This window comes from Elaeis guineensis, chromosome 11, assembly GCF_000442705.2.
Source record: "Elaeis guineensis isolate ETL-2024a chromosome 11, EG11, whole genome shotgun sequence".
NCBI classification, from domain to species: Eukaryota; Viridiplantae; Streptophyta; class Magnoliopsida; order Arecales; family Arecaceae; genus Elaeis; species Elaeis guineensis.
Genome location: NC_026003.2, coordinates 103903435 through 103975523, shown reverse-complemented (window position 1 = coordinate 103975523; position 72089 = coordinate 103903435). Strand labels below are relative to the sequence as shown.

Here is a 72089-nt window from a genome sequence, read left to right as displayed (position 1 = left end):
GTAGAGCTTGCCCTAGACTATACCCGTCTTCTCCAAATCGGCACTCCTCCTCTCCAAAATCCTTACCCTTCTCCTAAAAATCTTTTATCTCTCCACACATTTGCTCTCCTAAGATCCTTGCTAGCTCTGGTTGTGCAAATGGCTCCGAAAATGAAGCTTCCACAGAGGAGAAAATCAGTCCGCGGGTTGGAAGAAAGTGTGCGCCGGAAGAGACAGGCAACCGAGATCACATCAGCTTCAATCCCTACTCCTGCATCTGCTCCTGCTACATCTCAGTCTCCAATTAGCCCCAGTAAGATACCCCTCTCCGATAGGAAGGTAGAGCTCGACAAAAATATTGATTTCAGATTTTTTGAAAAGGAAGGGTTCTCTATCGGATCAAAAATTAAGGACCAAGGTTGGAAATTCTACTGTTCACTTAAAGAAAATACCTATGTGGATCTTGTTAGAAATTTTATCTGAATTTGGGATATAGCAATGAAACAGTAAAATCCACAATAAAGGGTATAGAAATTAGCCTTGATCCTATGCTTTTGGGAGAAATTCTTCATTTACCCTGTGAGGGATACACAAACATAGAACTCCCAGTTAAGGAGGAGGGAATAAATGTAATTCTAGGAAGAACCTTCACGGGAAGCCTAAACAAATTAGAGGCCAAGATCCTTTCCATTGAGATGAGGCTACTACACCAAATGGTAACTAAGTTATTCTTTTCTAGAAGTGGTAGACATGATCTCCTCTCTGGCCGGAACATCTGTATTATGTATCATGTTATTACTCAAACCCCCTTGAACCTTCCGGTATTGATGATTGAAGCTATGAGAGAGACCTTGAATAGGTCCAAGGCACATTTGCCTTTCGGTATGGCTCTCACTTTAGTATTCAGGAGGTTTGGAGTTAGCTTTGAGGGGAGGCAGTAGCTAGGCTTTCTCACTCCGACACTATCAACCGTCGTACTCTGCATCGCATGAGATTTTTCAAGACTGATGGTGGTTGGACAAAGGGTGTGGAAGAGAGAGCTGAGGGCAGAGCAGAGGAGGAAGGACCATCATCATCTCTCTATGATCACAGGGCTGTATCTCAGACATTCAGTTTGTTTCTGACCATGAGGCTGAGCCGTCAGAGTCTATGAGGAGGCACACTTCAGTCCAGCAGCCGGACAGCAGAGCACATCCCTCAGAGATCAGATTGATTGATGATCAGATAGAGATGATATCTTAGTGCGTAGCTTCCATACTATCTCGTCAGATGGGTACTTCAGCTTTTGCTCAGGGATCGACATTTCACGATGTATCTGATCAGACACTGATCCCCCACATCTCCACTGTGTTCCAGATGATTTCTGATCAGTCAATTCGCATCGAGCAGCTTGAGGGTTGTGTGGTGAGACTGACTGGCAGAGTATTCGACTTGCAGAGGTAAGTACTAGCTCTAGCCCATCCACAGCCACATGAGGACATCATGAGGTCTCAGACCTATCTGCGGAGGCAGCCAGACTGTGAGGAGTCTTGGAGAGTGGGTTTGATTTTCTGAGGAGAGAGATCAGGGGCTCTAGTGAGCATGCTTCCACTCAGTTCACTACACTGCTACAATCTGTTTCGAGAGCTTTAAACCTTCTGGACACCATCAGACTATCACTTGTAGCACAGTCCTTTGCTTCACAGCCTTCAGGATCCTCTCATCCCTCCACTCATGCTGGCACCTCTACCCGTGACAAAGGCAGACGCGGTCGAGGTCGAGCCCATGGTCATGATCCATCATCTCCTCACCCCATCTCTGATTCATCAGACTCTAATCCATCCAATCATGATATCTACTAGATCCAGTGTGTCAGTTTTTTCTTTAGTCTTTGTCTAGGATATATCTTGTAGGCCATGTAATGCAATGTTGACTGTTTGACTTTTGGATAGTTTCTATTCATATCTTTTGTACTCTAAGTCAACACTTGTGTATTAAAACATCTTTGTACTCAAAGATCTTTTGAATATATATATACACTTTGACTTTCAATGAATATCTCTGAATGTGATCAACTTGAATTACTTTTAAATTGTGAAATACTTGAATAGCAATATCTTTCCAATGATCAAAATTGATATATCTTTTACGATTGCTATATTGAGGGGGAGTAAAACAATAAGCAATACAAAATAAGCAATTAAAGAAGGAAGCTAAAGAAGTTAAATTGATCCCATCAAAAGAAGGAATAGAAAATATATTAAAAAAAGGAGGAGTAGAGAATCTCAATTGATGCTATCAAAAAGGGAGAGTAGAGAATCAAGATTGATAAGATTGAGCAAAGTAATAAGAGCAGTAAAGATTGAACATTAAGATTGAGATTGAGCAAAAAATTCCAAAAATCGAAATCAAGATTGTACAATAAGAACAATACAGATTGAACTATAAGCAAATTTCAAATTTATAAGCAAATTTTAAATTTATAATCAAATTTTAAATTTATAGCAAATTTTAAATCTATCTTAAAACTGCTTATGATGCATTTCGTTCCAATACTTGGCTATGATATTTAAGTGATGCATCTTTATAAACTTGAAATTCATGTTCAATGCTTTATATATGCTTTTGCTCAAGTATTTTATCATCATCAAAAAGGAGAGATTGTTGCTCCTTAAATTATTTTGATGATTACAAAGTATTTGAGGGATTACTAATGATCTTGGCTTGAAAAAAGACTTATTGCATTTCAGGGGCAAAATCGTAATTTCATCAATACCTGATTCAGAAGCCTCAAGAACAAGAACAAAAGACGTGCAGTCTACTGGAGAAAATTTTAATATTTTTGAAAGTATATTTTGTAAAAAATCAGATTTTTATTTTTGAGTCGACCCCATGAGTCGACTCATGGCTTAAAGAGCTGAACGGCATGCTGAAATTTTGGCTGGCACTCTCTGTGAGTCGACCCCATGGGTCGATCTCTTGGCATGAGTCGACCTCTGCTGCTTTGCAGGCCAAAATTATAGAACAGTCATTTTCTGTTCTGTTCCACAGAGGTCGACCCTATGAGTCGACCCATGAGCATGAGTCGACCCTATGAGTCGACCCCTGTGACGGAAAAGTTCTGCAACGATAGTTTTTAACCCGTTTCAATTATATTTAATGCTCATTTAATGTGCTCTAACGGCTCTATTTCAGCGCAGATTACTCTCCACCATTATTTGAAGTTATATAAAGGGACTTAAAAGAGGAATCAAAAAAAGGAAGAAGAATAGAAGGGTTTTGAAAAGGATTTCAAGCATACATTTCAGCCCTAAGCAAGAGCTCACTTAAAGCATTCAAGAAGCTTTTAATTCAAGTTCACCAGCTCTTCAAGTGCTCATTCAAGTCTCCAACCATCTTGAGAAATCAGAAAGAGCCTTCTTCTATTTGAGTAAAGTGTATTTAATGCCTTATTCGCTTATTAAACGAGCTTCATCTGTATTTCTGTGTAATTAACTGTAATACTCTTTTTGAGTTATTATTTTTGTTTTGGAAGGGTTTCAAAATGTGGGAAGGTTGATCCGAACCTTGAATCAGATTGTATTGGATTGGCTTGTACCCGAAAAATAAGTGTTCTAGCTTGGGATAGCTAGAGTCAGAGGTTCCGACGAGTGTATTCAAGTTGAATACAGTTTAGTGGATTAAATTCCCAAGTAGGAGCTTGGAAAGTGGATGTAGGTGCAGGGTTGGCACCGAATTACTATAAAACCTCTTATTTGTGTTGTGCTTAATTGCTCTCCTTTAGAACTTCTTTATTCTCTTGCATTCAACCATTAGCCTTGAATCAATTACACTCTCCTTACTTATCTTGCTATTGTTAAATAATCTTCATAAGTTGAAAGTTAAGTTTAAAATTTTTAGAAACTCAATTCACCCCCCCCTCTTGGGTTACATAGCTGGATAACACTTGGCACTCTCACAGTGCCATCCATTATTCACGACGTTCTCCTTCTCCTTCCCACCTGCACAGTATCAGGAAGGAAAAATGACTGTAGACACCTTTTGCTTCACTTTCTTCAGCTCGTCAGGGGGTTTTACTTCTGGAGTTTTCCAGCGACGACTTGATGATTATGAATGTAAGTTTAGAAAAATTGATCGTCAGCTCGCTCGACTTCAGATGGAAGGTCGAAAGTCCTCCAACGACTACAACTTCCACACTGCTTAGCCTCTCCCTTGATGTATCTTGGATGAACCGATTCTTTCTCGATTTAAGATGCTATAAGTGGAGTCATACGATGACTCTACTGATCCAATCGACCACTTAGAGAGCTATAAGACTCATGATGATCCAGGGGGCAACCGATGTCGTCTTATGCATTGGCTTCCCAACAACTCTTCGAAAGACTGCTCGAGCTTGGTATTCTGGACTCCAGTCAGGAAGCATTAATTCTTTTGAGCAGCTCGAACATTTATTCATGGCCCACTTCAGCACTAGTTGAAGGCCGTCATGAACGTCCGATAGTCTCTTCTCAATTAAGCAGGGTGAGATAGAGACATTGAGGAACTTTGTGGCTCGTTTCAATACAGCCACACTTGAGGTTAGGGACCTCAACGAAGACATGGCTATATCGACCATGAAGAGGGGTCTAAGGGGATCCAAATTCATATATTCTTTAGATAAAACTCTTCTCTGGATCTATTTTGAACTTCTGGAGTGTGCGTATAAGTACATTCACGTAGACAAAGCTACTTCTGACTGATGCCAAATAGATGGAAAAGATAAGAAGAAGAAATAAAAGAAAAGTGAAGCTCTGACCGAATCAAGTAGGTCGATTGTCAATAAGCGAGCTTCACCTCGATGATGGAGTCCGAAGCTGAACAACTATGGCAGATATGTCTCCTACACTCCTTTTACTGCTCTCCATGCACAAATCCTGATGGAGATTGAAGGAGAAGAGTATTTGCAACACCCCCCACCAATGAAAGCACCTTCGAGGAGTCGAGATAGGAAGAAGTACTATTGATTTCATCGTGATCACGATCACGATACCGAATAGTGCATCCAGCTCAGGGATGAGATAGAGACCCTGATTCGATGAGGCTATCTTAAAAAATTCTGACGTGATCGTCCAACTCAACCTCTCACTGACCGACAACCTCAGCCACAAGCTGAAAAGACACTCAACAATCGACCAATGGTAGAAGTAATCAATATGATCTTCGAACAATAGAAGAACTGGGGGACAACTTTCAAAGAAGATAAGGAACACAACCAGATATTTTCGAACAATCGACTATTAAGCTGCATGGATATTTTTGTAGGCCACAACCAGATTCGAATGACACCCGAAGATAAGGAACACACAGCCTTCGTAATCGATAAAGACATTTACTGCTATAAAGTAATGCCTTTCGATTTAAAAAATACTGGAGTCACTAACGACTTATCAATAAGATCTTCAAGGTACAAATCAGACAAAATATGAAAGTTTATATGAACGACATGCTGATGAAAAACCCTCAAGCCACTGATCATGTTTGGGATTTGGAAGAAGCCTTCAGCATACTTTGACGATATCAGATGAAGTTGAACCTGATAAAGTGTGCATTCGAAGTAACTTTCAAGAAGTTTCTCGATTTTCTTATGTCACAATGAGGAATCGAAACCAATCTCGAGAAAATAAAGGCTATTATCAATATGAAGCACCTTAGTTCCAAAAAAGAGATACAGCAGCTCAATGGAAGGATCGCCGCACTTAGTCGATTTATCTCAAGATCGGCGAAAGATGCTTGCCTTTTTTCAAAATTTTAAGACAAGCAAAATATTTTTCATGATCAGATGAATATCGACAGTTCTTCGAAGACTTAAAAAAATATCTTACATCTCCACCACTGCTTACAAAATCAAAGATCGGAGAAACTCTGTATCTTTACTTGGTGACATCAACGGATGCAGTTAGTTCGGTGCTTGTCCAAGAGGATGAAAATTGAATTCAACAATCGATCTATTACACTAGCAATATACTTCACAATGTCGAAGTAAAATATTCACAAATAAAAAAAATGATCTACGCTCTAATCATATCATCACAACAGCTTCACCCATACTTCCAAGCACACCTTATTATCATCTTGACAGACCAGCCGTTAAAGGCAATCTTGCACCGACCTGATATGTCAGATCGAATGGTAAAGTGGGTGATAAAGCTTGACGAGTTTGATATATAATATCGCTCACATCTGTTAATGAAGGTGTAAGTTCTAGCCGACTTCATCATCGAATGTATAATACCAGACAATAAACCTGAGGATGAAACTAATGACAGAATAAAGCAGGCTTGACTCTCGAACCTAACTTGATGTCGACATGGGTGCTACATATTGATGGAGCATCAAATATACAAGATAGTGGAGCTGGTCACATCCTCATCAATTTCGAAGGGGTTATAACTGAATATGCCCTTCAATTCAATTTCAAAGCTTCGAATAATCAAACCGAATATGAAGCACTCTTAGATAGCTTAAAAATTATCAAGAAGCTTGATATCGACAGTTTGAAGGTCTTCACCGACTCACAATTGATTGTTGGATAGATTAAAGACAAATTTGAAGTCTGAGACCCCACTATGATGAAGTATCTTCAAAAGGTGAAAGATCTTGCTTCAGCCCTAAAGTATTTTGAGATTTTTCATATCCCAAGGATAGAAAATCCTCGAGCTGATGCACTTATGCGACTCGCAACCACTTCTTTCAATTTGCTAGATCGGACATTCGTCGAATGTCTTAAACAGTCGAGTATTGATAAAGTTAAAGAAGTGCTGCAAACTACTGATGAACCAAGCTGGATAGATCGATCGTCTGATACTTGATTGATGGTACTCTTTCTATGGATCCGTCAAAAGCCAAATGACTTAGATGGATGGTCTCTCAATATATTTTAATGAAGGATCATCTATACAAAAGGTCATTCTCTCTTTCCTTACTGAAGTGTTTGGGACCAACAGATGCAACTATGCACTCAGGGAGGTCCATAAAAGAATTTGTGAAAATCATTTGGAGGGCAAATCTCTGGCCTACAAGATCCTATGATAAAGATATTATTGGCCTACCATGAAGAAAGATGCAGCTGAACTTATTCGAAGATGTGAACCATATCAAAGATATGTAAATATACAATATCAATCGATCAGTCAGTTGACATCAATTATTGCACCATGGCCCTTCGCATAATGGAGAATTAACATACTTGATCCTTTCCCTCTGATATCTGATCAGAAGAAGTTTATAGTGGTCATCATCGATTATTTTACCAAGTGGATGGAAGCTGAACCTCTGGCAGAAATTAATTATATACAGATTTGGTTTGTTACACACCATCATTATGGACAATGATCAGCAATTCGACAATCAAAATTTTAAAGAGTTCTATACGAAATTTACATTACACACAAATTCACATCAATTGACCATCCATAATTAAACGGAGAGGTGGAAGTAACAAACTGAACAATTCTATATGGATTCAAGATCAGACTGAATGAAACTAAAGGCCTCTGAGTAGAAGAGTTATATCCGATCTTATGGGTATATTGAATGACTCCTCGCATACTAATAGGAGAATCGTCATTTAATCTGGCTTATGAAACAGAAGCGATGATCTCGCTCGAGATCGAATTACCATCAGTAAAGATAGAGCAATACAGTGAACCGAGCAACTTAAAATATCGAAGAGCTAATTTAGATCTACTTCTAGAAGTCCGACAGCAAGCTCAAGTTTGGATGGCAGCCTATCGCTAAAGGGTAGCCTGATATTATAATGCAAAAATTAAACTGAAGATCTTCTGTCCTGAAGATCTAGTCCTAAGGCAAGCAGAAGTATCAAGACCTCTTGACCAAAAAAAATTATCTTCGAACTGGAAAGGATTGTACAGGATAACCAAAATACTTAGACCGGATGCATATCGACTGAAAACTCTTGAGGGATCAGCTATTCCTCGAACATAGAATACTGACAACTTAAAGATATATTATCAATAAAGTTATTCGTTATACATTATTCGAAATGAAATATTGAATTTCAGAATCATAAGTTTTAGTAAACTACAAAGTGGTAATAGACTGACAGATAGACGGTCAATTCATGTTGATTATATTTCAATTTTTCTTATAAAAATTGACGTATCGACTATATTTCGACTTTCACTGTAAAAATCAAAATACTGACTATATCTCGATACCTAATATATCTCGATTTTTCATTATAAAAATCGATCCTAGTCGAATGACTATTATGCCGACTTAGTCCTAACTAAACGAAATACTATGCCAATATGACCTAGGTCGAATTAGAATTTTACCAACTCGACTACGATCGGTCGAAGGATATTCGGTTTGTCACTGATTATCAAATAACCTGATGTACTAAATCCGACTAAAGTCAGACAGAGGATATTCGTGTTTATCCAAATACCTAAAAGATAAAGTACATCAATTAACATTCGACTAATGGATGAATCCTACAATTACTATCAGATGTTCGACTTTCCAATAGTTATTCGATAATTGAAAAATAATTCTACGACATTGCAGATTAAGAAAGAGAGTCTACACTTAAAAAATTTTCTTTTCATTCATTGGAAAGAAGATTACAAAATTAGACCAAAGTTCGATTACAAAATTTTTGATTACAAAAAAAAATAAAAAATTACACCGATCACCAGTCGCCATCTCCATCTCTTTGCTCCGGTGTAGCATCAGAGACTTGAATGACTTTTGATGCTGTCGATGCTCCATCTTTGGTCAGTGTGGCTTCTTCAGCAGCTCGATCTTTTGGGACAGGAGGGATGATGCTGCTCAAGTCAAATCTGGATGCAACTTTCTGACCACATCTTGGTCGTCCTCGTACCCAACGCAGTAAGAGACAAATCCGCCTTCGAGGATCTCCTCCTTGAACTCTTCTGAATCCTTGAAGTTCTCTATAGCATGGTTCAGAGCCTCCTTTGTCGACTTTGCTTCTGCTCTCGCCAGCTCTGCATCAGCTTTTGTGGAAGTCGATTCATCATCGGCCAGTGCCAACTTTTCAGGGTGGCCCGATGTCTTTCACGCTCGACTTCGAGTTCTTCAATATAGCCATCCCATTTTCATCGAAGCCGATGGATAGAATACTCTTGCTCTTGATCCTCGACTCAAGAGACAAGATGTTTTGATGAGCCGACCTAAATTCGGCTCCAGAGGATTGAAGGTCGGTAGTCAGATGGAAGACTTCCTTCTGAAGCTTCGCTTCCCACTCGATCGCCGCCCGAATTGTTCATAGGCAGCTGCCTTCTCAGCATTGGCGGCCGCCACTTTGTCCATCCATATTTGACGGAAGTCAGCAACCTTCCGGTAGCCAATTTTCAAGTTGAACATGTCGTGTGCCAACTACAAGCGAAAAATAAGTCAGATCAGATTTTAAAAAAAATATATGTTGAAGCACTTACCCCGAGCATCATCGGGTAAAATGAGGTAAACATCTCATGAACAGTTTGATTTTTTCGATTCTCCTGATCAGTTGGAAGAAGAGTAGCATGGATGAGCTGTCTGGCCAATGCCAGATTGGCCAAGGCCGACTCATCCTCAGAAACTCTGATATCAAAATGAACAGTGTGTCCCACCGATGATCCATCATTTGCCGAAGTCGCCGGTGCCTTCCCTTGATCTTCTGTCGGCAGCCTTGTGCTTGAAAATATGAGAAAATCAGAGCTTGATTGTGCCTGGGAGGGTTCCACTGGAGGAACCATCGGCACAGCCATTGATTGTTCCGGCACAGTCACAACTTTCATCTCAGCTCGAATCTCAGTTGGTGGAGCTATCGATGGTGCTACGACAACTCCATCTTCTTCTACCGCCCCACCCTCAGCGAACGACACTTCAGAGAGCACTATCGGGGCCGATAGCGCCAAAATTGGCTCGACAACTGATGCCGATGGTGCGTCAGATTTTTTTGTTGAGAAAATAAGAGCCCGACCCTTCTTCAATGGTCAGGAGGGTCCAGCCTCGGATGCTGTCCTCTTCTTGGCAGCATGCTAACGAATATCGACGGTCGATACTTGCACCCTCGACTGCATAGCTGCAATCAGAACAAAAAGTTAGTATAGTTCAGAAACAAACAAATAAAAATGGGAGTGATCGACTAGGCTATACCTAAGGTGGTGACCAAACTAAGGCCAGCATCGAAGAGAGCTTGTTCGATCATCAGCTCTCTCCGTGATGGGATCGCCATGACCTTAAATTGATGGAAGTCTTTCCGATCGTCGACCTCCACCCGACTGTTCTCATTAGGGTCAATCCTTGGATCACTCCAGTATGAAGGGAAGCCCCAGGGAAGAAAAGAAGCAACAAAAAAGAATTGGTTCTTCCATCCATGAATAAATATGGAAGATCGATGATGAAGGAAAGGCCTTTTCTTGGGTTGAAGAACCACCAATCTTTGGCATTAGGATAAAGACAGAGAACAAAGAAAGTGAAAAAAAGAGAAGGACGGGACTCGATCGATATTAGCCGACACAACAAAGCAAAACTAATTATAAGCCAGATCGAGTTTGGTGCAGCTGAGCGGGCAAAGACCATAACAGTCAAGCAAATTCTGGATGAACTCTGAAATCAAAAATCGAAGATCCGTCTGAAGATCTTCGATATAGAAGGCCACCTGGCCCGAAAGAGGAGAGTTCACCCGACCATTGGCACCAGACACAAAGAGTTGATACTGCTCCAGGATACGATACTGCTCCTGAAATTGTTCAATATTGGATTCAAATAGTGAAGAAGCCTCCACTTCTGAACCCGATGGAGAGTCGTCGGTCGGATTCTCCGACCGACTATCCTGAGAAGAAGAAGCCCTAGCCATGAAAAAGAAAACTAGAGAGAACTAGAAAGGAGATGGATCCAAGAAAGAAGGACAAGAACACTTGACCTGAAAACCAAAAAGAAGGCGAAGAAGGGACCCTCGAGTTCTCTGGTATAGGGGCGACGTTCGACAGAGTTTCTATAGCAGAGGATGAAGACAAAATGCAAAATAAAAGTTTGGCCGAAAGTAACTATATATATATATAGGATCCATTAACGGCCAGGATGAAAGCGATCAAATCGAAGTCTCATCAGATGACGACACATGACAACATTTCGATCGATCATTGATTGGATGATTCGATGCACCTGCTCCTGATCATGCCACCTCACCATCATCCGCATGAACAGCTCCGATCAATGACATTCAGACATGTGGCTAAAATCTACTAGTCAGAATCATACCATCTGGTGTCGAATTATCTTCCTAAAATGACATCCGATACTGATATCTGATATTGAATTATCCTATCGACATGATAGTCCAATAATGATTTTGTAGCCACTGAAACGATAAAACAGTTGAAGAATTCTCAACTAGCAATCAAGTTGGAGCTCGAGGCAACACGTGACAATTTTTTTCGTTCAACATGACAGATCACGTGATAATATATGCATCGAATTATCTTGGACTTGAGAGTGGGGGGCAACTGTTGGGACAAGTCAATCAATTTCCGACTTTGACTCTACATCGACTGCATAAGCACATTATGCCGACTCATAATCGACTGACTGACTGATAGTCGGCTACTATCAACTATTAGCTAATAATAACTCCAGACAGAAGACCATCGGCATATCAGAGTTATCAGCTGATGTACATTCGGATCTTCTACCGACTCATCAATATTACCAACATATAGTCGGTCTATCTGCTCAACATATCCTAACCGTTATGAACGATTATCGACTATGTGTCATGGTAATAAATGGGAATAAACTGTCCATTAACTATGTGATTATGGTCCGATAATTTAGAGCCGTAAAAAATGAGATCACATGCTCGACGGTTACATCAGAATCATCTATAAAAGAGAGGTAAAAGAATAGCACGGATAAGATAATTCTGAGTTAAGACTTTGCCACTCTCAATATTCTTAGCTGTTCACCAACTCCCTCTCTGACTTAGCATTGGAGGGTCTCCGCCGGATATAACTCCAGTCTGTGAGGATTTTGTCTTGCAGGTACTCTTCATTGACAACAGGCGACAGGGAGTTGGCCGTAATATGATTATAAATAAACTTAGATATTCGGATATAGATCTAATATGTATCTATTCATATACATGCCATTTTCTTTGATGGATCTAAATACAGATATAGATATTAGTCGAATATGAAATAGACCTGGATGAATTTTATCTCATCAATTTCACCCCATGTAAAACCTTCAAAACTTCATCTTTTTGACTCTATTTTGCACCTAATTGCTTTCCATCCTTTTATCAACATAAACCCTAGCCTTTTACGTAAAATGCCTAGCTTTTTTTAGTCTAGAATATTTTATTAACCATCTCGGAATTTTTCTAATCAAGGCCGCCCTACACCAAACTGCTACGTTGATTTTCTTCTTTTCTAGTATCCTTCCTATTGTTTATGTTCCCCGTTTCTTGTTGTTACACTTTGCTGACTTCTGAATTGATACGGAAATCATTTTCATATTCCATTGGCAGCTCATGCTCTTACATGAAATTCTAGATTTATTTATTTATCCATTAATTAATATCAATACCAATTTTTAATAGTATTATGTCATTTTGGTAGACTTCCTGACTTCAGTATTCGCCTTTTTGTAAGGTTTACGGCGGCGAGGTTCCTTCAACCTCTAATTTGACCATAATAAAATAGACAACACCCAAGACACTCCCGACTAATACGCTTTGACACCGCGTTCCACGTGCCAGGAGGACGCGAGACTTTTGCCCACCTCTTCCCCCCACCCTTCCGTCCCCCTTTCCAGGCCCCATTACGCGACGTTTCATGATCCCCACCACGCCCTCCTCGCCCTTTTCCATTCGTCCGTGCACGCGTCTCGGTCTCTCTTTTTCTCTAACCCCACCTTCCTCCCCATTCCTTTTTCCCGTCTCCAAATCCTCCCTCATTCCTCCTCCTCGGAAACAACGACCGTAACCGCATCCCTCTTTCCCCGTCCAACGCTAATGCTAATTCCATCTAGATAACATCGCCCTCTGAAGCCTCCGACTCGCGCCCAATTATCCCATTTCCTATTCTCCAGTCATCCTTTTCCTCCCATGAAGAAGAGATTTTCGGAGTGAAAGGGGTCGGGATGGAAGAAACGGTTCCGGACCAGCCGAACGACCTGGCCACCTTGTCGGCCGCTTCGACGCCGGAGGCAACGCCGGAGGCGACGCCGGAGCACCCCATTGAGGATACAGCGGCGGCGCCGGCGATGGAGAAGAGCCCGGGCCAGAGCGCGTCGTTATCCGGGACGTCCCAGTGCTCATCGCCGCTCGCCCGGCTCCGGGAGGCGAGGCATGTACGGAGCAACAGTTTCCAGCGGTGGCGGCGGCAGATTCAGAGAGCGTGGAGGTGGGGGCCCAGCGGCGGCAACAACAGCAATAGTGGTAGGGAGCAGGGTTTCAAGACGACATTGAATTTGGAGGTGATGGCAAATCAGAAGCGACAGTGGTATCAGATCCAATCCAAATCACGGGTACTGTTCTATTGTTTCGCCCTTTGTCTTTTATGCCTCCTGAATGCTTAAAAAAAAAAGAAGAGAGAGAGAGAGTTTTGTCATCGAAACCCTTTGAATGCTTCTCTTGTTTGCAACAAGTCGGCATTTTTAATTAGCTTCCCCCCCCCCCCCCCCCCCCCCCACTCCTAACTCTTTTTGGGTAAGATCCGATTTTTAGGTTGCAAAAGCTTGAAAGAAACAAAGTGCGGTGAGATGCCAACTCGGAAATAATTCAAGGCCTTATGCCTTTCACTGATGGTCAGTATTATTTGGATTGCAGGTTTGGAGATTTCTTGCTACAGACTCTTTAAGCCCGAATATAACTACATGGAGGGTGATTTTAGTTCAGAGTTGCTAGGAACATGAGGTCTTAGTCAAAATTCGTGGTTATTTAATTTTCTTTTCAAAGAGTGGGTGAACGGTGAACCAACTATGAGTGCTTGGAATCCTTAAGGTTGAAACATGCTATTGACTGAAGGGAATATTATTCTTGATGAGAATGCCCCAACAATTAATGTGTCAAGGTATCGTGTCGTACAAAGTGCATAGCATTGATGAGGTTGACAAGATGAATGTTAGTTTCCCACAGAAAGAGATTGATGAGGTGGCTGATTGGTAGGACAAAAGATACCAGGTGAGATCAAGTCTTCAAAAGGAACCTTTGTGACTGATAAAAACTTGCCAATTGCCGAATGGATACCAAGCAATAGATTTAGCTTGTTTCCTAGGTGGCCTCATAGCAGCTTGTAGATCCCGTTGGCAGCTTACTTGTAAAAGGCACCCAGTTGGATTTTGATTCCTTTACATCAATGTTATTTAGATGTTCACTACACTCAATAAGCAAACATCTTCACATGTCTCAGGTCATATGCGAACGGTTACGTGTAATTACTTATCAATAATGAAGAAAATTTTTTAGGGGATGTTGCACTTTGAACTTCTATATTAGACCTAGAAGTAAAACATGACAGCAGTAATAGCAAATATTCTAGTTATTTTAGCTCAACTGTTAGACACTGCTTAGCTTCCATGGTTATCTAACATGTTAGTTTTTGCTGCCTCATGTTTTAAGTTTTTTCTACCATCTGGATGACCATTTTGGCATGCAAGTGACCATTTATTACCAATGGATCAATCTTTTAAAGTTCGATTAGGCTAATTGTTTGGTGTGTGAAAGAGTGCGAGATTTCTTAACTAAATGCCTATTTGTCCTACCATGTTGAGAAAACAAGAACATTGTCATATCATAAGACTGGAGAATGCAGGGAAACTATTGGAAAGTTTGTAACAGCTTGTGGTAGAAAGAAGGAATACGAACATGCTTTAGGTTTGGAGATATTGTGATAGCATTCTAAAAATACAAAAAAAAAAAAAAAATGAAAAAAAAAAATCTTAAAGCGATTACAATGGGTGTGAAAAGTGGAATCTAAAAATGCTATTGTCCTACATGTGAGAAAACAAGAACATTGTCATATCATAAGACTGGAGAATGCAGAGAAACTATTGGAAAGTTTTGTAACAGCTTGTGGTAGAAAGAAGGAATACGAACATGGCTCTTTAGGTGTTTGGAGATATGGTTGTGAGGGGGTTAGCATTCTTAGAAGTAATACAAGAGCCATACCTAATCATGTCTATATACGATGCACACTTTGTATGAAGAAGGTTAATTTTTGCAGTTGATTAATAGAGATAGACCTTAGTGGGAAGGGTTGTTGATCAAGTAACTTTACATCAAGGATGTGCATACTGAGGCATGGGGCTGCATTATTCCCTGGTTAATATCTGAGACAGTGGACTGGCTACTTGTATGTGGCCAGTTGTTCACCCTTGGCATGGTCATTTTTGGCCTCCAAATATTATTCTCTTTTTTTTTGTTGTTCTAGTCACCATTATATATGAAGTTATTTGTAAGTATATGACTCCAATCCATGAATCATCCGATCCTATGTGTGCTGAATCTTTTACCAAAAAATATGAAAAAAGAGTTGGAGGGTTTATTATAGCAAGAAATGTGAAATTAGCTTCTTGTTGATTTCTTATTGACGCTTGTTCCATTGGTGCAAATCCTGGATTTGGGGGCTCCTCACCACTTTAGCCTTCCTCTCTCACATTCAAATAGCGAAAAGTGTGTTTTGAAGGGATTCCTCTTGGCAGTGAGCCATATGCTCTTGGTTTGAGCTCAGTTTCCTTGGTTCAGGATGGTTTGTCCCCATTTCACTTGCAGGAGACAAGTAGAAGGTGCTTTGTATAACCCGTGTTGTACCAGCTGGTAGAGGCAGGTATGGTGGTATCTAAAAACTTGCTTTACATACCATACCTGCTTACAAAGTGGACTATGGTAGATAAGCAAGGAGACAAAGATGAAGCCCCAAATAAAGAAGAGGATGAACAATCTGAAACCTCCCCTACAAGTGTAGAATCAGAATAAGATGAAGAGTTTTCCTGTGATGGAGTTGATTAAGTCAATGTTGGTCCACTCATTCTTTGGTATGGTCATCACATGTAAAATTAAAGGGAATCAAATGAATTCTGTGATGATAGCCTAGGGAATATATTTAGTACGAAGTCTAGGAAAAGAGCACAAGAACTTAAAAGTGATTGCAGGTAAGAGTAAGGGTTTTCTGATGTACAAACAAATAAATGAGGATAGCAATTTGATAATGATATTATAATACATTATATTCCTGGAAAAAACTTCTGACAAAAAATTGAGGATAATTGTACAAACTTTTCAGTTGTTTCTGTCGTGCTTTCAGTTCTATAGAATCATAGAATTGTTGTGCTTTTCACAGTTATACATCAATCATTATAGCATTTCTTCAGTTCTTTTTGTATTTTACTGTTAAAGGTGGTGAACAAATAGTTTATGCTTGCCGTCTTTGATTCATCTCGTATTATGCACAAATAACTTGGGTATGACTTTCATGCAGGATCTTAGACAATATAAGGAGCCATCCTCACTATTTGAACATTCTTCATTGTGGGCCTTCATTCTTATGCAAATGTTGAAGCCATTGAAGATGCTTTTGCAAAAAGAAAAAAATGGGAGTCAGAGGTGGCGAACTCTGAAATCCTTGATCTTCGAAAGCTTCAATATCATGGGTGCATGCCTACTCTGGAACCTCAGGTTTGCTGGATTTATATTTGAGAATATGATCGAAAAATATATTGTTTACTTTTTAAATTTATCATTCTGCTGTTCTTGGTGCCTTTGATGCATAAATGACATGAGTGATTGTTATTTGAATGTTTATTAGCAGTATATATCTATACTGAGTCTGTGGCTGTTTTTATTTCTGTGTTAGTGATGGTATTTAAATTGCATGATTCTTGATCACTGATTTCTGTTCAGACATCATATACTCATGTCATTTATTCCTTTTCAATTTTTATGCTGGATGTAGATATTTAATACTTATTTGATAAGAATCATCTATAGAACTACTACCTTCGAGACATATTGGCGGTGGCACCAATATGCATTGTTTGGTCCATTCCTTCCATCTCGATTACTGTGATTCCACTGACTGTTGTTACAGATTATGTAATAATTCCAGTTCTCCTTCACAAAGTGAGATGACTCCTCAAACTTGTTCTTATCAATGATATTTATCTGAACTACTTCAAAATAAACTAGTATGAAGACTTGGGATTTATTTTATTAACATAAGCAGTTCACGCTTCCATAAGAAATATGCTTTTAGGTACGGGTTAACATGCTAGATTTCTGGCTTGTTAATTGTTTTTCAGCATTTTCAAATGCTTTCTGTTCCTAGTTTGCTGTCTTCGTACAAACAACTGATATATCTTTTTTACTATGTCATTGCAGATCCTTTTTAAGTACCCTCCTGGGAAGAGAGTGGCGATGAGGGAGAATGATTTGCCCGCCTTTTGTTTTCCTGAAGGCGTAAAGGTTGGGTGCATCTGTTACTTTTAGATGTTTATTACGTTATTTGGCAGTTAACATCTTATTTGGCACCTAATATCTCACTGGCTGTCTATTCTTCTTAATGAGTATTCTTTCATGATGTTCAAAATGCTATTTTCGTCAAGAGGTGGTGGTTAAATCGTGACAACCTTTGTACTGGATCTTAAATCTTGATTTCTTTCTCCTACCAGCCATTATTTTCATTTCTAAAACATTGCTTATTCTAATATAAGCTTATTTATTTCCTTTTTTATTTCTGGATCAATGGATGTGTTTTTTCTGTGTAATTCTCTGTTTGTGTGCTTATCCTTTTGTAATTTCAATTGAATGGTTTGAAGTTTGAACATTAGGGCTGTCGGTCTGTGAATGATGTTACATTTGGTTTTTGAGAAGAATTAAGAATATGAGATGCAATCAAGATGGCTTGCTTTTGTAGTCATTTATCCATATTTTTGTCCATATGGCTTCATAATTCACTGCCTCTTTTATGGTCACATTGAAAACAAATGCCTCTTCCAAGCAACAAATATATCCACTTCTTTGTCCAAGTGGCTTCCTAATTCACTGCCTTTCTTAAGGTTACATTAAAAGCAAATGTCTCTGACAAGCAACAAATTTGCTCCAATACTACTTAGTGCTCATCACCCCCATCAACACCTTATCCCCCAACTCCCAAGAAAATACAAATACGCACAAATACATACCCAATGGAATGAATAACATAAGAATTTAAACATGATATAGTTGGAGAAGATGAAAAATGTTTTCTATTGTCATCTTCTTCAGTAAATAAAGGTTCATTCATATGATTAATTCAGTGTTTCTATAGTATCAAGTCGTATATTTGACAAAGTAGTTTCACCAACTAAATATGGTCTAATGAGATAACTGTATCTTTTATTACCTAGATGAATGGTCTGGTCTCACGACATCCATATGTAGGGTATGGTATATGAGGGGTACAAGGTGGAAGTGGATAATGGAGATTCAAATTTTGGAGTTTGTGGTCGCTTCTAACCTAGGTTGGGGGCAGATCCTATGTCGGGCTAACTAAGGGTGGTAGAAGATGCAATGAACCATTTCTCTTATCCAGGTCTTGTTCATCATAGAAAGGAAACCAGGTTATGGACTCCAGCGATGTATTGTTGTCTTTGTAGTTGGTGGATTTATTACCTTTTTTATTTGTCTCATTTTTGTGAAAATATGTTCAGTTTTCTAAAGTTAGCTTTCAAGTTTGGACCATACAATAAAACAAATTTTATTACAGGGTATGCTGAGATAAGAATGGCTTATCAAGCTAATTGACTCCTTAAGGCATGAACAAATCTTAAGATCTAGTTGGATGGGAAAAAAAATAAACTGGATGCTAACATGAAAGATCCATAACAAATAAGGTTTCATGATGCTGCTTCTGTATTGATGCAGCAGGGATAATGCAATAAGGCTATTGTTTTGCTGTTGTGGTTTCATGGACAATGTGCTCTTGTAGAAATTATCTGGAAGAGTTGGAGGCAATCTCATGCTACAGGGTGCTCTTGTCACTAATGCTTAACCTTTTTGACATGATATGATGAGTTTTGTATGTAATGAGAAAATAATGCCTGGCTTCTTAGTCTATGATAGCCCTTTTCCCTGCATTTTTTTTGAAAATCACATGGTTGATGAACTACATGATGCAGGCTCGCTTGATAGAGAGAACGCCATCCATGAGTGATTTAAATGAAATTGTGTTTGGACAGGTGCGCAAAGTATATGTTTTCAGATATTGTTTCTTTTGTACAAGTTAATAACTCAGTGTATTTTGACATTTCTACTTGTTCAATTCCTTTAAGAAGCAACCAATTAAAAGTTAAGTTTGGTTTTCTGTTTTAGCTTGTCATATGCCTTGTCGATTCCATTATTTGCGTTCATTGATTGATATTGTTAGGAGTTAGGTAAAGGAGGTACCTATTAAGCTTATACCAAATGTACTATATATGTATTTTACATATTGTGATATGCATGCAAACATACTAAAGCACTAAGATTATATTTATACTAATATTCTCTATAATGGAATAATAGACGATAGTCATCCTGCTCTTTATATAAGATGTTCAGGGTCCTTTTTGAACTTTTCATGGTATCTTCAGCAAGAGATTTTAAAACTTGCCTCATTTTAGCCAGTCTCCTTCATCAGCCTGAAGCACCATACTTGCATTTTGTGCTTGCACTGCTGCCAGACATTGTTGCCAGGATATCTCGGCAAAGTTCACCATCTCGATACTGGACTCCATACCAATGTCGGTATGCAGTACAGTCCGAGATTATGAGGCATACCAAGTGTCGGTTTGGTACAATGCTGCATATCAGTTCGGTGCCATTGTATGGTACGGTACGTCCAATATGGTATCGATGGTATGGGCCGTATGGCGAACCTTGTATGTCGGAATTTGGTTTCTGATTGCTACGTGCTGCTGGATCCTTGGCTGGCTTGTCTAGATCAGCAGTGCACATTTCAATTGATTTGTTTGTTGGTTGGTCAAGCCATGACTGCAAAAGTCACTTATTTACCGTTTCATTATTGATATCAATTTTGGAAAATTGGGATTTCTGATTCCATCAGTTTGTTGGTATTGTGGCTTTAGTATCATGGCTTTATTATCATTGGTTTGACCCATCCATCTTGCCAACTTGTGCAATAATCCACAAGATCTTTTGGAATTTATTAGTCAATCTTTTCATGCGTTAAACATTTTACATTCGTTTTGTTTCTTGAGATAATAAGGAAGCTTGCTAAAGTCATGTACTTAAAATGTTTTCTGCAGGAGCACCTATCTCAAGATGATTTATCTTTCATCTTCTGTTTGAAGGTTTGCTATTTATTTTTTGAAATTTATTTACTCTGTTATATGTGCGAATTCAACTGATCTTAGATTCTTTGTAGTTTGTATGTGATTTGGCTCTTTTAGATGCTCAGAACTGGAAGGATATAAACTTGACTTTGTATTCATAATTGGGAGTATGCTATCTTCTAGATGTGCACATAGAGATTTTTATATAAATGCTTTTTGCTTCCTATAATTCTCAGTTGTCCTAATGGCCATATAAAAAGTTCCATGTGCATGTTCCGGTGAAAATTTGCTTGGGAACTGGATTCTTGCATAATTATAGAAGATTTTGTTTTTATATCCAAAAAAAATGCAATTATCTAATGGTTTCTCTTATATTCAAAAATTGGGGAGGATGACTTGGATTTTAGACTTAGTCATTTGGTAAATCAGTAAGAGTCATGCAATTTCAGACAAAACATAGCATGTAATTTTTCTTTTATAACTGCTGTTGTAACCTTTTTCTTTTTAACTTTCTAGAGTTACATTAGTTTATGTTCAGATAGCTGGTGCTGCAGAGCTTGGTTTCATGGTTTTGATAATTTGTCATGTATAAGTTGGTTAAGAATTTTTGTCATTGTATTCTTGGCCCTACCAGTAGTAAGTCAATAGTAAATGATAATATGTCTTGCTGTTAGTAAGTCAATAGTAAATGTAATATGCCCATCCGCTCGTGTCTTCATGCCATTTTTCTTCTCTTCTTTTTTTAGTTCTTCCCTTCCCTTTCTTTTAATCACTTCATCTTAAGTTCTTAACCTTGGTATTTGAAATTTTCTTTTACATGAAGACAAAGCTTAATGTTCATGAAAGTGTAATTATTCTTCTCTGGTGGTATTTGCTTGCTTTGTTGGTGTTAGAATTTTCCTTTAAATACATTGGCATTTCGTGGAATTTCCTTCATGTTTCTAGATTACCTTGGATTAAGGCTGACATTTACTTATGTTGATTTTTTGCTCAAGTTAATCTATTATATATATATATATTAAAATGGAGCAACCGCGTTTGTGCGTCTCCATTTGACATGTGGATAAGAGGTTTTGTGCCACATGGAGTTTTCAAAAGAGGGGAGGGAATTGCGTATGTAAAATGCGTTTACCTTCATCCACCGCGTGTTCGATGAAAAGAAAAAACGGACGGATCCTCGGGAAGCGATGGACTACGGGTAGGCATTGCAGGCGCTCGAGAGGTTGGGGAAAGGGGCGCCTCAGTGGCTGGAACACGGATGCTGGTGTCGTCGACGTCTTTCAGTCATACGAGAACTGGCTCAGCCACCAGTCCTCTGTGAGCAGTCGAACCTTCGCTCGAGTTGGGCTTGGCAACGCGCTGTGGGCATTGGGAGCATTCAAAAGGTTGGGGGAACGGTGGCGCTGGAGCTGGCAATGGTGTCGTAGGAGTTCGAGAGGTTAGAAGAGGGTGATGGGGCCATAGTGCTTGGCGAGGGTGGCAAGGGCAGCATGGGAAAGGGGGCTGAGAAGGGATAGCGCCATAGTGCACTAAGAAGCAGCCAGCAACGGGGTTTGCGAGGCAGTGGAAGATGAGGTTCGGTGTGGAGGCGATGGTGGAAGAGAAAGATGAGGAAGGGGAGGAGGAGGAGAGTGGGGAGAAGGTCAGAAGTGCCGGTGGTAGTGGTGGAAATATGTTGTCCAGCACGATAGCCCATTGGTTCTCACAGCCTAGTGTAAATGGATGGGGTCCGGCTAGACTGTCAGTCATTGTATTTGGGGGGGGGGGTCACTTCGGCAAAGAACGTCAAAAGTCTGACAATGCTAAAGCCGGCCTATCTCTTCCCTAACAATATCTAGAAATAATTTTTTTAAAAAAATAAAAATTATGTTAAGATTATCTGGATGTATTGAAGATATCTTAGAACTAATCAAATATGTTTCAATTAAATTATTCTAGAATTAACTTCCTTTTAGAATTAACTTCATGTTTACCAAAAAAATATTTTATTTGTAAGGAAAAATATGTAGAAATCCATGTGGATTAAGAATATGTAAAGAAAAAAATTAGTTTCCATTCTTAAGATGTGTGCATGATGCAATTTTTTACAAAAAAAAAAATTATTTTATTTATTTATTAATATTTATTATGTATATATTTCAAAATAATTAAAATAATAAAAAATATATATATTGTGCATAATATGGATTATAAATTATTTATAAACTATCTTTTTTTTTAAAAAAAAATTGGGGTTTTTCATGGATCTCTTGTCGCCTAGCTTATCTGTGAGGGTAAGATCATCGAGTGCTATTCTTCTTGCCGGCCAGCCCAACACCTGCAAGCATGCTATTATTAGGGGCCTCGCCAAGTCCCTTGGCTAGGAGACCCTCTTTACTACGGTCTCCGGTTTTAAGCTCTTCGAACTTGAGATGTCTAAAAATTTATTATTTAATTATTTTAAAAAATATATAAAATAGATATTAATAAATTAATAAAATAAAATATTTTTTAAAGAAAAAAATCGTATCCCGTGTGTAGCACGGGGGTTATAAGCTAGGTTGTCCTTAAAACCAGTCCTTTATTGCTGAAGAACCATTACATCAGGAGATTTGCTCCCATCAGCATGCCATCTGAAAGTGAATGTCTCTTTTAGGGAACACACACATGCAATTTAGTTGTTTAAGTGTTAATGCTTACATTTTAACTATTTATGTCTAAGAATGCATCATGATAACTTGGAAGTTAAAGAGAGGTGTATGAGCATCTGCGTGGTGATAATATCCTTTTATCCTGACTGTTGTTTATGATTTGTTCAGGTGTCAGACCATTCGACTTTATATGGTGTTTGTCTGTATGTCCAGGAGATAGTTCAGAGAGCCCCGGGTATTTTAGGTTCTGTTTCACCCCTCAACCATTCTTGCAAGTCTAGCCGTTTCTTGGTTTCTGCACCACGTTGTTATTGCATGCTTACAAGAGTTCCCTTTTTTGAGCTGCACTATGAGATGCTGAACAGGTTTGCCGCCAATAGCATCTTTCATTTACTCTGCTCTGGGTTCACCTGAAAATATTTCTAGCCTGATATTTCATCTATTGTGCTGTTGCTTTAGAGTGATATTCATCAGAGTTTTCTCTTATGGACAGCATAATTGCCCAGGAGCGCCTCGAGAGGATAACACAATTTGTTAGTGAAATGGCTCTCTCAGATCCCATTCCACATGGGATTGCAGGCCATGGTCAACTGGACGAGAATTTTTGTTCGCCTGACAGGCAGTCCTGTAATGATTGGATGGGATATGCTATACCAGTTGACAGTGTATCAGGTCTTCTTTCTTCGGCAGGTCTTCCATCAGACAGGGAGGTTTCACCATTTTTATTTAGGACTTTTGAACCTCAGTCTCCTGAAAGTGTTTCTGCCAGTGATGCTTCAGACTTTAGTCATGTAAGAGAGCTGGATAAGGAAACCCGGAGGTCTTGGCACCAGTATGATGATAACACATCTGAGACCTCAGGATCCCGCTCTGATAGTTTTGAAAGAGTGAATGGAAACTTTGAACTTGGGCAAACTTCACCAGAGGTTGGCACAGTATGTTATTCTGCCAGCAACAGATTGGAGCACGTTGAAAGTGTGGAGTCTATATACAGGTGGTAGAAAAATTTTTTGGTTCATTTTTGTTGTTATTACTATTACTACTAGTCTACTATTATTATTATTGTTACTGTTATTTGTGAATAATGATGATTATGACTTTTGGCTTATCTCCCTGGTTCTATTTCAAAGATCAAATGTTCAGAGTTTTAATACTAAGTTTTTTGCTTCTCTCCCTCCCTCCCTCCCTCCCTCCAAGAGCTCTTAGGTGTGGATAGTTGATAAACATAATGTGATATGATGGAAATTTTTTAAGCTAAAGTCTTCCTGATATGCATATCTTTCACATTGATTGTATACATGAAATGGTTTTTGGACAGCTCAGCTAGAGGCACAGGATCAGATGAGGAAGATGATGAATTCAGCTTTAAGCATGAAATGAATATTAGTGATGAAAAAGTAATGGAATGGGCAAAGGTACCTTTTTTTTTTGTTTGTCAAATTACTAGCAAGGTGTTTTCTAGTTCCTGATGATACTAGTGTTTTCATTCTTCTAACCAGCGCTTTGCTGTCTCTTTTATAGGCACACAACAATGAACCACTAATGATAGTTTGTGGTTATCATGCTCTTCCCCTGCCACCAAGGGGAGGTGAAATAGTTTTTCACCCTCTAGAGCATTTACAGCCAATCAAGTATTGCCGACCTGGTGTAATGTCTCTGAACTTAGATAATGATTTTTCTGACATTGACCCGTCTTCCCTTGGGGAAGCTAATCAGGTAATTCATGAGCTCCATGCCTGTTTATACAGTTGTCGTATAATGATTTCTTTGTCATGTAATGGTTTCTTCTATTTTTTCAAATGATTCTATTTGATCTATTTTAAATAAAATTTCCCAACAAGGTCAATGCACGATTAGCAGCTGCTGAAGAAGCTCTTGCACTATCGATATGGACCATCGCTACAGTTTGCCGTGCTCTATCTCTTGAAAGTGTAATGTCTCTCTAACTGAATAGTGTTTGCCTGCATTGTGGGTGTAATAATTGCTGTTATTTATATATAATACTTATTTATACTCATACTTCCTTTCCTTTTTTTTTTTTTTTGCTGCAAGGGGTTGGGGGGGTGGGGTGGGGGAGAGATTAGCACTACAAAAGTATAAATAGAAACATGGATTCACAAACTGCCAGAAGGGGATGGTATCATTGGTACCATACTGCTGTGTTGTGAAACTGATGGTGCTGGACAAGGAAACCATCCATTACATTTTGGTCTGTACTGATGGTTTTTCATTTTTTTTGATATTTTTTTATTTTTGGTACATACAAGCAGTATTGGTACCATATTTACACTGTACTTTTCTGATGAAAAAAAGCATGGGATTTGGATCCATTGTTTAAATCTCGATTGGAAATTTATTCTAGGAAATAAGAGGCTTTGATTGATTGTTTTTCTCAAGGACTTTTTTCTTGCTCTTCATGTAGTATTTTATATAAGTAAATATGATATTTCTTGTTTCATTTTGCACTGGATGGGTCATTAATAGAAATGAGAATAGAATTCATCTTTTAGGTGTTGGCACTCTTTGCTGGAGCATTATTGGAAAAGCAAGTGGTGGTAATATGCCCAAATTTGGTAAGTTACTGCAATGCGGGCATCTAGTTTGTGGTATTATGTAGTGCATTCTTATGGTTACTGATTACTATTAATTTGCTGCTGATTCAAGTGCTTGTTTCTTGGACCACTAAGTGTAGGGTGTGCTATCAGCTATTGTCTTGTCAGTTATTCCCATGATTCGACCATTTGAGTGGCAGAGTTTGTTGCTTCCAGTGAGTTTATCAACTTGAACATACCTATATTGGAATGTCTGTAAATTTTTTACACTTTCGATCTGCCACTGTTTTCTTTTGCAATCAACCATGTGAAATATTTTCACTCATATCCAAGGTACAAAGAATCATTCATGCATAAGCACTTAGAATACATGACTCTGCTCACTACTTCACAAAAGTTATGCAAAGATACACCCGGGAGATGACTAGTGCTGCTGTTCTACTGCTACAATAGATGTCACTTACTACTATTATAACATTTGTCAGCCGTCAAAATTCCAAGAATGTTGTAGATTCCAGATCTGAAGGTGTTGATTGTTGATCTATTTATTCTTTTTTAAACAAGGTGGACTCTATGTAGTTATCATCTGACCATGTGATAATGGATTTGATGACTGTTGGCCTTCTCTTTCCCCTATTAATGTAAATTAACCTTGCAGAACTGTTAATATGTGAACCTACTTGAAGTATTGGCTTAAAGCTTCTCAGGAAAACTATATTTGATTTGGTGTTTGCATTCTAAAATTCTAGGGAATATTCTGCTTTGTAGTTCTTGCAGATTACTTCTTAGTTTTTTACTCTTAGCTAAAATGTATGTTTTGCAATTATTCTGTCCATTAGTTGATATCTTTGAATGTCTTTTTGATCTTTGTAAAATCAAAGTTGAACTGGCTGTTACATATCCTTTTTTCCAGGTTATGCCAAGAAAGATGCTGGATTTCCTTGATGCTCCAGTTCCTTTTATTGTGAGTCTTGATTATTTTCTTTTCATTTCTCTTTATAAGAGTCATGTTCTCCTTAAAAATGTTATGCACAACTTGCTATTAAGGCATGAAAACAACTGCACTTTCATTTAAGGTATGCCATACCATATCGAACCGGATGGTATGGGGTGTACCATATTAGTACCAAACCAGTATGCGGTAACACTTGGTATGCAAAACCAGCCCCTGTACCAGGCATATTTACATAATAATAGGGTTAGCACTGGTACGAGGCCCGGTACCGAAATGGCATACCTTGCTTCCATTGCAATATTCCTAAGGGTATTTGTTCTACAATCCCCATTAAATTGACCCCTTTGTTTGGCTCAAGTATAATTGGCTATTCTGACTTGCTTCATTGATTTACTGAACCTACTCGTGCAATTTATAGTATCACTTAATGTCAGTTCTTAATTAAAAATTGAAATTTATACTCACCCTAGTCTTTTTTATTTGTCTTATCTGCAAGTGTACACTACGGCCTCATATGAGTGAATGCTATAATAGAAGATAGGATGAAATTGACGTATTGTTAGTTGAGAAATTTATCATAGGCTGATTCAGTTTCATATTAGGATTCTCATAAGTTGAAATTGAACTCTGTTGCTGCCTGAAGATTTCAAGTTCATCTTCTTACCGGTGATTGTGATGTTATCATCAGTTTTAGGTTTCCTTCTGTCATCTTGAGGTTACTAGTGTCTTGACAATAGACGTAGTATCTTTTTTTATTAGTCTGATCTGCAGGGGTACACTACTGCCTTATATGATTTAATTCTACGATAGAAGATAGAATGAAGTTGATCTATTGTAGCTTTATAAATTTACAATAGTTTGATTCAGTTTCCATGTGTATGATTCTCACAAGTTAAAATTGAACTCTATTGCTTGCTTGAAGATTTCAAGTTCATCTTCTCACTGGTGTTTGTGATGTTAGGTGATTGGATGTTATCATAAATCCCGTCTCCTGGGTTTCCTTCTTTCTTTCCATCATCTTGCTGTTATTAGTGTCTTGTTATAATATTTAACACTATGGAGTTGCTCTATAACATTGATAATGAGAAGTAGGTAATACTATTACACCAGATTGGGTCTTTGAACTCGAATGAATAAACTCCACTAGTGATTTAAGCTGAATAACACATTTTCATTCACCATTCATTACTAGTCCATTTCAAAGGATATTACACAAACTAGTTGAAGGATTCTTTGTTACTGGATAAGTGATATATCAATTTGAAGAAATCCAAAAGGCCCAAATAAAAAATAATAACTATATTAGATTGTCAATCAGGTGGCTCTTTATGCTTTTAATCTAGAAAAACAATAGGGAATACTACTTTAGAAAACCCCCATGCCAAATCAGAAATCAATTTTTTTCAAAATAAGATTATTGAAGATCAATATAACTTTCCATGCAGAAAAAAAAGACTTAGGATCATTGTAATAGGATTTCAGGAAGGGCACAGGTGGAGTTCAGGGACATGCCAAAACTAGGCAAATGCTGTAGCTGGAGGAAGCCTGCTGGTCTGGAAAGCCGAAAAGAGTTGACTAGAGAAGGCATTTGGAATCCAATCCCAAACCATTAATAAAATTGCAAAATACAATGTATGGGCCCTATATAGACATCAACAAAAGAAGTTGCAATGTGCTATTATGCATGGCAAGAATAAGTAATTATTGAGTATATATTATATAAGATATACATTTAGCTTATAGCATTGAATATGGTATTATTCTGGCAAAGCTAGACCTAGCATAATATCTCTCAACCGGGCCCTTTTAGACCCATTCTATACCAAGAAATTCTTTATACATCGCATCCGTTGTAGAAAAAATGCCCCGCTCCACCTGATTGGGCCATGCAGCCACCACTTTTCAATACGCATTAAATGTCTGCAGTTTCGTTTTTTTCGTTTGAAATTTTCAATGACGAAAATGCTTTTCTTCTGAAAAAATTATGATATCCTGTGGTCAAACTATGACTTCCTGCACAGGATGTCATAATTTTTCTTCCAGAAGACATAAAGAGGGAAGGGCATTTTCGTCATTGAAAATTTACGATGCTTTCTAACATGTGTTTGATGCCCGCAGCTTTGTTTTTTTGTCTGAAATTTTGAATGACAAAAATATCCATCATCTTTTGAAAAAATTATGACATCTTATGGCCATATTATGACATCCTACGGTTAAATTATAACTTCCTGCACCACAGGATATCATAATTTTTCTTTCAGAAGTCATAAAGAGAGAAGGACATTTTCGTTATTTAAAAATTTCATAAATTTTTAAATGATGAAAATACTCCTTCCTTATGACATCCTGTGGTCAAATTATGACTTCCTGCATAGGAAGTCATAATTTGACCACAGGATGTCATAATATGGCTATAGGATGTCATAATTTTTTAGAAGAGGAAGGACATTTTTTGTTATTTAAAATTTCAAATGAAAAAGCGGAATTGCAGGCATTAAATGTGCATTCGAAAGTGGTGACTACGTGGCCCAATCAGGTGGGGCAGTGCATTTTTTCTACATCGGGTGCGTGTACAAAGAATTTCTTTTCTATACCATTACTTCTTGGGTCCAAGACAGTCCAAATGACAGCCCTCCAGTGTGCTAGAGTAGCAGAAAAACATAGAGACAGTTTAGTTGAAGATGGTTGGCTTTTCTGTATTTCTAGAGTCTGTGCAAGTCCTTCAACATTGAGATGCTGTCATCATCATTAAAATATTACAATAGTGGATCAGAGACATAGGCTCCAAAAACCTTCGTTTGTTATCAACATGCTAGGTTCACAACATAGATTCCACTAGGTCTTAATAGCATAGTTGATAAATCAAGTAATATTGCAGATCTTTTATTTTTTGGCTTAATCACATTTATTAAAATAATTAAATCTCCACCTCTTCCACAAGCTAGTATGACTTCCCCTAGCTCCTGTAATATCCTCACCCAAACAAGCTATGATTGTCAGGATTGAAAGAGAGGAAGCATCAAGATGAAATTATTATATTGAAGACTGAATAGATTAGTACCACATACCTTCTTCACAATGCCAGAACTGGTTGTTGACCTTGGAAATGTTCAAAACCCTAAGAAAGGATGAAATATTTAAGAAGATGGGATGGAGAAGACTGAAATCATGTTATGAAGGATTTAAATTGATTCTAGACCGAAGAGTTAATGCAAACCAAAATGAACTTTGAAAGAACCTGAATTGATAGCGAAAATTTGAAAGCTATCTTCCAGAAATCGTTGAAGCCAGTAGAATTAGTGAAAAGACAGTGATGTCAAGAAGAATATTTTAATTGACCACCACCATCAAGACTTATGCCAACTATTTTTGGTTTGTTTTATGGATCCTCAATTGCCAAGAATTCTGATTAAGGCTTTCCCCTTGTACATCCTTAAACAGAAATCAGTGTACCTCTCTCACTGGAGTCCTCTCCAACCATTGTTGTACATGACCATATGAGCTCAATTGATTGTCACTTTTGTCTCTAATTTTGCAATTCCAATAAGTCTCTTGCATACCAATTCTTGGTCCATCCTTTCTAGTTTTACCATAAATCTATCTTAACATTCTTCTTTTTACCGCACACTACCTTTTCCCTAACCCTTTGTTTTCCTAGACTCTCTTTATTGCCCAACATTGAAGCCATATAATATAGTATCATTGTCCCATAAAATTTTCTTTTAAGTTGTCTTGGTGTGTGCTGATTAAATAATTGCTCAGAAGCACCTCTACACTTTTCAATCAGCTCTAATACAATGATGGATCCCAACTAATGAGATCTGTCACTTTTTGGTATATTTTGCTTGTCAGTTTTAGTTAGGATCTTATCTTTCATCTTTATTTTCATTAAAATTACATTAAAAGAATACTCTTTTTTGCTGTTTGACGCCTTTATCCTATAAAGATTTCTTCCATAAATCTAATGTAGCATTTGATTTACTTCTTTTCTCAGCACCAACGCTACATCATTTGCGAATAGCGTGCACCAAGGCACGTACTTAAATATTAATCATAAGTTCATCAATAATTGGCTTAAAAATATACTTAGTATTGATCTTTGGTGCAATTCTATTGTAATTGGAAATACATCTATTGTACCACAATAACACCTAATGCTTGTCAAAGCTCTGGCATACATATCGATATCGTAAATGACTTCAATATATTGTTTATGGACACACTTCCTTCTTGAAGTGTACCAAGTTACCTTTCCTGGCACCTTATCATAAGCTTTCTCCAGGTCAAAAAGACCATACACAAGCTTTTTTCCTTTTCTATATTTTTTTCTATCAATTACAAGTGAGTATATAGCCGACTGTGGTTACCTTTCAAATGTAAATTCAAATTAGTTCTCTGGGATTTCATTTCAATTTGGAGTTTTTAGTTATTTCGACCCAATGGATATTAATCACTTAGATCTTAATGATAAAATATTAATGAAAAAATGCTTTATCTTTGTTTAATTACTCTTTCCCCTAATATAGTGATTAGTTTAATTTTCCTCAAATTATGGCAATCTTGTATGTCACCTTTATTCTCATAACTAGGTACTACGGTACTCCAATCATCTCATAATTTCATGATTCTCAAAATCTCCTCCAATCCAACTTGGTTCTCCCAAACATGATTAGTTGGGTTTGAAATGGAGTTGGCATCAGTGGTGTGACTGCTCAAAAACCAATAGCTAAAGAATGGGATTCAAGGACTCATAAGGATTCTATCCTGCAGTTAACTTATAGCTACCCAATCTAGCAACTTTCAACCCTTAGTGGTGTAGTAGTCGCTGCTTCAAGCAGTGGAAAAAAGGATCTTACATGCAACAAATCAGGGGCCATTCTTCAACTTTTGAATGCTTTGATGACTCTGTCTTCTTTTATTATTTTCAAAAACTACCAACTTCTTTAGCAATCAATGGTCAGTAGGTCTTGGACTTATATGACAATCTAACAAGTCTCATAGGTGGAGATATGGTGTTGTGCGCAGCATAGCATGATAATGACAAATGGTTGATATCTCTCACCAATTGTTAGATATCTTATGGGACATCTATTATGAGATATGACACTATGATAGGCATAAAGCCCAATATAAAGACAAATAAGACTCAGCTATAAAATATGACTCCTCATTAACAGAATGAGTGCCTTGTGCCCCATGTTGTAAGTGATCATTATTTTCACCATTTACCTCTATGTTCTTGAAAGCTAATACCTCTGTCCTTCCAAGTTGACCTTTCAATCTTTGGATCCTTTTCATATAGAGACTATTCTTTACTGTAATTAAATTATGAGCACTAGATGCTTGAAAGCTAGGACTTCTGTCCTTCCAAGTTGACCTTCCAATATTTGGATCCTTTTCATATAGAGACTATTTCTTTACTGTAATTAAATTGTGACACCAGATGCTGCTTGAAAATCTTTATGATACTGTTGCCATTAAGTGATTATAGGAAGTAATTTTATGCCTCTGGTTTTACAGGTTGGTATACAACACAAAACAGCGGATAACAAAATTAAATCAGCCAATATTATACAAGTTAATGTCTCCAAGGACCAGGTTTGTGATTATGATTTGGATTTTGTTATTATCCGCTCATACATCTTTAGTTGGGACATGAATCTTCACATCCTTTTTTAGGGCTGAAAATAGATCGAATACAGATCGGATATTGGGATGTCCATATTTGTATCCATATTTTTCAATGAATAAGGACACGGATATGGATATTAAATGGATACTAAAACTGGTATCCATATTTATTCTAAATGGTTACACAACAAATAGGATATTAAGTATATCCATATTTTTTTTTTGAATTGAGATGAATATAAGTTGGATTTCTATGCTAATACCAATATAAGTTGGATATTATTCAGATATAAATAAAATTTTTAGCGGAATTCAATGATGAAAACTAACATTAATTATATAATCATCAAGAATGGGAATATAATTCCCTATATAGATTGCAGATGACACCTAGGTAAATCGGAGGCATGGTTATCAAATCCACTTGAAGACCAACCTGTTCAAGGATCCTGGTCTTTGGTCCATACATGTTTGTGTTAAAAGATTAAAAATCAAGATTATTTAAAAATATAAGATAAAAATTTTAATATATTTGCATCAAATACCATTATTACTCTTTAATTGTAGAATAAATTAAAATGATTATGAACTATCTATTCTTGGAGAGCTTGTAAGAAAAATTATATATAAATATGGGAGTTATTAATGTTTTTAAATATTTTAACAATAAAGCTTTGAAAAATGTCATAAAGAATAAAATCAAGTATATTCATTTTTCATTTTTTTTATCAAAGAGAAGGATTTTTTGTTAAAAATAATGATTAAAAATATAAAATATCACTATATACATCAAATGATTATTTAATGACCTGAATACTTGAGAAGGATTTTTTGATAAAAAATAATGTTTAAAATATGAAGTATCACAATGTATATCAAATGATTATTTATTGACCTGAATACACATGGATAAGTGAAATAAACTACTTATATGAAGTAAGAATGCATGTTGTGGTCATTGAGGGGTTGTCCTTCAAACTAGAGATCACTGGTTTGAATCCTGGGTTATGCAGCTGATTTTTGGGAATTTTTTTGCCAGATATCTGGATCTGGATTTGAAAAATATGAACGGATCCGGAAAGATTTAAAAATGCTTATCTGAATTGGGATCCAGAAAGTTTTAAAAACACATCTGAATTGGGTTACGGATTTGATCGGGTATCACAATATCTATCTGAGTCAACTCCGATTCTGATATGGAAATGGATGCGGTTGGATTTTATCTGAACTGTTTTCTGCCCTATCCTTTTTCTATGAAAATTCACATTATGGCTTATCATATTAAGCCCTTCAACTTGGGTATCTTTGTTGATAAGGTTAAGAGGCTCCTAAACAACTAACCTGTACATGCTTGCTGAATTTTTATAGTAAAAGAACAAGTCTAGTGGATTATGATACTTAAGCAGTTTCTTAGTGATAGTATTAGCATTATATCTGTTCCTTGCTGACTTCTTGCCTCAATGTTCCAATTATGCAGGTGAAGACATGCTCATTGCCTCAACTTCCTCGATATAAGGAACTTGTCTCTGATCTAGGTCCTATTCATGCTCGGCTTTCATGTGAAAATTCCATAGCTAAAAGACATCCTGTTTACAGATGCAGTGAAGTTCAGGTTAATCCACACTCCAATTGAATACGGTATTATGTGTGATTTTTTTTTTTTTGAATTCTAATAACTTGAATTTGTTTCCCAATGACATATCAACAGAGGTTGTCCAATGCATGTGACATTTTCTGGGTGCGAATTGATTTTATACGTCTTATGCTGTATTATTGAACTGATGGGATAAAAGTGTGTCTTCTTACTTGCCAATTTATATGGAACCTTTTATTGATGCTTATCAGGAGAGTAGTTCGAGTGCCTTAGTGTAAGTTTTTGGCTTCTCAAACTTAACCAATTAAGTGCCAGAATTATGAGTCATTCCTCACCACAAATTCCTATAAAGGTTTACTTCCACTATTAGTGAGACTCTTCAAAATCCTCAGATTTTCTATATGTCATGCTTAGGCCTTACGCTGCCTTCATCAACTTTCAACATAAATCTGTCTATCTCCATTTTGCACTGTGTTGGTGTTTTTTTATTTTACATATCCTTACTATTTGAGGTTTTTCAATACTATTAGGTGTAACATATGCAGTGTTGAAACTTGAAAGCTTATAATAAGGTGCCAACACTTAAAATCTCATCTCTTGTACTCCCATCTTATATGCATGGGCCTCTCTTTTGCTCAGCAATGCATTATTTTCAAAATTACTTCTACAATGTTTCATGGGCATTTAAATATTTGGCTCAGCAACAGGAAAATAAGGAGATAAGTGGCATTATGTAGGAAAAAAAAGAACAGTTTGAACTATATAAATTTTAAAATATTGCATAGTTGAAAATGTTAGAAACTGTTATTTACTAAGGTGTTGTAAAGGACTCAATCTTCATCCAAACTCCAAAATCTGCTCAGCAATATGAGCAACATGGCATTTGCATAATTGTTTTGCAATACCTCCATCCTAACTGATCTCTAGATACACAAGAAGTTTATTTCTAAGTTCTTATGTCATCATGGTTCGTTGAACTCATTGTTAGAACCTAATTACCAGGAAACTTCTGCCTAGGGTATGCTACCTGCTTTGGAAACTCTTTGGAAACTCAAGACCTCACTGACTTCATAAGTGCTTCCTTAACATGTTTTTAGAATATCCGCTTCCACTTCTGCACACCTGCACCCATACCCACTCTTGCACCATCTCCCAGTTCTACAACTAAGGTTTGAACAGTCCAACTCTTCAATAGCTGCATTCAAAGAATTTGATAATTATCTAAAGTTTCTGATGCACACCTGATTCACCACTGTCAAACTCAGCGAGTGCAATTTGAGATTCAAGTTACTGGATTCTTTTCTGTCCTACCCTCGTGGATACTGTTCTGCGCTATCCCGTCATAGTTGTTGTAGTTCTATTTTTGTTGAAATAATCACACTGGTATCTATTTTATGGTATGACTCCACTGTACTACTTGACCATGCATTTTGGCTAGATGTTCACTTCCACTGTTATTTCTGTGGAAATTGCATTTAATATTCTCTAATATGGTCCTTATACCCATCTATGAAATACCTTAGAGCTTTAAGTATGTTGGTATAGCCTCTTTGACATTTGTTGTGCAACTTTTTAGTTCAAGCAACTCTAATCTGATGTTGATGTAATGGACATGAGACCTTTTCTGACTTCTGTCAATTTGGATATTGAGTGTATTTTCCCCCTCCAATACACCTCCCACCCTATTGCCCAGTCTCATCTTACAATAATTCTTAATGGTAACAATCAAAGGTTTACATGTAGCTTTAGAAAAGCCTTTCAGTGGCCTATCTGTTTCACTAATTGCTGGCTTTTAAATTCTAGTTATCAACCCTCTCATTTGAATATCAAACTTGCCATTCTTATCAAGAATCAATGTGTTAGTTCATGCTTTATCTCCTACACACTTATTTGTTTTACCTTTGTGGTTCTTGATGCTATTGGGCTTCTCAACTTACCAATTGGAAGTTTGGCACTATGAATTCTGGCTTGTTCATGCTTATTACTCAGAAGAGCATGAGGATCTTGGCTCTTAGTTCATCACCGTATTTCAGTACCACATGGCTCATGATATTGAGTTTTTCCAAGATTTGCTGTTTTCTTGTAGATTTAATCTTACATTGTTTACTCTTCTATGGAAAGAATATGCTATTTGCATTTCTAGCAATGTGGTTTATCATCATAAAATGAGGCACATTGAGATTGACTTTTTATTATGGAAATAGTATCTACACTTTCCACTTCTCTCTTCGTTTTGGCCTGTTATTATATTCATCTGCCACTTCTCCTCTTTAATATTTTGCCTTTACTGCACTTTATGCTTTGTATCTTTGTTGCTAGTCTAATTTTTGTGGATCAAAAGTTCAGGCTGAAGCTGCCGGCCACTTCTTAAGTGTCATGAAAGGCTACCTAGAGTCCCTTTGTTCTAATTTGCGGTCTCATACCATCACTAATGTGCAATCAAATAATGATAAGGTTGGCAAACTCTTAACATTTCATGTATCTGCTAGTAAGCAACAATTTCTTTTTAAATTATATTTTAATTCTTCCATATGTGACTTCTGAAAATATTTGATTATGGATTCAGGTGTCACTTCTCCTGAAAGACAGTTTTGTTGATTCATTCCCCGTCAAGGATCGACCATTCATTAAGGTACTCTACTTTTCTCTGTCTTTCTTATATTCTTTTATTATTGTGTCTTTATTTTTAACCATTCACACTTTCACAGTTATCTTCTGAAAAACTGCACATTCTTTGTTCTCATTTCTTTCTTTTGGGGATCAGGGTCTTCTGCATTTGATAGAAAGTAATTTCACACACACACACACACACACACACACACACCACTTATTAATAAAAATTAATTAAGTTACCTTTTTTGTTGTATATATACATTTTCATGAAAATCAAAACACTAAAAGCTTCTTTGTGGACTGGATTAGCCGTGTCAATGGTACGTCTCTCCTTTGCTAGAAATGATTAGGATAGCTTAGCATAGTCTAAAATGTGAAAGGAAAATATTAATTTTGTTTTGGAGGGATTTTTGTCATAACGAAATTTGCACGTACTTTGTTTAACTATATCTAAGCTTTCATATTTTATATTAGTTCACCTTGTGACTTTTCATGTTGTTGAAGTTGAAAGGTTTAATGAAGAAATAGGAGATGTCGAGGACTTTTGGTTAATTGCAATTTTTCTAGGCATTGATGATCATAAGTTAGCTCAAGACATGCAATAGTGGTGGTTTGATTACCGAATATATTAGAGTAGGAATTCATGATTTCCAAATACCTTTTCAAGCTTAACATTCAAGCATTATATAAGGGTATGTATCCAAGAATTGTTTATATATCCAATTTTTGATGTACATACGCAAAAAAGAATATTTATATAAGGGTATACATGCAAACACTAAATTTGTGAGGGCATACTTTTAATGTTTTAACTTTTGAACACAGTCAATAAAGTATCTTAATTCTGCTTATGTGCTTTTTTGTTTCTTTTTAAGCATAATCTCAATGCTTGAACAATAGTACAAATGCCTGTTCAATTTCTTGTAATCTTATTTCCATCCTTTGTGAATACCAACATTTAAAGTCAATAATATACCAAGGTTTAGTAAAAATATATATAAAGTCAATAATGATAGCATGCATTCTAATATCATCATCATTAATCAAAATGAACATTTCAAGTCTTTTGATCCATTAGTCTCAAGTCTCAAGATAATTTCCAATGGATCTTTCTTTTGCTAAGGAAGAAACATTCATGCAATCATCATCTTTTCTCCAACTTTATTTCTTTTTAAATATTTTTTGCTTTTTCTTTGTATGCTTTTGTCTCTCTCATTTGTTTTTGTTTTTGAGCTATTTAGGAGGCTTTATATAACTATGGTTAGAAGCAAGCTCCGCCATGTCGATACCCGACTCTGGGATGGTCAGCCGGCAGTATGGTTCAGTAATGCTGTTGTACCCAGGGTTTGCCATACCGGGCCGAACCGCCCGGTATGGGACGTGCTGAACCGTCCCGACGGAGAATCGAGACGGTTCCGGCATGCAAAACGGTACATGTCGTTGTCGGGAAGAAAAAGAGAGGAAGAGAGAAATAGAGAGAGAGGGAGGAAGGAAGAAAAAGAAGGAAGGAGATCCGTCGGAGGCCCTCCGGCAGGCAGCCGTGGCCGTCGGGCGACGGAACGGCCTCCCGCGGCTCCGCGCGGGGAACAGGGGCGGATCGCCCTTGTTTTTCGAATTTTTTTTTTAAAAAGCTTTTTCAAAACGAAGTCGGCAAGTGGTTTGCCAACTTCACTTAATTAAGTCGGCAAACCACTTGCCGACTTCATTTTGAAAAAGCTTTAAAAAAAAAATCGAGAAATAGGGGTGGATCGCCCCTGTTCCCTGCGCGGAGCAGCGGGAGGCCGTTCCGCCGTCCGACGGCCACGGCTGTCCATCGGAGGGCCTCTGGCGGCCCCTCCGGCGGATCCCCTTCTTTTTCTTCCTTCCTCCTCTCTCTCTCTATTTCTCTTTTTTTCTTTTCCGATTACCTTCGTCGGTTCGCCTCGATTCGGAACGGAATGGAGGCGTGCCGTATCGTATCATCGGTCGGCCGATCCGACCACCGGTACCGGTACAGGAAATCTTGGTTGTACCATTTTATGTTGGGTCCAAATTGACACAGCAAAGAGGGGGAGTGGGAGAAGGAAAGAGGAAAATAAAGAGAGAGAAGGGGAGGATAGGAAAGGGAGAGGGTGAAATGGCGTCCGGAGGCTACTGGAGGGTCACTAGAGGCACTGCGGAGGCTGTAAAAAAAAAAAATAGGGAAGTCGGCAACAGAGTTGCCGACTTTGCCTGATACATCGAAAATAAAAAATAAATAGGGGCCGAAGCTCTTGTTTTGATCAAATGGAGGCCCATGGCCTCCGGTGCCGACTGTGCCCGATACATCGAAAATAAAAAATAAATAGGGCCCGAAGCCCTTGTTTCGATCAAATGGAGGCCCACGACAGCCTTCGAAGGCCATTTCACCCTCTCATTTTCCTTCCCTCCTCTTCTCTCTCTCTCCCCCTCCTCTTTCCTTCTCTCCTCTGAGTTGTGTGGATCGAGATGAGATCCACCACCTTGGCAGCGGCAGTAGTGGCCTTGTCGGCCCTCTGGCGGTCTTTGGAGGCCGTCTCTCCCTCTTTCTTTCCTTCCCCCTCCCTCCCTCTCTCTCTTTTGCTCTCTTTTTTTCTCCCACCTCTGTTTCATCAGACTGTTTGGTATGGTTCAGCCTTCCATGATTAGAAGTAACCCATGGAAGAACAACTAGATGTAGAAACTAACTAGGTCCATAAACATTGCTCTGGGTGCCATTAGAATTTACAGTAAACTATCATTCTGCCTATTGCTATTGATGGGCTAAAGGCTTGACCTATTATTAAGGATATGTCAATGTATGTGATAAACTAGTTCAAAATATTTTTTTCTCATTGTGAAAGACAACATATATTATCATATTTTTGCTATAAACCAGGGGATAGCCATTAAATTAATTGGTTTTGGAAATGTATTTCTGAATAATAATATGCAAGTAGAGGGTTAATCAGAGCAGCCATCTTAGTTTGTTTCTCTAGGGAATAAAAAATATGCAGATTATGGAAGTGAACTAATGATACAAACTAGAATAATTCAGCCTGAATTGAATAGTTAGATAAAACCACGACAATCTATCGTTCAAATAATAATGGGTGATTCTTCTATGTTCATTATGCTCAATTATAAGGTTTGTTGTCATCATCATTATTGATTTGAGCAAAATTCTGTGATTGATTATCAACTTGTCCCTCAGAGAACCAATGATTTTTAGAACTTCTAGTCTCTCGCAAGATATGCATTTAGAAAGATAGTTGATAGGAAGGAGACCTACCTATGATGGAACCTGGCAAGGCTAGCTCGAGTTTCATTGTAGCCTAGGCCTGATCCAAAAAAAAGCTTTTGGCTTTGAGTAGGGCCTAGCGGCAAAAGCCTTTTCTAGGCTTCAGTTTGAACTTGAGCATATTCCTCGTTCTAAGCCCTTTTTACCCAACACAATGAGCGTGCAAGGTTTGGGGGTGGGGGGAGAAATTGAGAGAGAAGAATCGAGAGATCACATAAGAGAGGAGATAGAGAGAGAAGAGAGAGGAGAGAGGAGAGAGAGAGAGAAGAGGGAGTATTGGGAGGGCAAGGGGAGAGGGGAGGGAGGAGAGAGGAGAGAGATCGGAAGGGGGAGAGAGGAGAGTGGGGGGCTAGGAAGAGGAAAGGGGAGAGAAGCAATAGGAGAGATTGAGAGAGAGAAGATAGAGATGAGGAGGGGAAGACGAAAGAGGAGTGGGTGGGCTACTGGGGAGGTAGAGGAGGGGAATGTAGTGGGTGGGTAGTCGGGAGTAGGGGCCTATGCAAATTGGCCCTTATGTTAGGCTCAAGTTGGGTTACAGGGGAACTTGCTAAAGAGATATTATGAAATAGTGCCTTGTACGATATTAACAGGAGGCTTCTAGAAATTTGTTCTCAAGCCCAAAATTTTTTTTGCCTTGAATTTCAAGCCCAAGCCCAAGATCGGCTATGTTGGTACCAAAGCTCGTATCAGTTGGCCGGTGGCATGGATTGGGATACCCCTGTGCCATTCTATGCTGGGGTTTGGGCTTGAACCAACACAACAGAGATAATAGGGGAGAGGGAGAGTCGAAGAGAGGAAAAGAGAGGGGGGAGGAAGGAGAGGGAGAAGGCGAGGCCGATGGTGGTTGCTGGAGGGCCATGGAGGCCTTCGGATGATCGAAGGAGTGGGAGAGGGAGATCTGGAGAGAAAAATAGAGCGTGCTGGGGGGGAGGGAGGAGGAGAGGGCAGGGAGGCTGGCCGTGGCCGTTGGAGGGCCGCAGAGGCCTCCGCAAAGTCGGATCTTCCTCCTGCCCTCTGGCAGATTGAAACCTCCTTGCCCTCCCTTTCTCTTTCTCTCCCTCCCCCTCTGTCTCTCTCATTCTCTATCTATTTTCCTCTCTGCAGGGGAGGGCAGAGGGGCCTTTAGCAGCCTCTTCGGCCTTTTCCTCTTTTTTCTCCCTCATCTCTCTCTTTTCCTTCTTCCTCCCCTCGTCCTCATTGGTGTTTCATTGCATGCGCTAGAACTATCCCGATCGGCCTCTGGTACAGTTTAGCAAGCTCCGAACCTAGTGGTTCCGTTTGGTTCAGTGAACCACGCTCAAGCCTAACTGAATTTTTTTGGTCTAGGCCCAAACATCGACCTGAAGCTGGCCCAGTTTGATGAGCTTTTGGGCCAGCCCAAGCCCTTTTTTAGCCCAAAACCCTCCTAATTTGTTAGTGTAAGCTCATGCAACAAGGGAGCAACCATCTAACTTCTTCTAGACTTAGGAAGAATTTGACGGAAATGAAGATGCAAGGGGTTTTTTTTGGGTCAAAGAAGAGGACCTGGTTTAATGGAAGAAAGTGCATTCAAATTTAAGGTTCATACATTAACTTGTTAAGTCATGAACATGGTTATATTGCTTTTCTTTATGGATATATTATAATTTATATGTGGTAATGAAAAGTTAATAGAGAAGGCATTGTCATAAAATCTATAGTAGAGGCTTGGAGGACAAAATCTATTGATGTGGCATGATCGTGGTGTGTGTGATTCTCTTATTGATATGAGAGAATACTTGGAGCATAGTTAGTAGATAAGTCTATGGATCTATATACAAAACTCGGGGTAGATATAGGCAGGTGGTAGGTTGGAACTAGGACTGAGAACCTAGTCTATCTTGGCAATACTATACCATACTAGAGAGATAGGGACCTAGGATGCATTCGGAATGCTAAGCCTCTTTAGATCAGTCATTCAGGTCTATCTTGATTAGGCAGATCGGTGGCTCTCCATCCTAGCACTTAAAACGGTCTAGTGTCCTAAGATGCCAATATTTTTATTTATTTTTAAGTTTTTTTCCACTTAATTCTTTTTATTTATGCTCATTCTAGTTTTTCTTAATCCATCTTGTACTATCCTAGTGCATATTGACTTGGCTTTGGATTGGGATCAGCTTCGGTCAAGGTTTCAAGTACTTCCAGAACAGGATGGTATGAATGATACCTTATTGTGCAGGTAGGTTTTTGGCATCTGTACACAATATCATTACGGGATAGTCTTGCACTGTGTTTCTGGTAAAAAACCAATATTAGGTCTGGTATCGATATTTGAAACCTTGGCCCCAGTATTGGGATTTAAACCCTTGGCCATTGGAAAGAATATCTATAGAACTATCACCAGCATAAGTATAACATCAGCTATCAGTTTGGCAGCTAGTCAGTTCATATACTCTCCTTTGATTTTGAATTGGAAGGTGATTTTTGGTATTATTAAGGTATTTTATGCGATGTATCAAGAAAGATGGTCATAGGTCTTTGTGAAGCATCATAAGTTTTTTAGATACTTATTTGGGCTATATTTGTCTTTTGACAGGATATCTACCTTTGGACATTAAGCCTTCAAATAGAGGGAATTATGTAACTTGGAATAGCAGGAAGCATGGGTTGAAATGTTGTCCTAGAAACTACGATATTGACTATGGGGAATGTACCTTTTTTATCCTTTGGCATGAATACATTTTAGTTGTGGTAGATGCTGCTATGCGTGTATCTGCTACCTATTATGCTAGAAGCTTATAACACTGCTAACAGCATGTGTGCATGTCTATGTGCACACTAGATTTTTCAGCCTCACACTATTTTTTCCTTTCTGTTCCTTTTTCCTCTTTTCCTTCACATATTTTTCTTCTTCCATCAGTTTTGTTCTTTTATAATTTTCCTATTTATTAAATGCTTGATCATCATTAGCTAACGTAATTATTGTTAAAAGCCTAGACATAGGTGCCACTGATTTATGTCCTGGGTTTGCCCATGTGCTTGCATCTGGCCCAAATAATCAGGTTTGGGTAAAGAACTATAATTGGGTTGATTTCTGGTTATGTGAATTGGACCTGTTGAAGTTGGGTTGGGTTCTAGTTTGCCTCTCTTCAGCATGTTGGGTCTTGAAGGGTGAGCTAGGACCGTCAAAAGGCAACTGTATGTGGTCTAGATTGGATCTTTTTTTCAACCTAGAATTGCAAAAAGAGAAAGCTAAAAGTAAAAGGGGAAGAATCTTCTCTTCCTTATGCCTTGGGTTTGATTTCTTGCCCTCCATTTTTACTTCTTAGTATCATATGCTCTTTTTGGCTGTGGAGAAGAGGGGAGAGAGAGAAACTCTTCCTCTCCAAACTTTCATTTTTTTTTTTTTGTTTCACTTTCAATGCCATATTTGCCAAGTTCCTCTCTGTGCCCTCGCTCCCTTCTTCAAAAGAAAGAAAACAACCACCATCATTTGGCCTTGCCAACAACGGACATGCCTGTATCTGACATTCTTGATCTCCACCTCTTACCCTTTTTTGTGTAAGATCCCATCCCTATTGTTGTGTCTTACAATCTTCTAAGTTGTTAATACACTTCCATCACTGTGCCTCTCACTCCCCTCTACAACTGTTCTTATCAAAACCAAAATTCTTGCCCAGTGCCATTGTGAGATCCTTGCTTGTTGTGCTGGTTACAGATTTGAAGTAGGACACGATTTAGATCTTGATTTTTGAAGAAGTAGAGTTCAAAGGATATTTGGCCATGGTAATGGCATAGGAAATCCACTTATTTCAAGGAAACAAGCAAGGACGTTCAAGGGTTTCAGAAGTGATGGAATCAGAGCTGTTTTCTTTTCCATTCTATTATTTTTATTTGGGCTGGTAGATTGTTTTTGGCTCCATTTAGCATAGACAGTTCATGTTTGGATCTACTTATTGCAACCCCATTACAATTTAGTTAGGGTTATTATTATTATTGTTATTTTTATTTTTGACCGGACCCAAGTCTGACCCGACCCAAATCTATGCTGACCCGACCCATTGCTGCTCCTGACCAGAATTCCAACAGAAGTTTAGGTGGTGTCCATTAGTGCCAAATAATGATGACTTGAACACTAGATGTCATCGTGGAGTGGCTTCACACATTTTGTTTGTAACTTCGCTTTGTAGATCTAGATATTGTGGTCATCTATGACATTCATTGTATATTATGTTTGGGTTTGAGTTCTAACTTTATTTGAGCTTTTTGATTAACTCTGGATTACTGTTCAGAAAGGCTTTCTTGGTGCTTGCCTTACCTTTCCTCTCAAGATGAGTCTTCTGTGGTGCCTTAAAGGCTTATGAGTCTGAGAGGCGAATGTGCGGTGTGTACTGGCTTATTATATCATGCCTTGCACCGGTGGCATGCACAGCCTATCATTTTTGCAGGCAGGGTGCATTTGGAATCCTGGAGTAAATGATTTAACTTGCTCCTCTTTACACTGGAATAAATTACCCCACCGGTCCACCATGCATGGCGAAATAATATATTCCTTAGTTAAGTGTGATAAATAGGTTTGGATGGCAAAAAGTTTACCCTTTTTTCAGAAAAAAACTATTTGATCCATTTTTGAAAAGTGGTTTAACCCAAGTGCTTGAACGAGTATTTAGCTGAAAAAAGGTGGAATTAAATTGGTTAATTGTCTTTTACTCCCTCTTGTTCTGGTTGCAAATGTATATCTGCTGTTGCTAGTTATTTTGGCATATTTTGTAACCACGTCTAAACACAATGCTCACTTTTATTACCTGATTTTAACATGCATCTCCTACACTGAAACCTGTCCAGAAAACCCACATGGCCTATTCCTTTCTCTTGAGGCTGTCTTCAGTTCATTATGGAGTTGAATATCTCATGCAGTTTTTTAGGAATTTCAGTCATGGTATTGTGCATTGCACGAATAAGCTCCTATATTTGACGCAGGAGCTATTTATTCAGCTTTCATTTTTTGAGAAGAAATTATTTATTCAGCTTTTTGACCTTCGAATATAATCACTGTTGCAGCTTTTTGTAGAGACACAGCTGTTCTCTGTTCTATCAGATTCTCGGCTTTCCACCTATGAGCATGAGTAGTCTTTACTTTGGTAATATACCAACTAATGCATGATCAATCAAGAGCTCATTTTGTAGTATCAAAAGCTGCAGAAAATGTTATGCACGAGCATACACTACGGCTGCTCGGTGAACTGCTACATGATGTTCATAATTTACGTGCAGGGAAGGTTCCTGCATAGAATCTTATTCCCAGAAAGAAAATCAGCATGCTTATATTGTAACTTGATTACATGGTAATACTATGGCAGGCCCTACCAAGTTTGGCTGCTTCGGGGCCTTCGGCCATGATGCATCCCGGTCTTTTAAAATGGGATGCCATGGCTTGTTAGGGTTGTGTTTGCTTGTCCTATTGTTGTATATCTGTATCCAATAAACTTTTATTGAGCGGGCCTTTGGTCACAGGCCATTTTTTGTCTTATGTCAATAAATTTTTACGATCATGTGAATCACAATCATGACCACATGTCGAGCTTATAGTTTGTGGAGGTTGTTCAGTATCCTAAATTTAGAGAATGCATGTTCATTTCAATGCTTGAGAATACCATAATTCTATTTACTGGATAACTGCATCATATAATTTTCCATGCTGCTACTATTTCTAAAGCGATGCATCATGAAAAAATTGATCAGCTTATAAGATCCCTGCTTTGTAGTAGAGATGCTAGATGTTTTTTTGTTGTCATTTCAGGTTAATCCTTGCTGTCTTTACCAAAATACTTTTGGTATGGCAAAAAATTCTATTTTGTTTGTTCATTTTTTAAAGTTTGAAAGTTGATATTTGGTTGATACAAAGGGGAAATTTAAAAACAGGAAAAACTATAGCTGATGAAAGAAATATGTGAAAATTTTAATTGGCTGTTATGTCTTCTCGACCAAAAAGATTATTTTGAAATTTTTTTCTAACACAATTAGGCAGCTATGATGCATAACCTTTTGGACCTCTTATTAATAAATATATAGAGGGATGTACCAGTCCCTCTTTTCGCTAAAGAAAGGACAAATTTTTTTGGGTAGGACCTTATCGTTTAGAGTCCACAGCATATGTAAAATCACATGAAAGAACTGTTCCAGTAAACCAAGTGTGCATTGGAGAATGGAGCCTTGTTAACTTGCTAGGCTCCGAGGTCTTGTATCAAAGCTTTATGCACGTGATCTGAATTTGTAAACAGAGAGAATATTCTACACAAGGTTTGTATTATTGGTTCGGCTAAGTATTCTGTGTCAAAATAGTTTTTGAATATTTTTTTAAATTTTTTATCTCAATACGGGTTGCTACGATTGATAGGTATTTTATACTATCTCGTGGTGTGGGATGGTAAAGGATCTATATTGATCTGAGTATGAGTTTTGTATTGATTTTGAGCTGGTATGATATAGTGTATGCTGAATCGGATAGTTTAGGATGGTATGGTAGTCTATAATTTTATGAGTTTAAAGATTTGTAAGGGATGTTTGGTGATCTAAGATCATTGGTGATCCAAATTTTGCGATGATCTAATTTTTAGTAATTCAAGATCACGATGTTTGGTTTGCGATAGTGCAGTGATTAAAGATTTTTGGATATGTACAAATTATTTATTTGGTATATCAATCATATAATATCAAAAATATTTTTGACGGTTTGAGAGTTGGGATAGAAAAAATTTTAGAATAAAATTAAATATATATATTTTTTTAGTCAGCATGATGAAAGCAGGAAGAGAAGAATTTTTTTCATGATGTCCCAATTATCTATGCACATTGACAAAACGTCTCGACTATCCATTCTATGCACGTGGAAAAAAAATATTATGATAAAAAAAATAATCTTTTTTTCAGAATTATCTTAATCGTGAGAGTATTTGATTAATATATTTTAATATAAGATCATTATGAAAGAGTGGATTTTTTATTATCACATTAAATGGTGATTTGAGAAATAAAAATGATTTGAAATCACTTTATATAGAATCATCGTAATACAATCAAATATGATAATATAATTATCTTCATTCACATCATTCTTAATTCAGGATGGATCATTCTATACTAAATATCCTCTTAGGATGATTACTATGCTTGGTATCGGGGGACTGTCATGTTGATTGTGTTGGACAAGAGGAGGCAAGGTTTTCTGTGGTCGCTGTGCCCAAATGATACTTGATAGAAACAAATTTGGTTGGTTGCAGGTAAGACGGTCAATGTCACGACTAATTAATGGAAGTAAAGGAAAAATGACCGCTATGCGGCGAGTCTGCATGAGCTATTTTCTTGATTCATTGTTCACCGAAGAGATTCCTTCTTAAAAATATTTGTATTCTCATGCGTCCATGTTGTAGGCCTCCCAAATCATTACAAGGCATCTTAAATCTTTGTGTTCATAAGTGACGGTAGTACGTGGGGAAGATCCAGTTGTGATCTCATTATGAATTTTTGCCATTTATGTGAATAGATGAATGTTCGGTTATCTTTTCGCCATTTCTCGTTCCTGTTTTGTGCGTGTGCGAGGGGGAAGAGGGACCTGGAGATGGACCGAAGGAAGGAAGAAGAGAGGAGCCTCTTGGAGCTTATGTTGTAGTATGGACGTACACGAATGACACGCCTTTGCAAGCCTAGCCTAACCGATCGACCAACTTTACAGAGCCGACCAAAGCTGCTGCCTTTGTGGTTGGGAGCTCTCTCCTGTTATAGCCTTGGCATGGGTTCAAGAATTAGTACCACCGTTCTGACATGATGGATATAACCTTCAATCTATCTCTCATCACATGCTTGTTATTTTACTTAGGATCCGTTCGAGCGTATATGGAGTCCTGCATCAGTTATTTGTTAAAAAAATTTTAAATAATTATTTAGGGTAAAAAAAATCTAAATAAGATCTTTCAATTAATTTTTTTAAGTAAGATAATATTTGTTACTATGATACCCTAATCCAATTTGACCTAGTCCATTTCGAATGGGGCTCCACAAGGCCTTTGCATAGATTGTGAACAAAAAAAAAAAAAAAAAATAATGGGAGGAAGAAGACTCCGGATGGAGTCTTTTCTTCGATGAAATGGGATTTGAGCCAACTCTAGGGCTCTCCTATAAAACTCTCTTCCTCTTGTGAGCATCCACTGCCAAGGATTCCTCCCTCTCTCCCGATATCTTTGTCCCTCTATTGATTTCGGATACCTTCTTTATGCCTCGGAATCAAGGCTGTAGCCTTATCGAAAAAATGGCTAAGAACTTTCTAATCCTTCTCCTCACCTTCTACAATCCATAGGTTCTGGAACTCCAGTGTAATCATCAGAAAAGTTTTGAAAATTTGACCTAATATTTCCTATTTTTGGCCATCCATGTTCCCTCATTTCTGGTGTCATCCTTGCCGTCAGCCACCGAATCTGAGTCCTGCGGTTGTGCCCCATAGGCCGCACCCCTAGCCACCTTTGTCGCAAGACTCCCTTAGAGTTGGTGGGAGAAGGGGAGTCAAAAGATCCCCTTTTTCACTGCCCAAACATGAGGAAGAAGAAGAAAAAAAAAAGAAGAAAAGAAAAAAAAAAGAAAAGAAAGAAAAAGAAGAAAATAAAAAAAAAAAAGAGAAGAAAAGAAGAAAAAAAATTCTCTCTCTTCTCTCTCTTTCTCTTTCTTACTTTCTCTCTCTATCTTCTTTTTCTATTTTCTCTCTCTAGATGATTTTTCTCTCCTCGGGGTTTGTAGAACTTTGAGAAGATTAATGATGTTTAATGATCTTAATGAAAAGATTTTATTCATAATCATCGACATTGTGCCGGCATCCATCTTGATCAGATTAGGTACTGCTAGAGTTGATCATTCATGATTTATTTTGAATCGTTTGCAAGCTAGTTTAACCATGACTTGATTTGATTGTCTTGATTGGACTGATTGAGGCTGTATCATCTGATAAGTTTTGTTATACCTTATTTATTTATTTTTCCTATGATTTTCTCTCTCCATCTGATTTATGAACCTAGTGAAGGATTTTCAGCCTTGTCATTTTGAATCTGAGTTGATCCAGAAGACATACTTTGAACCACCTTATTAGTCAATAGTATAATTGTACCATCTAAATCTTTATCAAGCTGTACAAGATCGATCTTTATTGATCTTTATCGCATCTTTGTGTTTTGGCTGACTTTAATTAGATGATGATTAGATTGACTTCTGATCGCTGAACGGCATATTGATCTCTACCTTGATTCTTGTCGAACATTGTTGATTTGATTACCCTCAATCTTATTGTTGAATCATCTTTCTCCTAGCCTAATCTTGATCGACGATGCAAAGATGATCGGACTAATCCAACCACTGGATATGACTACCGTCAATCTTGTCTTCTTTAGCTATTTATACTCTTTCTAATATTGGAATTGATCTTATATAGGGGTATAGATATCTGATAATGGGATACTATGATATGATTTATGAATCAAAGATTTTGAAAAAAAATTTTAGAATTATGTGGATTTGTTGAAAATGCATTAGAGGTAAGTAATGCTTCATTTTTTTTAAATTTATGATAAATTATAATATATTTTTCTTATATGATTTATGAAATGATACATATAATATTTGTTATTAAAATATCTTATTTTTAAATGTTGTGATGAAGTATGCTTGAAAGTATTTGATCTTATTATATATTACACTTGATTGATTTGAATACCATATGATTATGTGTATTTCTACTGAATTAGAATAAGAAACATGACTTATGAAAAGATTTTGATTCGAGATGACTTGAACTCTTAGCTTAATTATGTGGAGGACTCTGTCAATGGGGGCTAATATATTGGTAATTGATTATATCGCAAGCAGATACGTGATATGTTGCTAGTAGATTCACGACAAACCGTCAGCAGATTCATGGTGCCTAAGGGCTTCACTGCAAGATGATACGTAGTACACTACAAGATGATATGCATTATGCTGTAAGATGATATGTAGCAGGCTACAAGATGATACGTAGCCGACTGTAAGTTGATATGCGGTCTATCGTAAGATGATACACAGCTTATCGTAAGATGATACGTGGTATTATGATTCTGTCATAGGGATAATGTGATTATGGTTCATTGCTGATGAGAATTGGCTGATGAGGATTGACTGATAAGAACTTAATATTTTGAAAGAATTAAATTTTTGAAAGAAAGTTGAATTTAAAAGATTGAATTCAGTCCGATTAAGGTTTTAATAATGATGTATAACATAAATTGATTTCAAATTAATGAATTCTATATGTTTACTTTTCATAAATGATTATTACTTTATTATCTAATTTAATCTAATTAAAGTGAACATTACTTACTAGGCTGTCAATCTCATTACCTATGTTTACTATTTTTACAGATCTTGAAAGCTAAGATGATATGAAAATATGTATGAAAAAGTGATTAGAAGCAAAGCCTCGATACTTTTATTTTAGATTAAATTTGATATAAGATCTTTCAAATACTATTGAATTTTATTGAGACATTCAAGTTGGAATTTAGATTTATACTTAACTTATTGAATTAATTATCTTTGTTACTTTATGATAGCTTGATAAGATACTTTGTATATTTATGAGGAGAGTTTTCTATAAGTATACAAAGATTGTCACAACCCCTAGCTCGTGATCTTGGTTTGGAGGTATGAAACTTATATGGTATCAGAGCATAAGTGGATAAACTAAGATATGTGGATTAAATATAAGATGAGTATAAGTGGATAGACACTAGAGATATTAGAGTGTAGATCTATGGTGATTATAGTATAGAGTATTTTTATAATTTTAGTTAAATATTATGATCATGTATGAAAGGATCTCAAGAGATTATGAGATATAGAGTTTGATTTATGATAAACAAATTATGGATCATATTATGATTAATGGGATGGATCATATTATGATTATTCGGGCTTTGATATAAAGTAATGGCAAGAGGATTGATCATGAGATTTTATTGTGCATTAATTGTTTAAGTGATTTATAAGCTCAAATTTGATATGGAGAATATTGTGATATTGCCCTTAATTTTGAAATTAATTGCTTAGTGATAAGATGAAGATTTATTGATAAAAGTATTGCTTTAAGTTGGACTAAGAAGACCTTTCATAATATTTGATTTCAATATTTTTTAAAGTTTATACTGGAATGTTGATCGTATATAAAGCTTGCATATATTTGAATAATATTTTAAAGAAGTTTATTTTATATTAAAAATTAATTTTGGGATAGTTGAATATTCATTTGGGTAGAATATTTAATTACCATCTTTGGATCTAAATGATAGATATTGTTTATGTCTATTGATGATGAAATGATATATATGAAACTTCGATTCAAGGATTACATATTTAAGTTGATCAAGAGATCTTCTGCCATTATTGTTGAGGTTGCAAGCAAAATTCTTGATGGCTATCTTTGGATCAAGATAAAAGATCTTGTTTATATTTATTTGAGATTTTGGTATTGCAATAATCTTATTGTTAATTTGAGGAAATTGATTTTATTCGAGATTGTAGAATCTTTGTTTGGTGGAATCTTGATTCACTATCTTGGGATTAAGATAAAATATTTTAGTTATGTCTATTAGAGATTATGAGTTTGTATGTGAAATTTTAATTTTAAAATTTTGGGATGATGAATTGATCCAGAGTTCTTTTGTCATTGATCTTGAGATTCCTAGTAAAATCTGATATTGAATAGAGAATTAGATTTTAAGCATTTTGCATGATTATTATGGAAGGTTTGTGATAGATGTTAAAGATCTCAGTGAAAGAAATTTGAGAAGAGATGATTGAGTCGATTTTACTTATGAATTTGATTTAAGATCTTTTTAATTTGTGGATCATTGAGAAAATTCTTCTAATTATTTTTACTCCTGAGTTTTGATTTAGAATCATCTAGATGAAATTACAAGAGAAGTCAAGATCTAATTCATGTTGAATTTCCATAACTGATTTATATGATAGTTTTGAGTGTGTCAATTAACTTAAGGATTAATTTGGATGAATCTATCTGATGCATATTAGAAAGAAAAATTAAAATTTTTCTTGAGTTTATTCAAAATTTAAATTCTAAATTTTTCAATACAACAATATATTTTGATCGAAAGTCATTTAGTATATCTAAAAAAATTTGATGGTTTGAATCAAAGTCCGCATCAGAAGTATGGTGATCTAGGTTATTTTGAACTATTTAGTTATATTGATTATTTGAGTTAAAAATTTATGATAGATGATATGATTTGATGTTCTTTGTACAAAAAATTCATTGATAATAGGAAAGTGAATATTTTTAATTCTAGATTATTTTGGATGCTGCTATGTGATTTTCATAAGTAGATCTCTTATCTACCATGCTATAAAAATTTTGGCATCCTAAGCTTAGGATGAGTGGACTATCGATTCTAATCTTGGATTTAGAATATTTAGCGATAGATTTTCTTTGTCATAGATTTGAAGCACATGTTCTCTATCTGTAAAAAAAAAATGAGATTGTATATCAACCCTAGATTTTTATCCTTGAACATTCATCTAATGAGAGTACAGTACAGTTTGTGCATGATCTTGTGATAGATTAATTAAATCATGAGCAGTTGATACTTTTGGTAAGAAACTTGATATTCTTATTTGGACTTAAGATATTGATTTTGATTATCAGAATAATGATTTTGATTCTAATTAATATTTGTGGTATTGATCTTTTTTTTATAAGATGATTTAATGATCAAATTTTATTGAAAATTAAAATATCAAAAAGTTCGAGGATGAAATTAGAATTGTGAATTTTTAAGTTTGAAAAGCTTGGATGTTTATCTCTTAATTCGGGAAGTCTTATTATAGAAGACTTGATTTCACTTTTCCTCATGGGATGATTTCAATGTCAAAGAAAAAAAAAATATTTTTGATTCTTGACTGATTTGGATATTAATATGTGATTCATAGTACTATATCTTGTGTTGAGCTAAGCTTCAGCATCTTACATATAAAGTTAGGGGGCTAGCAATTCTCAAGATTGAATACGGAATGTTTTGGTGTTGACCCCATTTCTCCTCAACCTAATGCTGGTATTCCTCAATTACTTTCGTTCCTTTACTTGATTGAAAAAGTTTGAGATGGTCTTTTGATATTGAATATGGTTCTACAAGAGGTGGATTGAAGCCATTTACCATCTAATCTTGTGCTCGATCAATTAAGAGAGATTGAAGTTTTGATAGAAAAACTAAATATTTTTATTTAAAATTATGATATTGATTTTTCTTTCATTTATAAGAGATGAATTTGATTTAGATCATCTATAAGAAGAATTGAGTCATGAGGTATTAAACCTTATTCTTATGATAAGATATGATAATGGAAATAAATCTATAAGTAGAATATATTGAAACTTGGGAATGATATCATGATTGCGAAATCTTAAAGTCTGAAAACTTTCAGGACAATTTTTTTTTTGGGAGGGGGGGGGGGTGGCGAATGTGATACGCTAACCCAATTTGATCCAGCCCATTTGGAATAGGGCCCAACAAAGCCTTTGCATGAAGCATCCAAAAAAAAACAAAAAAAAAGGAGGATAGGAGTCTTCTTCTCCGATGAAAGAGGAGTTTGAGTTGAACTCTAGGGCTCCCTTATAAAAGAATACCCTTTTTCCCTCCGTGAGCATCCACTGCCAAGGACTCCCTCTCTCCCGACATCTTTATCTCTATTGATTTCGGATGACCTTCTTCGTGCCGTTGGAATCAAGGCCGCAGCCTCATCGAAATAATGCGTAAGGCACTTTCTAATTCTTCTCCTCACCTTCCACAATCCATAGGTTCTAGAACTCTGACCGGTAATCATCGAAAAAATTTTAAAAATTTGACCTAATATTTTTCTATTTTTGGCCGTCCAAGTTTCCTCAATTTTCGACGTCATCCATCATCATCGGCCACCGAATCCGAATCTCCTGTCTGCACCACCGTAGGCCGCACCCCCAGCCACCTTCGTCGGCAAGACTCCCTTGGAGTTGGCATGGGAGAAGGAGAGTCAAAAGATCCCTTTTTTACCGCCCAAACATGAGGAAGAAGAAGAGAAAAAAATGAAGAAAAAAAAGAAAAGAAAGAAAGAGAAGAATTAAAAGAAAAAGAAAAAGAAGAAAATAAAAGAAAAGAAAGAACAAAAAATTTCTTTCTCTTCCCTCTCTCCTCTCTCTTTCTTCTAATTTCTCTCTCTATAATTTTCTCTCTCTAGATTGTTTTTCTTTCCTAAGGTTTTGTAGAACTTTGAGAAGATTAATGATGTTGAATGATCTTAGTGAAAAGATTTGATCCATAATTGTTGAGTATTGTGCCGGCATCCATCTTAATCAAATTAGGTACTATTAGAGTTGATAATTCATGATTTTATTTTGAATCATCTGTAAGCTAGTTTAATCATGACTTAATTTGATTGTCTTGATTGGACTGATTGAGGTTGTATCATCTGATAAGTTTTGTTATACCTTATTTATTTCTTTCTCCTTCGACTTTCTTTCTCCACTTGATTTATGAACCTAGTGAAGGATTTTTAGCTTGTCATTTTGAATCTGAAGATAGACTCTGAACCATCTTGTCAGTTGAATAGTATAATTACACCATCCAAGTCTTTGTCGAGCTGCACAAGATTCGATCTTTATTGATCTTTGTCGCATCTTTGTGTTTTGGCTGACTCTAATTAGATAATGATTGGATTGATTCCTGATCACTGAATGGTATATTGATCTTTACCTTGATTCTTGTTGAACACTGTTGATTTAATCATCCTCGATCTATGTTGAATCATCTTTTCCTAGTCTAATCTTGATCGATGAAGTAAAGATGATTGGAGTGATCCAGGATATGACTACTATCAATCTTATCTTTATTCATACTCTTTCTAATATTGAAATTGATCTTATATAAGGGTATAGATATCCGATAATGAGATACTGTGATATGATCCATGAGTCGAAAATTTTGGAAGAAACTTTTTAGAATTATATGGATTGTTGAAAAAGCGAGAGGTAAGTAATGCTTCATTTTTTTCTACATTTATCGATAAATTATAATATATTTTTCTGACATGATTTATGAAATAATATATATAATATTTGTTATTGAAATATCTTATTTTGAAATATTGTGATGAAGCATTATTGAAAGTATTTGATCTTATTATATATTCACTTGATGGATTTGATACACATGATTATGTGTATTTTACCGAATTGGAATAAGAAACATGACTTATAAAAAGATTTTGGTTTGAAATGACTTGAATTCTCAGCCTGACTATGTGGAGGATCCTATCAATGAGGATTAATATGTTGGCAATTAATTATGTCGCAAGCGGATATGTGATATATTGCTAGTAGATTCGTGACAAATCGTCAGCAGATTCACGATGTCTAAAGACTTCGCTACAAGATGATGTGCAGTACACTGCAAGATGATACACCGCAGACTACAAAATGACACGTAGCTGGCTGTAAGATGATACACGACCCACCACAAGATGATACATGGTGTTATGATCCTGCCACAGAAAAATATGATCATAGTTTATAGCTGACGAGAATTGACTGATAAGAACTTAATATTTTGAAAAAATTAAATTCTTGAAAGAAACTCAAATATGAAAAGATTGAATTCAGCATGATTAATGTTTTGATAATGATGTATAATATAAATTGATTTCAAATGGATGAATTTTATATACTTACTTTTCATAAATGATTATTTACTTTATTGGCTGATTTAATCTAGTCGAAGTGAACATTGCTTATTGGACTATCAAGCTTATTACCCTATGTTTACTATTTTTACAGATCTTGAGAACTAAGATGATACGGAAATATGTACAGAAGAGTGATTGGAAGCAAAATCTTAATACTTTTATTTTAGATTGAATTTGATGTAAAACCTTTCGAATATTATTAAATTCTATTGAGACTTTAAAGTTGAATTTAGATTTGGACTTAACTTATTGAATTAATTATTTCGCTGTTGCTTTATGATAGCTTGATAAGATGTCTTGTATGCTTGTGGGAAGAGTTTCTTATAAATATACGGTGGTTGCCGTGATCCTTAGCTCGTAATCTTGGGTCAGAGGCATGACAGTTATAAATAGTATTAGAGCTCAATCCAACCTATAGCTTATGTGAACTAGGAGATATTTTTGCATCAATTCATTGAGGCTGACCATCGTCGATTGTAGTTTTTGTAGATGGATGCATGGATTTAGACTCTTAGCTTGTCGAAGATGTCGAGACTAAAATGAAGAGAGTATATGAGGAATATATGGGCGTATATTTAGTCTCATATTAGTTATTCGTTGGAAATAGGTCAAGAAATCTAAATAATATCTTTTGATTAGTCCTTTTGGATGATGTGAGGATCATGCAGACATATATATAATCCCACATTTGTTATTTGCTAAAAAAATTTTGGGTATTTATATAGAACGAATAATCTAAAAAATACCTTACAATTAGCTTTTTAGATGAGGTCCTGGGTCGTTACCAATAGTATCAAAGTTGATCTAATCCATAGTCTATGTAGACTAAAGGATATTGCAATACATATTCATTAGAGAACCTAAATAACACTTTTCTACTAGCTATGTGTATGGATTTAGACCCTTAGTCCGACGAGGATATTAGGACTTAAACATAGGGAATATGTGACAATCTATGGGGGCATGTATTTAGTTTCACATTTGTTATTTACTGAAAAGATTCTGCATACTTATACAAAACCAAGCAATTCCAATAATACCGTCTGACTAATCTTTTTCAACAAGTTATGGGTTGTCATAGATGAGGTTTCAGGTTTTCACATACGTGACACTTTCCCCCTCCAGAAGCAAAAATAGTGAAAAAGGGATGTTGGTCTGCAGCAAAGTAAAAGTTTGGCTAGAAGCACTATTTTTTGTGGTTGTGATGCAATCCATCGGTTTTATAATTTGTCCCGAGTAAAATACGATGCAATAATTAGATGATGCAATTTCCATTGTTTTATAGACTCTTTCAAAATCAAAGGAAAAATTAGCTTCTTCCTTCTTGTTTTTTTTTTTTTGGTCGAAAAAAGGGGATTGGAGGGGGGCGACTTCTTTCTTGTTTCACGAGATTAAACTGCGCACAACCACGAAAGTACGTACAGATCCACTGGGTAGACCATAAGGAGGACTCCAACAAACCCAATTCTAGCATGGTCCAAACTAATATAAAGTTAGGAAACCAAGGCACAAAAAGTAGGGATGCACATCGAGCCGGGCCAGCACATAGCCGCCTCAACACAGCTAGCACTCATAAGAAAGTTGGGTCAATATTTTTATAGGGTGGCCATAACGGGTCACCAAGCTTGAGCCAGTGATTTATTAGCCCAATAATCTGGCCATATACTTTCATATCAGGTTCATCTGTATTTGGCTTGTATATTACATCAATATAGTCAAAATATAACGCTAAAAATTGTTTGCCATATAGGATTTATGTGGTACTTCTGTGACACTTGTAATTTCTGAAAAATTATGTGGAAGAGAGTTTATGAAGACAGTTTAGCCAACAACATATGGCGATCTCAACATGTCGCATTGTATCAATGTCATAGATGTGCCATGTTTCTTTGTTTCTTTTTTTTTTGGTAGAACAAGTGCTATTCGTTTCCTATCCCTCTTGAGCCAAGAATACCATGCATTGGTATTTTCTCCCATTCGTTCGATAACAGGATAAGATTGCTGGTATGGTAGGGACCTTTTTAATCCAAGTGACAAAGCTTCAAGTTGGCTATATACATATATATCTTCCAGCTCTTCGTTGCAAAAACAAACTAGTGGCCAGGTGGTCCAACATCATAAAAGGGAATGGAACCCTTGGAGCCAAAGCATAATTATATGTTCTGCCACATGATGAGGCCAACACAACATCCTTGACCACCATCTCATACGTCACTTATCCAACTGATCTCTCTCTCTCTCTCTCTCTCGGCCATGTGGGGCTCATGCATTTCTTTTGACATCTGACCAAAAGACTCTTGGTCAAGAGCGCTAACATGGCTACAAATCTTAGATGTGAAGAGGGGAACCTTTAATTTCTTAGAACATACACAATTTTTCTTCAAACCATGCGAGCTATGCAGAACCAAAGAGAAAAAAAAAAAGAAACCTCAGAACTTTGTTTATGGCCAAATAAGAATCAATGATCAAGTCAAGGTAGAGAAATGAATATTAGAGCACTAATTTGCCCGTTATGTCATCACTGATGCAAGTGCCTCATTTTAGGATTGTCAATTAGGAGAATGCTGGCACAGAGAATTTAATTTTCTTTCTTTTTCATGGTTTTTTGATCTTTTTCTTTGAAATATTAATATTATTTGTAAACAAGACTACATTGCTTCCAAAACATACTGTATCCTACTAATTGCGCCGCCCTTCTCTTGCTAGGAGGTTCCGTATGAAAATCTCACAAGATGTTTCTTCAAGTGTTTCTCATGGGTTATTTTTCCATCATGTCCATAAAATGATTGGTGACAACTCCAACTAATACTCTACATTAATCAATCTCGATAACTTTCAGCAATTTAGTTGTTGACATGTTATTGCAAAAATATTGCAACGTCGAAGCACGCAAATCCATTCTCCAGTGAAAATTTAATTCTAATACAAACTCTCTAGTGTTTTAATTATAAGTTATGAGCAACTAAATGTATTAGTCTGATCACATTAGATTTAAAATGCAGCACGACCTTTCAACTCATCTTATTGTGACCAAAGATAATTAATACTAATGCATTGTGGGAACCAGCCCACTGACCTCGTAGGAAATAAACTTCATCGAAACATCTTCTCATCACCTTTCAAGTCTCACTCTTCAAATATATATCAAAGTATTTGAACACAAACCCCAATTAGCAACAAATGCATGAACCGACCAAAGCATGAAGAGTATTATGACAGTTTCTAACGAGTAGGGAAAGCAAATCATGAACCCAAGTCTTGGAGTTCTAAGGCATCATATCTATTTGAATCTAGGATAATAAGTGCTCTAAAATGTGTCATGCGTCTGTGCATGGTAGAGAATGCTCCACAAGTGGGAGCAAGTTAATAAATAAATGAATAATGCACATAAATAGATGCACTTATAATATATGTTCTCCATTCTCCATGTCATAAGAAAAATTTATTGTATTTTGTTTACCATGTGATGCACCTCGGAGAAGGGTTTTCTGGATAAAATGATTACCCCTCAATGCACAAAGCCCCTGAAAACAACCACCACATGCCCCTCCTTCCCCTCCCTTAACTGACTGAGATCAATGATCTCTTACGCCAAGAAACTTAGTTTAATAAAAGAAAGAAAGAATAAGAATAAGATATATTATGCCACATGGTAGTTTAACAGTTATAAACCGACCACATAAGGAGAACCTGGCCGTTGGGAAGTGGTCAAAGTGGGGGGGGGGGGGGGATGAAATCATGGAGTGAGTGATGATGAGGTCGCCCACATTCATATATGTTTGTATTTTCTAGCATATAGGGTAGGGGGGATGTGGGTTTAAGGGTGAGTTAACGGCAAGAAGGTCAAGATGTTTAAGCTTTCTATATTTCTCGAGGCAATGTGCCACCAAATGAGTTGATTCCCAGTATTCTTACGTTCCATGTGACAGCTGATTGATTCTAGTTTGACTAGAGCATATTCCTAACCACCTGATGTTTGATTTGGATTCATTGTAATGGCCATGAGACCATTTGGTGTACTAAACAAAATTTTCTAGTTAGGAAGTTGGTTGGGGCTCCAGATATGTTTGGGTTTCTGCTAGATATTCTAAACCCAATGTAAAGACCCACTGGATCTAGAAACTTCAAAATTATGAAGAAGGAGAACAAGAAAATTTGTCCATATTGTCAGCAGTTCATGCCATGCTAACTAAGGAGCATTCACAACCTCAGATTTCTTATAAGGCATTGTGGAACTTGAGTATGGGACTGGGAGATTCAAATCTCTCCGTCAACTAAGAATGAAACCAAGTTGAGTCAGCCCAGGAAGCTAATCATAAATTAGTTTGGGTCAAAACCGGGGTCTTGCATGGTAAACTTGGGTCTTCACTCAAAAGCCCGGACCTTTGTTCGGACGAATAATGAGTTAGATGCTTTATAGGTGTACTCAATTCCCAAATTAACCTATATATGGTGAATTTCTTACAAGGGTTGGTGGATTGGGGTGCATAGCGTAACGAGAGTTTCTTAATCGAATTAAGCAAATGTGGGCAAGGAACTCATTGCGACAATTCAGGCTTTTAACAATGAAAAAAATAGCCACTAAAAGTTACAAATTAAATTGCCTCTAAATATTTATAGTGATGTTCTAGTGGCAGAAAAAGCTTTTACAGTCGTGAGAAATTCTTTATGCACCGCGGGCGGCATAGAAAATCTGACGTATAGCTTACCATCTTATCTGATTGATCGACGTAGTTATCATTTTTCAACATGCATTTAATGCCAGTAGATCAATTTTTTCGTTTAAAAATTTTGTATGACGAAAATATTCATGTTTTTTGGAAAAAATTATAACATCCTATGACGTATTATAGTCCAAGATATTTTAATATGGCCTAAGATATCATAATATAGAAAGGGCATTTTTGTCCAAATATTTTTCAATACATATTTAATACCTGCAACTTTATTTTTTCGTTTGAAAATTTTGAATGATGAAAAAATCTTTATTCTTTAAAAAAAATTATGATATTTTATGTATATTATGACATCCTACGTCATATTATGACATTTTGTGGACAAAAATTATAATTTTTTGGATGTAGGATGTCATAATATGGACATAAGATGTTATAATTTTACTAAAGAGTAGGGATATTTTTGTCATACAAAATTTTTAAATAAAAAAATAGATCTGTAAGTATTAAATATATTTAAAATATGATAACTACATAGATCAATCGGATAAAATGATACATTTTTCATCGGATTTTCTACACGGTCTGCAGTGCACAAAGAATTTGCTTTAAAATCATTATTGCTCAAACTCTAGCGAGGACTATTAATGTTCTGACATAGAAAAGGTAATAGCCATAAAAAGATTGCCACAATCGAGACCATTTTTTGCTGCTATAATTATTCATAATTTTTAGAGGTAATTGTTTTAATCACTATATATGTGAACAGTTTTTAGATACAAATATCATTTAACTGCTTTAAAAACCTGTCGCTAGAACTCAATTTTCTTGTGGTGCTTTATGATAACAAAGTCCCGTTGTTTACTTTTGTTCTTATTAATTGGTGAGTTAAAGAGAAGCTATACAACATTTTAAAAGACACGAAGCTTCTGATCAGCAGATACAGGAGACACCGAGGTTGAATCAAACAAATGAACCTACAATGTCCTTGCCTATGCTCGCAAGTGCATCTGGGACTTGGTTACCCTCCCAAGAGACATGCATAGCCTAAAACTAGTGCAAGGCTTGCAAAGTGGTCCAAATTTCCTAAAGAAATGAGTGGTAGGTGTTAAACATTAGGTGGCTCATAATTAATGAGTCCCTTTCCATCTGGATCCTAGTAGCTTGAGGGGCTTCAACCGTACAAGTGACGGTGACAGTGGTTTGAGCTGCTACGTACTAATTCAACAAGTGGACATGTATACGTAAGGCTCAGAAGGCACTTGCCACAAAAACAAACTCTTCTATTGCTTTTGAATGGAGGTGCCACAGTCAAATTTGTAGTTGAAGGCCTTGATGGGAGGCCAACCAGTCTGGTTGCACGCCTCTCCCACTTAAGAGAGGCTGAGGATTTCAATGTTGCATGTGGTTGTATCTTCACTGTATATATATATATTTTTTGAGAAATATGGAGACTAATGATATGAGACCATTCACCCAATTTGTTTAATAAAGAACTAAATGTACAGTGAAGTAAAATAGAGAAATACGAAATATACAAAGTTTTAAGTGACAGGATAACCACTTTCAGTATAAAAAAAAAAAATCTGCTTCAAAGATAGACACCAAAACTAAACAGGACTTAGAAGGTATGTCAGAAGGTAGAACAAATACTAGCAAAAGAAATCACATAATCCTCACAATGCTGTAAAAAATCTTCATCATCGTCCTATAATGTGAAAGAAGCGCAAACTATAAAGAAACTCAAGATGGAGACCCAGTAGTTCAAAGTTGCAATCAACATTAGCTTGGATAATTTTTCTTGAGCCCTCTGTTGAGTAAAAGCATTTACAATAAGATGTTCTAAAATGCCTTAAGATAGAATATATATCTACTAATCAGGATAAATGATTAAAGATTGAGCAGCTAACAATACACCCAATAGAGACAAAAGAAAGCTAAGCTATTTTGTCCATCTTGTTCAAGAAAGAGAGCGATCGACAATTTTGATTTTCTCCTATAGCTTATAGAAGCCTAAAAATTCTTTGTGCCCACAAAGTAAGCATTAATCATTTAGAAGATGAATCACTTTTAAAGATACTAGAATGAGGATCAGAGTTAGCTCTTGAAAAGATTCGAGCATTTAATTTCTTTCCATCTAGTAGCATCAAACAATGGTTGAAATGAGCATAAATACTACACTTTGCAAGTCCTTTGAGAAAAAAATAATATTTCTATTGAGTACAAAGATCTCAAAGATCACTCATAGGAATGGAAACCAAGAGGGAAGATTCGACAACATTCTATAAAGTAGCATCAAAGGGGCACACAGTGAACATATGCTTAATCGATTCAACTGGATCATTACACAAAAGACAACTCCTCAAGTCATCAATTTTAATTTGAAAATTTTCTTTCATGTTGAGTTTATTGAAAAAACCAAGCCAGATGCAACACTTCACTTTTGAAGGAACTTTCAGTTTTCAAAGAGAGTTGGCAAGCTCCTATCTGATGCCCATAGTATTAATGAAACAATAGAGAGAGAGAAGAAGTAGCGAAGTCACTTGAAGAAGTCAATTGCCAATGGATGCTATCAAAGCTATTTCCAAATTGAAAGTTATTTAATGCATTCTAAAGAAGGAGCATTTCAGTAGGAGCAGTAGAGGATGAATGAGAGTGGACTCTAAAGTTTTAGGATCTAGTTCTTCTGGAATAAAATTTTGCCATAGCTCCAGATTTTAGGCGGCAAGCCTGAAATAGGTTAGGAAAAGTAACACAAAGGAGGGTCTCAAAGATCTAAGCATCTTTTCAAAAGAGCATATTTAGCCCATTGCCAACGACAAACTTAACTCTATTTTAAATAGGTGGTGGGTTAGAGATAATATCTTTCCAAATATTAGAATATTTATGTTTCGACTTCCAAATGGTAGGTAACTTAATTTTTTTGAAGTAGAAGCAATTGATTAGGTGTTTCCAAGGCTCATGACTATTTTTAAGAAGCCTCCACCCCCACTTGGCTAATAACGTATTATTGAATTAAGAGAGATCTTTAACACCTAACCTATCTTCTTCTTTAGCAAGACATACCTTAGCCCAATTAAACTTGTATGAAAGACCTCTAGCACTATCATTTTCTTTCCAAAAAAAAGACCTTTTAACACAATTAATCTTTTTGATTAGCCAAGAAGGCAACTTGTAAAGAGACATGTAGTAGAGGGAAAAGGAAGATAAAATAGAGTTGACAAGAACAAGCTGACCCTCAATAGAGAGAAATCTACTTTTTCAAGCATATAACTATCCTTCAACTTTTAAAAGAAGAGACATCTAATTTGATTTTGTAAGTAGAATCTTTCAAAAAAAGAACAAGATAGGTAATAGGAAGGGAGATTGGACTATAATTCAATCAAGTGGCACATTTCAATTGGAGTAATAGCATTTTTGTGAAAATTAATGGAGCCTAGATATAAGTTCAAAGAAATATAAAATAAATTTGAGAACTGAAATTGAATCCTTTTCTACTATAAAAAAGATAATGGGGTCATCAGTAAATAGGAGAATTTTATTTCTACCAACAATCCAAGAAGCTTTCAAACCTTGGAAGAGTGTGGATGAAGCAACATTCTAAAGAAGCTTGGCTAGAGTATCCACCACAAGTATGAAAAGATTCGGTGATAGTGGGTCTCCTTGGTGTATACCTCATTTACAATTGATCTATCTATCTATCTCTCCATTAATGTGAACAGCTACCTTAGAAGTAAAGAGAATATTTTTCAACCATTTAATTCAATTTTTTAGGAAATCCTCTGAATTTGAGAAGCCTAAGCACATAATTGAGGTTGAGGTTATCAAAGATTTTACTAAAATCAAGCTTGCAAAGGATACCTTTACAAGTGGATTTTTTAGACTGAAAAAGATACACAATAAGGCTCCAAGGAACAAGATGACCAAGCTAGCTGAGAATATAATGGTGGTTAGCTCTTGTATTGGAGAGGTGCATGAATGCTGTGGTCGAAATATTAGAATATAAACTAGAAAACTGGAGTTGGTAGATATTCTGGCATTTTAGGAGTTAGTCGGTGCTCATGAGATGCTGAAGAAAAATGAGAAAAACAAAAGAAATGATGATCAAAGCTGTAAAGTAAATAGCTAACCCTAGCATAGCTATCATAAGTAGCTTGAACCATTAAAATAACCAACATCAATCTCATTGCATATAGGGTGGGGATACAATCAATCCAAATTGCATGCAAAATTGTAATGTAGATATCAAGCCCCAATCCAACCACCGCCTGTTTGGATCTTATTTTCCTTTTGACATAGATTTATCATTATTTATCCTATTGGTTTAGGTTTCCGAAGATGTGCTCGCATCCTTACACCTAGGGACATGTATAAGGCTGTCAAAATAGGCTTGGCCCACAAGGCCGGTTCGGCCCAACCCTGTAAATGGGGTGGGCTGGGCTGCCATATGAATAGCCCAAATAACAACCGGACCAGTTTGGCCCGCCCCACATCAGTTCAAGGGCTAATATGGGTTGAGCCGGGCTAGGCCGGATGGGCAATAAAAATTTAAAAAAAATTTAAAAAAATTTATTTATTTTTTAATTTCTAACTCCTGAGTCCCGCTGCCCCACATCGTTGGCCACTGCCGCAAACTAGCAGGATGACCGCCTCTGTCGATTCCTCTCCCTTTCGCCTCCCAGCTCTACAGATCCCCTCTTCTCCTCCTCATCGTCGGTGCCGCCACCTCCGGCCTTCGAGTCTGATCACGAATCAAGATATGCCGGCCCCCTCCTCCCTCCTGCCGACGGATGCCCCTCCATCCAACCTTCAGGTGATCCTCCTCCTCCTTCGGGCTCTTCCTCCTTTCTGTCGATGGACGCCCCTCCATCCAACCTCCGGATGAACCCCCTCCTCCTCCTCATCGTCGTCAGCACCACCACCTCTGAGTCAAATCCGACTGCAACTCCTCTTCCTCGGGCTCTCTCGGTCTTTCCACTCTCCGAGTTAGATCCGCGCTGCCTCCCCTTGAGCTTTCTTGATCTCTCTCCACTCTTTAGTCTTGATCGCTTGAGGTGCCACCACATCTGAGTCAAATCCGACCGCGACTCCTCCTCCTTGGGCTCTCTCGGTCTCTCCACTCTTCGAGTCAGATCTGCGCCACCTCCGACCTCCCCTCAAGCTCTCTCGGTCTCTCTCCACTCTCCAGGTTCGATCGCTCGAGGTTCTCCCCCTCTCGGACTCTCTGCCTCTTTTTTTTCATTCTTCAGTCATTTGAGGTTCAAGGCCCATGGGCTGGCCCGGTCCGGTTCGGCCAGAGCCCTTAAAGGGCTGGGCTGGGCCAGCTATATTGTGTCCCATTTTTTGGCTGGGTCTAGTTCGGCCCGACCGATCAAATTTTAGGCCCTTGTGGGCCGGGTCAGACTGGGCCAGACCAGCCCATTTTGACAGTACTAGACATGTAGGGTGGCAATTAGATCGGGTTGGATCAGATATGGGTTAGCTCAATGCGGATTGGATTAGAAAATCATCAAACCAAATCTAATTTATTTATTAAATAGATCAAAAATTTAGATTTTAATCTGACCTATTTATAAAACAGGTAATTCGATCTGACCTGCTTAATCTGTTTATTAAACATTTCAAATTAGATTAAATGGATTAAATAGATTAAATGGGTCAGAAACTGGTTAAGCAGGTTTTAAGTAAATTAAATAGATCTTAAATGAGTTAAATAAGTTAAATGAGTTAAATAGGTTATCTGGCTCAATCTGATCTGAATATTAAATAGATTAAATAGATCAGATATCTGAAACTCAAATTTGACCCAAATATTAAATAGATCGATCTGTTTATCACCTAAATCTAAATCTTTTTATGGAGGGTCAAATATGGTCGGGTTGGTGGGTTAGGTCATATTTTATCGGCCCTAGAAACAGGACTAAGTTGTATCTTTCATGCGAAAGAAGGATTCAACTTTCTTCGCACAAATTTATTATCAAATCACACAATGGTTGCTTTAAGATCTGTGTAGATGGATGAATGAAAGAGTTCGGAATTCTTTGAGATAGATACAGGCATGATCCATTGGTCAACATCGTAAAAGAAGACCGATTATTCTTTCATGCAAAAGATGCAACCCGAACCCCTTTAGTGGTGCGGGGCATCCAAGCAATCTTGGTTGAATGACTGTGATTAACGTTCCTGCACCACATTGTTGATGCTAGTTATCGGACATACGTTTATAACTTTTTGATGCTGTCTCAATTATGACAAGTAGTTAAATATTTGCACTCACAAGGCGCCATCAAACTTCATGTGGAAGCAACGAATTGGGTATAAATACGTGCTATAACATAGAAGGCTCAAAGAAAAAGAACACACAACCTTCCCTCTCTTAGAAATCTAGAGGCACCCCTCTAATCATCAAGTAGAATCCAGAACCATACTTTATACGTGCCTCACCGTTCACGAACACAATAAAGAATCCTCTCCATACGTGGGTTTTTATAAAGAACAGAAGGAATCCTGTTTAACGAAAAATAATCCAGGCCTACAAAGATTGTGAGAAGCCGTTCTTTTGAGATTAAGCCCCCACCACAAGTGCTTAACAAATAATCCCCCTCATTCCTCCTTTTGAACTACTCTCTTTCCCAAAGCATACCAATAGGTTAGGCGCGGTAGCCTTAAAAAAGGTCCCAAAGATGCTACAAAGAAGCTTCTCTAAACTCATTTCAAGAAAGAAAGAAGCATCTCTAAATTGGTCGGCAGCTCATCATTCCATGATTTCGGCTTTTCATAGCCTTTTTACGCGTGATTTTAAACCCTCTTCTTGCTCTTAGTTTAAGACTTTTAAGTTAAAAGCTGTACTGCACGAGGAAGTCTTGCCAACTAGTGAGGCTGCCTTCACCCATTGAAAGTGCCTCGAAAGACATGGGTTTAACATTTAAAAAAGAAGGTTAAGACACGTTCTGATACGTGGCCATGGTGTTCGTCTATCAATTAGGCTCCCCTAGTTCACACATCTCTATCTAATCATACATAGAAGGATGGTCCCAATATTCTCATGATATCAACTTTGTGTGGGTGTATATATATATATATTGCACTAGGAGGCTTTGGCTTTATAAAGAATGGCCTAGCCCGAAGGGTGGAAAGAGAGTTGCACTCATTTCAAGGCCTGTAGAATAAGAGCTTGGAAGTTCCAAATTCCTATCCCTTCTCTTCTTTTAACATGAAAAGGAGACTCTTAGGAAACCAAGGTTTTGATGCACATGCCTCCCCACCAAGAGCCCAAACTCTCAACCAGATTTACAAGTGGCGTTTTACTATCGGTCCCTCAAACTTTCAACTTGATAAATTCCCTCTTCTCACCTCTAAAAGCTCGCACCGTCCTAAATAATGGTTTACCACTTACCAGGTCTATTTTAATCTGTTTTGATGATAGGATCGCTAACTATTCAATTCAGAACAAGTTCGTGAACCTACTTTGGGCAGGTGTTGATGGCTAGCTGAAGTCTATATTTATATATTTGTTCCTTTCAATTAGAGTAGTGGTCTACTTAAATTTGCTACTCTTTCCTCAAGTCGTCCTCAAGGAGAGGAGAATGTTAGGGCTTCACTACAAATCTTCTAAAAATATAAAAAATTCAACAAAAAATATTATAATAAATTAAATGCTAAAAAATATATCATTTTCAGGTAATGAACATGTATATTTTTTTTGTTCCTTTGGCTGAAATTGTGAGTGAGCGAAGAAATATACAAGTTCTACATCTGCTACGTAATTTTTTTTTTGTTTTAATCCAAATATCTTAATTTAAAAAAAAAAAATTTCAACATCCAATGAGATAATGTTATTTAGTTTATGATCTTAAAAAATTTATTAAAAATATTTTATATTACCACCAAACTTCTATTAAGTATATTTGTGGAGGAGCAACTTGGATTAGAAGAACGACGGGACATGAGTCCTAATAAACACACTTCGGACTCCATATATTACCCCAAAAAGGCAGCTAAAAGCCAAGACGGTGGTTGTGGCAGCGGGGAGGCGCCACCTGTCAATAAAGACTGCCAAAAGAGATTCGTTGGGGCCCACTCGGAGGATGGTGGGACCCAAGCCCGTACTTCAGTCCCAACGAATCCACCTGGCAAAAGCCGGGCCCAGATTCTTCAATTGCCACGTTCACATGACAGAAGGTGGAGCCAGGTTTGCTAGCCTGGCAAGTGGGACCCGCGTGTTGCAGCTGTGGATTTGGTTGGCCCGTCTCTTGCGGTGAGATGGTAGTGAAGTGCTTCCCCGAGTTGGCGTTCGGTATCGTTAGGATAGTAATTGAGAAAATGCTTTTTTTTTTTTTTTTCGTTCTCTATTTTTGTCACGTCAGTGTTGTCACATGATTGTGAGATTATAAATTATACGAATGACAAGACAATGATAGCTCAAAAACGTTGCAATGCGGCCAGGTTTTCAACTTTGCTGAGATTCAGATTCTGTCGGGACAAACCACCCGCCCGCGCCATGTAATCGATATCTCAGCGTGTATCATACGGGCCGGACAAGGTTGATGTGATGTTAGAAATTAGAATATCAATTAAGTTCAATTTTATTCATGATTCTTGATTTAGATGGTAATTTTATCTTAATCTCCGATATGTGTGTAAATGTGGCCAAAACATATATAATTATTTAAGTTAAAAATTTAATTATGTAAAAAATTCTAAATTTATTTGAAAAATTTTATTTTTAAATTTCAATTAGTTGCAACTAAGTCATCCAATGTCTCCTATTATTATTTCTATTCAAGGACCATGATGAAAATGATCATATATTAGACATACTCTTTAAATAGATAATGAAATACATATTATTTTTACAATCTACCGTAAAGACATACGAGTACTATTGTTATGAAAATTTTTATGCATCACAAACAGGCATCATGATGAATTTGGTTTGTCACTTCGTGCGTGATATTCCCTGCGGGAGAAGTGGGGAAGATAAGGCCTTCTAATCAGTGAGAGTGAGATCAAGGTTGAATGAATCATCTTTTCCTATCAATTGTAATGATGGTCATAAAACAGTCGGTGGGTGTCCTGTTAGGGGATATGAACTGTAATTCATTATTTGATGGTGCCTAGTAGCTAAATGAAGTAATCCATTTTCTCAAATCCTTAAATTCCTACATACTGTATTCAAATTCTAAGTCATGTTGCAACCAGAGAGCTGTTCTCATGCCTTTTTGTTGATTTGTTCATATGACTCCCACTTCGATTTCCGTTACATTCTATCGGGTTTGAATAAGTTGAAAAACAAGGACAAATGGATATAAACAGACCGTACAATGATTTGTGCGGAATTTACATTCCATCTTACGAGAGGCACGGACGGTAACTAAGCATTTTTCCGTATATGGGGCCGGGAATAGACTCCACACAAAATTGAGTAGCATCTTGCCGCCGGCTCTCAGTCTGATGTTAACCCTCTTGCTGATAGATCATTTATATGCCAGTAGGCAGATAGGAGATTACCTACATGTGTGCAGGCCTACACTGTTACTTTCACAAAATTTGATTGTCATTGTTCGAACTTGATTGTGTTTTTCGGGCAAGGATTTGATAAGCAAACACAAGATTGGCATGTTGAAGGTTATTTGCTCAAGTAGTTTGTAGCTCAGTTATGGTACTTAGGGACATAGATCATAGGTTATGATGCATTGAGTTGGCTACCTTGTTCAATTAAATTTCTGTTGAGCTCCATATTACAGGATCTTTCGTGGGCATATAATTTCTTCCAGTACAAGGCCATATTACAGGACTACTCTATAACTAGTCATCAAGTTGAAATATGCTAAGGTAGATGCCATGAATATAATGCAAGCTGTGTAGAGATTTTTAATTCTTGATGTTCTTATTAAGTAGTTCACCATATAGTCTTCTCAGCTTAATTCTTGATGGTTAATTGTTGAGTTGAAGATGTTACATATCACAAATATCAATGAAGATTTTTGACAATTGGTGATCCAGTCTTCAGAACTAGTATTAATTTGGTTGGAGTTCTTGATCATGTAATCATAGGGGGCAACAATGACTTCAAAAGTATGGTTACAAGTTGCTGATGGTATATTGATTTCTATTAAAGTTGTCTACAAGAATAAACAAATAAGTAAACAAATTTGAAGTTTGAACAGATAAGGCATGCAACGAATTACAGATCCAAGTGACCAAGATGGTCCGGAATATTGCAATAATAAGAATTGTGATAAATTCATAAAAATAGCTTTCTCTTTGATCTCATAATGGTTTTAAATTAACCTATTGCATTCATTGTTAACTAATTAGTTAAGATCCAGGCTATTTAGTATAAGAGCAGTATATTATCATCTTTTATATTTCAGTGCATTTAATTAGGATTGAAATCAGATCGGATATAGATTGGATACTACCGTATCTATATCCATATTTGTTTTGTTTGACGAATATAAATACGGATATGGATATTATTTGTATATAAAAATTTATATCTATATTTATTTTAAATGGATATAGATGCAATATGGATACTGAAAATATTGATATAATTACAGATATTACTTAGATAATTAAACTTTATGACTACAGAATTAAAGATATTATTAAATAGACAATAATCTAGTTAATAACATGTTTATATAGTTGTATATTTTTTTAAAAAATTAATAAGTATTATATAAAATTACATATAGATTCGGATATTTGGATATAGATTAGATAGTTGTCTATTCATATCTATATTCAATTTTCTTTAACAGATATGGATATTAGTCGGATCTTCAAATTTTTATCCATATCCGATTTAATTCGGATACAGAAATGGATCCAGATGAATAATATTCATACCACTTTCATCCCTATATTTAATAATAATTACTAATCAGAGTCCTGGTGGAAGCAAGAGAGAAGTGAAACATGCCAGTTCCCGTTAGGTGCACAAGATACAACACCTAACAAAGTTGTTCGGAGATGTCAAGTGGTAAGCACTCATCTTATTAGTGAAGATCTGGTTTTTTTTTTTTTTTTGTGGATGGGGGGCTTATTACAGCATGACGACTTCGAAACATCAACAAGCAAGTTATGACAGCAAGTGAAGAAATTGGTCCTCTACAAAAGAATTGAGAGGTCCAAGGGGGCTCTAAACAGTGACCAGAATGGAACAGGAAGTGGGTCATAGCCCCCAAACCAATCGTACTGATCAACTGTAAATACTCTGGCAGAAGGAAATTCAAACTCTATCGTTCATTATAAACATCTGAAAGTGACCGATCAAAGAGCTACTGATGCTCAACATAGAAACTCATCTGGCATTTGCTCACAATTCGATGAATACCGAAGAATGTTTTGGATCTCTGGGGATATCAGAGACAAAAGAGGATAAGAAGGCACGGTGGAAAAGCTGGGATATGCTTGTCGCTGCTGCAGCCGGTTGGCGTATCCGGCTCGAGAGGAATCACCAAATTTTTGGAAATTTTTTTAAGAGCAACTTGAGATCATTGATTGTTTTGATCCAGAAACTAATCTGAGTGAAAGGAGTCACCGGAGTGCAAAATCCGGATGACTACATCTACTCTGTGTCTGCTTTCTTTCCCTTTCTTTGTCTGCCTTCTTCCTCCCTGGACTTCTTTTGTTCCCAATTGCTTCCTAAAAGGAGAAAAAAGAGTATATTTGAGTGAATCATTGATTGAATGCGAGCATGCTTGCTTGTGATATACCATTTGATCACCCATTCATCCCAGGCTGTGGCAAAGAAAAGAAATGTTAGGAAACGGCAGGTGTAACGGTATCCGTGGGTGCAAAAAAAAGAAAAAAAGAATAAATCTAAAACATTTGCAGAAATTATAAAAGTTATAAATAACGCCCCTCGGATCTTGTGATCTTCAAAACTTTCGGTAGAACATCTCGAAAATCTTGTCATAGATATTATGTAAAGCATACATTAAATTAAACATTAAACAAAGGACGCGGCCAGGCTTATCATTTGACAGGACCTTAAGAGCACCAACTTCACTCTGCTCACATGAAGCTCTCATGGCCATCCCCTATTTAAACACCCCACATCCTCTCATTCTTTCCAACTTTACCACAAGAAAGACTTCCTTGCCTACCAC

The 72089-nt window shown here is 36.9% G+C and overlaps 1 protein-coding gene across 1 annotated transcript; it reads left to right on the top strand.

The window, feature by feature from the left end:
* Positions 1-12776: 12776 nt before the first annotated feature.
* On the top strand, positions 12777-45140 carry LOC105053615 (uncharacterized). Its single transcript, XM_010934855.4, is given in 19 exon segments — positions 12777-13494; positions 16446-16485; positions 16488-16642; positions 17345-17428; positions 19123-19182; positions 20251-20295; positions 23076-23272; positions 23401-23904; positions 24226-24322; positions 24429-24623; positions 24749-24838; positions 25418-25480; positions 25600-25674; positions 26373-26423; positions 31935-32012; positions 33523-33657; positions 35986-36093; positions 36206-36271; positions 44549-45140. Coding segments are annotated over 19 exon segments (2499 nt in total). The 5' UTR covers positions 12777-13107; the 3' UTR covers positions 44618-45140.
* The last annotated feature ends 26949 nt before the right edge of the window (positions 45141-72089 follow it).